Source organism: Arachis ipaensis, chromosome B6 (assembly GCF_059453495.1).
Source record: "Arachis ipaensis isolate K30076 ecotype BB chromosome B6, ASM5945349v1, whole genome shotgun sequence".
NCBI classification, from domain to species: domain Eukaryota; kingdom Viridiplantae; phylum Streptophyta; class Magnoliopsida; order Fabales; family Fabaceae; genus Arachis; species Arachis ipaensis.
The window spans coordinates 64,398,698-64,470,786 of record NC_142441.1 but is presented as its reverse complement, the minus strand read 5'-3'; the positions used below and the strand labels follow the sequence as shown (position 1 = coordinate 64,470,786).

General features: G+C 36.3%; 3 protein-coding genes, 2 long non-coding RNA genes and 1 other non-coding gene across 9 annotated transcripts in view; 3 read left to right on the top strand and 3 right to left on the bottom strand.

The window, feature by feature from the left end:
• The first annotated feature begins 6,528 nt into the window (after window positions 1-6,528).
• On the top strand, window positions 6,529-6,636 carry LOC148556229 (small nucleolar RNA R71). Its single transcript, XR_015887614.1, has one exon. It is a non-coding gene; the product is annotated as a small nucleolar RNA R71 (small nucleolar RNA).
• Window positions 6,637-18,755: 12,119 nt separating this feature from the next.
• Window positions 18,756-21,554, bottom strand: LOC148556228 (uncharacterized). The gene is made up of 4 exons (XM_088490687.1): window positions 21,336-21,554; window positions 19,449-20,489; window positions 18,918-19,220; window positions 18,756-18,809 (listed from the first exon to the last, which is right to left on the bottom strand). Exons 1-4 carry the CDS (start codon window positions 21,552-21,554, stop codon window positions 18,756-18,758), a joined length of 1,617 nt encoding a protein of 538 aa, XP_088346813.1.
• Window positions 21,555-28,713: 7,159 nt separating this feature from the next.
• LOC107648770 (uncharacterized) lies at window positions 28,714-39,255 on the bottom strand. 4 transcript variants are annotated; one of them, XR_002348806.2, is made up of 3 exons: window positions 38,194-39,226; window positions 29,384-29,441; window positions 28,714-28,997 (listed from the first exon to the last, which is right to left on the bottom strand). It is a non-coding gene; the product is annotated as an uncharacterized LOC107648770 (long non-coding RNA). The 4 variants fall into 4 exon arrangements; XR_002348805.2 differs by lacking the exon at window positions 29,384-29,441 and having other exon boundaries at window positions 38,194-39,255; XR_015886149.1 differs by lacking the exon at window positions 28,714-28,997 and having other exon boundaries at window positions 29,229-29,441; window positions 38,194-39,255.
• On the bottom strand, window positions 32,315-33,704 carry LOC148556227 (uncharacterized). The gene is made up of 2 exons (XR_015886150.1): window positions 32,812-33,704; window positions 32,315-32,690 (listed from the first exon to the last, which is right to left on the bottom strand). It is a non-coding gene; the product is annotated as an uncharacterized LOC148556227 (long non-coding RNA).
• A 26,667-nt stretch (window positions 39,256-65,922) lies between the features above and the next one.
• Window positions 65,923-67,586, top strand: LOC107648772 (large ribosomal subunit protein eL24). Its single transcript, XM_016352593.3, has 5 exons — window positions 65,923-66,040; window positions 66,552-66,627; window positions 66,718-66,819; window positions 66,948-67,096; window positions 67,188-67,586. Exons 1-5 carry the CDS (start codon window positions 66,030-66,032, stop codon window positions 67,342-67,344), a joined length of 495 nt encoding a protein of 164 aa, XP_016208079.1. The 5' UTR covers window positions 65,923-66,029; the 3' UTR covers window positions 67,345-67,586.
• Window positions 67,587-68,438: 852 nt separating this feature from the next.
• Window positions 68,439-72,089, top strand: part of LOC110272173 (uncharacterized) — a 4,031-nt gene continuing 380 nt past the window's right edge. Inside the window, exons 1-4 of the mRNA XM_088492105.1 lie at window positions 68,439-70,286; window positions 70,597-71,188; window positions 71,412-71,851; window positions 71,980-72,042. Coding sequence (XP_088348231.1) covers window positions 68,439-70,286; window positions 70,597-71,188; window positions 71,412-71,851; window positions 71,980-72,042 — 2,943 coding nt within the window. The remainder of the gene's footprint in view (window positions 70,287-70,596; window positions 71,189-71,411; window positions 71,852-71,979; window positions 72,043-72,089) is intronic.

Genomic DNA, 72,089 nt, shown 5'->3' with positions numbered 1-72,089 from the left:
ACTTCGCATAACTAACCAGCAAGTGCACTGGGTCGTCCAAGTAATAAACCTTACGTGAGTAAGGGTCGATCCCACGGAGATTGTTGGTATGAAGCAAGCTACGGTCACCTTGTAAATCTCAGTCAGGCGGATATAAAATAGTTATGGAGTTTTCGAAATTAATACTAAAATAAGGATAGAAATACTTATGTAAATCATTGGTGAGAATTTCAGATAAGCGTATGGAGATGCATTCATTCCTCTGAACCCCTGCTTTCCTGCTGTCTTCATCCTATGGCTGGCTTTGTGTAAGGATGTCACCGGTGCCAATGGCTACTTTCAATCCTCTCGGGAAAATGGTCCAAATGCTCTGTCACAGCACGGCTAATCGTCTGGAGGCATCACCCTTGTCGTTGGTTGCATCCTATTCCTCTCTGTGAAAATGGTCCGATGCGCTGTCACTGCATGGCTATTCATCTTGGAGGTTCTCGATCATACTGGAATAGAATTTACTATCCTTTTGCATTTGTCACTACGTCCAGCACTCGCGAGTTTGGAGTTCGTCACAGTCATTCAATCCCAGAGTCCTACTCGGAATACCACGGACAAGGTTTAGACTTTCCGGACACTCATGAATACCGCCATCAATCTAGCTTATACCACGAAGATTCTGATTAAGAGATCTAAGAGATACTCATTCAATCTAATGTAGAACGGAAGTGGTTGTCAGGCACGCGTTCATAGGGAATGATGATGATTGTCACGTTCATCACATTCAGGTTGAAGTGCGAATGAATATCTTAGAAACTGAATAAGTTGAATTGAATAGAAAACAGTAGTACTTTGCATTAATCCTTGAGGAACAGCAGAGCTCCACACCTTAATCTATGGAGTGCAGAAACTCTACCATTGAAAATACATAAGTGATAATGGAGTTCATTGGTCTCGGCCCCAGAGGGGAACCGGAGTAACCAAGACTACGAATACAATGATAAAAAGTTCTATTTATAATAAACTAGTCACTAGGGTTTACAGAAGTAAGTAATTGATGCATAAATCCACTTCCGAGGCCCACTTGGTGTGTGCTTGGGCTGAGCTTGAAGTCTACACGTGGAGAGGTCATTCTTGGAGTTGAACGCCAGCTTTTGTGCCAGTTTGGGCGTTGAACTCCACTTTGCAACTTGTTTCTGGCGCTGGACGCCAGAATTGGGCAGAGAGCTGGCGTTGAACGCCAGTTTTTGTCATCTAAACTTGGGCAAAGTATGGACTATTATATATTGCTGAAAAGCCCTGGATGTCTACTTTCCAATGCAATTAGAAGCGCGCCAATTCGAGTTCTGTAGCTCCAGAAAATCCATTTTGAGTGCAGGGAGGTCAGAATCCAACAGCATCAGCAGTCCTTCTTCAACCTCTGAATCTGATTTTTGCTCAAGTCCCTCAATTTCAGCCAGAAAATACCTGAAATCATAGAAAAACTCACAAACTCATAGTAAAGTCCAGAAATGTGAATTTAACATAAAAACTAATGAAAACATCCCTAAAAGTAACTAGATTCTACTAAAAACATACTAAAAACAACCCCAAAAAGCGTATAAATTATCCGCTCATCACAACACCAAACTTAAATTGTTGCTTGTCCCCAAGCAACTGAAAATAAAATAAGATAAAAAGAAGAGAATATACTATAAATTCCAAACTATCAATGAAACATAGCTCCAATCAAATGAGCGGGACTTATAGCTTTTTGCCTCTTGAATAGTTCTGGCATCTCACTTTATTCATTGAGGTTCAGAATGATTGGCATCTATAGGAACTCAGAGTTTAGATAGTGTTATTGATTCTCCTAGTTCAGTATGATGATTCTTGAACACAGCTATTTTATGAGTTTTGGCCGTGGCCCTAAGCACTTTGTTTTCCAGTATTACCACCGGATACATAAATGCCACAGACACATAATTGGGTGAACCTTTTCAGATTGTGACTCAGCTTTGCTAAAGTCCCCAATTAGAGGTGTCCAGGGTTCTTAAGCACACTCTTTTTTTTTTGCTTTGGAACTTGACTTTAACCGCGCAGTCTCAAGTTTTCACTTGACACCTACACGCCACAAGCACATGGTTAGGGACAGCTTGGTTTAGCCGCTTAGACCAGGATTTTATTCCTGTAGGCCCTCCTATCCACTGATGCTCAAAGCCTTGGGATCCTCTTTATTTACCCTTGCCTTTTGGTTTTAAGGGTTATTGGCTTTTTTTCTGCTTGCTTTTTCTTTCTATTTTTTTTCGCCTATTTTTTTTTTCTGCAAGCTTTGTTCTTTGCTGCTTTTTCTTGCTTCAAGAATCATTTTTATGATTTTTCAGATTATCAAATAACATGTTTCCTAGTCATCATTCTTTCAAGAGCCAACATATTTAACATTCTTAAACAACAACTTCAAAAGACATATGCACTGTTCAAGCATACATTCAGAAAATAAGAAGCATTGTCACCACATCAATATAATTAAACTAAGTTCAAGGATAAATTCAAAACTCATGTACTTCTTGTTCTTTTGAATTAAAACATTTTTCATTTAAGAGAGGTGATAGATTCATAGGACATTCATAACTTTAAGATAAAGTTACTAACTACTAATGATCATGTAATGAAGACACAAACATAGATAAGCACTTAACATAGAGAAAACGAAAAACAGAAGAAATAAGAACAAGGAATGAATCCACCTTAGTGTTGGTGGCGTTTCCTTCTTGAGGAACCTATGATGTCCTTGAGCTCTTCTATGTCTCTTCCTTGTCTTTGTTGCTCCTCCCTCATTGCTTTTTGATCTTCTCTAATTTCATGAAGGATGATGGAGTGCTCTTGATGTTCCACCCTTAATTGTCCCATGTTGGAACTTAATTCTTCTAGGGAGGTGTTGATTTGCTCCCAATAGTTTTGTGGAGGAAAATGCATATGAGGCATCTCCAGGATCTCATGGTGATGAGCTTCCTGCGCCTCTTGAGCTCCATGAATGGGCTCTCTTGCTTGCTCCATTTTTTTCTTAGTGATGGGCTTCTCTTCCTCAATGTGAATGTCTCCTTCTATGGAAGTTCCAGCTGAGTAACATAGATGGCAGATAAGATGAAGAAAAGCTAGCCTTGCCCCAGGAGAGGGCTTTTCAGCTATTTTGTAGAGTTCAAGGGAGATGACTTCATGAACCTCTACTTCTTCTCCAATCATGATGCTATGGATCATGATGGCCCGATCCACAGTAACTTCAGATCGGTTGCTAGTGGGGATGATGGAGCGTTGGATGAACTCCAACCATCCTCTAGCCACAGGCTTGAGGTCCAATCTTCTTAGTTGAACCGGCTTGCCTTTGGAGTCAATCTTCCATTGAGCTCCTTCCACACATATGTCCATGAGGACTTGGTCCAACCTTTGATTAAAGTTGACCCTTCTAGTGTAGGGGCGTTCATCTCCTTGCATCATAGGCAAGTTAAACGCCAACCTCACATTTTCCGGACTAAAATCCAAGTATTTCCCCCGAACCATTGTAACATAGTTCTTTGGATCCGGGTTCTTACTTTGATCATGGTTCTTGGTGATCCATGCATTAGCATAGAACTCTTGAACCATTAGGATGCCGACTTGTTGGATGGAATTTGTTAGAACTTCCCAACCTCTTCTTTGAATTTCATGTCGGATCTCCGGATACTCATTTATTTTGAGTTTAAAAGGGACCTCGGGGATCACCTTCTTCTTGGCCACAACATCATAGAAGTGGTCTTGATGAGCTTTGGAGATGAATCTTTCCATCTCCCATGACTCGGAGGTGGAAGTTTTTGTCTTCCCTTTCCCTTTTCTAGAGGATTCTCCGGTCTTAGGTGCCATCAATGGTAATGGAAAAACAAAAGCTTATGCTTTTACCACACCAAACTTAGAATATTGCTCTCCCTCGAGCAAGAAAATAAAGAATTAGATGAAGAAGAAGAAGAAAAGATGGAGAAGAGGGGGAAGGTGTGTTTCGGCCAAGAAGAGAAGAGAGGGTTGTGTTGTGTGAAAATGAGCAAGAATGGAAGGCTTTATATAGGGAAGGGAGGGGGGTTAAGGTTCGGCCATATGGGTAGGTTTTGGTGGGAAATTGATTTGAATTTTGAAGGTAGGTGGAGTTTATTGGGTAGGTTTATGGGGAAGAGTGGGTGGATGTGAGTGGTGAAGGGTTAATAGGGAAGAGAGATGGAGGTGATTGGTGAAGGGTTTTAGGGAAGCATGTTTATTGGGAATAGAGGATGATTGAGAAGAGAGAAGAGAGTGAGTGGAGGTAGGTGGGGATCCTGTGGGGTTCACAGATCCTGAGATGATCCTGTGGGGTCCACAGATCCTGAGGTGTTCAAGGATTTACAACCTTACACCAAATTAGGCATGTAAAATACCCTTGCACACAACTCTGGGCGTTCAGTGCCAGGTTGGTGCCCATTTTGGACGTTCAACACCCATTTGTTGCCCATTTCTAGCATTGAACGCCAGAACCATGCTTGTTCTGGGCATTCAGCGCTAGCTCCTCTCCAGGGTGCAATTCTGGCGTTCAGCGCCCAGATGATGCCCATTTTGGGCGTTCAGCGCCCAGATACTGCCCATTTTGGGCGTTCTGCGCCAGAACCATGCTTTGTTCTGGCGTTGAACGCCAGGCAGGTGCTTCCTCCAAGGTGTGATTTTTCTTTTGCTGTTTTTGATTCTGTTTCTAAATTTTTCATTTATTTTGTGATTCCACATGATCATGAACCTAAGAAAATATGAAAAAAATAAAATTAGATAAATAAACATTGGGTTGCCTCCCAACAAGCGCTTCTTTAATGTCAATAGCTTGACAGTGGGCTCTCATGGAGCCTCACAGATGTGCAGAGCTTTGTTGAGACCTCCCAATACCAAACTTAGAGTTTGGATATGGGGGTTTGACACTAAACTTAGAGTTTGGTTGTGGCCTCCCAACACCAAACTTAGAGTTTGACTGTGGGGGCTTTGGTTGACTCTGCTTTGAGAGAAGCTTTTTCTACTTCCTCTCCATGGATGCAGAGAGAGATCCTTGAGTTGTAAACACAAGGTTGTCCTTATTTAATTGAAGGATCAATTCTCCTCTGTCCACATCAATCACAGCTCTTGCTGTGGCTAGGAAAGGTCTTCCTAGGATGATGGATTCATCATCTTCCTTTCCAATATCCAGGACTATGAAATCAGCAGGGATGTCAAGGCCTTCAACCTTTACTAACATGTCCTCTACTTGTCCATAAGCCTGTTTTCTTGAATTGTCTGTCATCTCTAATGAGATTTTAGCAGCTTGCACCCCATAGATTCCCAGTTTCTCTATTACAGAGAGGGGCATGAGGTTTATTCTTGAACCAAGGTCACACCGAGCCTTAAAGATCATGGTGCCTATGGTACAAGGTATTATGAACTTTCCAGGATCCTGTCTCTTCTGAGGTAATGTCAGTTGATCCAGATCACTTAGTTCATTGGTGAACAAGGGAGGTTCATCTTCCCAAGTTTCAATACCAAATAATTTGGCATTTAGCTTCATGATTGCACCAAGGAACTTGGCAGCTTGCTCTTCAGTAACATCCTCATTCTCTTCAGAAGAGGAATACTCATCAGAGCTCATGAATGGCATAAGGAGGTTCAATGGAATCTCTATGGTCTCTAGATGAGTCTCAGATTCCTTAGGTTCCTCAGAGGGAAGCTCCTTATTGATCACTGGACGTCCCAGGAGGTCTTCCTCCTTGGGATTCACGTCCTTCTCCTCTCTTGTGGGTTCGGCCATGGCAATTAATTCAATGGCCTTGCACTCTCCTTTGGATTCTCTTCTGTATTGCTTGGGAGAGTACTAGGAGGGATTTCAGTGATCCTTTTACTCAGCTGGCCCACTTGTGCTTCCAAATTTCTAATGGAAGACCTTGTTTCATTCATGAAACTCACAGTGGCCTTAGATAGATCAGAGACTAAATTTGCTAAGCTAGATGGATTCTGCTCAGAATTCTCTGTCTGTTGCTGAGTGGATGATGGAAAAGGCTTGCTATTGCTAAACCTGTTTCTTCCACCATTATTAAAGCCTTGTTGAGGCTTTTGATCCTTCCATGAGAGATTTGGGTGATTTTTCCATGATGGATTATAGGTGTTTCCATATGGTTCACCCATGTATTTTAACTCTACTATTGCAGGGTTCTCAGGATCATAAGCTTCTTCCTCAGAAGATGCCTCTTGAGTACTGTTGGATGCAGCTTGCATTCCATTCAGACTCTGAGAAATCATATTGACTTGCTGAGTCAATATTTTATTCTGAGCCAATATGGCATTCAGAGTATCAATTTCAAGAACTCCCTTCTTCATAGGCGTCCCATTACTCACAGGATTCCTCTCAGAAGTGTACATAAACTAGTTATTAGCAACCATGTCAATGAGTTCTTGAGCTTCTGCAGGCGTTTTCTTTAGGTGAATGGATCCACCCGCAGAAGTATCCAATGACATCTTTGATAGCTCAGATAAACCATCATAGAATATATCCAGGATGGTCCATTCTGAAAGCATGTCAGAAGGACACTTTTTGGTCAGCTGCTTGTATCTTTCCCAAGCTTCATAGAGGGATTCACCTTCTTTCTGTCTGAAGGTTTGAACATCAGCTCTAAGCTTGCTCAGCTTTTGAGGAGGAAAGAACTTGACTAAGAAAGCCGTGACCAGCTTATCCCAAGAGTTCAGGCTGTCTTTGGATTGAGAGTCTAACCATATTCTAGCTCTGTCTCTTATAGCAAAAGGGAAAAGCATGATCCTGTAGACTTCAGGATCTACTCCATTAGTCTTAACAGTATCACAGATCTGCAAGAATTCAGTTAAGAACTGAAAAGGGTCTTCAGATGGAAGTCCATGAAATTTGCAGTTCTGCTGCATCAGAGAAACTAGCTGAGGTTTTAGCTCAAAATTGTTTGCTCCAATGGTAGGAATGGAGATGCTTCTTCCATGTAAATTGGAATTAGGTTTAGTAAAGTCACCAAGCATTCTCCTTGCATTATTGTTGTTGGGTTCGGCTGCCATCTCCTTTACTTATTCAAAATTTTTAATAAGGTTGTCTCTGGATTGTTGTAATTTAGCTTCTCTTAGTTTTCTCTTCAGAGTCCTTTCAGGTTCTGGATCAGCTTCAACAAGAATGCCTTTTTCTTTGTCCCTTCTCATAAGAAAGAGAAGAGAAAAAGAAAAGAAGAGGAATCCTCTATGTCACAGTAAAGAGGTTCCTTATTGTTAGTAGAAGAAGAAAAGGAATAAGGGTGAAGAAGAATGAAGAATCCAAACACCAAGGTGATGATAGGAGCAGAGATGTGAGATGAAGAGAAGTGTTAATAGATGAATAAATAAATAGAAGGAGATGAGGGAGAAGGATTTTCGAAAATAATTTTTGAAAAAGAGTTAGTGATTTTCGAAAATAGTTTTTGAAAAAGGTTAGTAGTTTTTGAAAATTCAAATAAAAAATAAAATAATTAGCCTAATTAAAAAGAAATTTTGAAAAAGACGGAAGATTTTTTCGAAAATTAGAGAGAGAGAGTTAGTTAGGTAGTTTTGAAAAAGGTAAGAAACAAACAAAAAGTTAGTTAGTTAGTTGAAACAAATTTTGAAAAGATAAGAAGTTAGGAGGTTAGAAAAGATATTTTGCAATCACTTTTTTGAAAAAGATAAGATAAGAAGATATTTTTGAAAAGATATGATAGAAATTAGTTTTTGAAAAAGATTTGATTTTTAAAGTCTCAATTAATGACTTGATTCACAAGAAATCACAAGATATGATTCTAGAACTTAAAGTTTGAATCTTTCTTAACAAGTAAGTAACAAACTTGAAATTTTTTAATCAAAACATTAATTGATGATGTTATTTTCGAAAATATGATGTAAAATTAAGAAAAAGATTTTTGAAAAATATTTTTGAAATTTTTGAAAATAACTAAAACAAATTGAAAAAAGATTTGATTTTTGAAAAAGATTTTGAAAAAGATAAGATTTTTTTAAATTGAAAATTTGATTTGACTCATAAAAACAACTAGATTTTAAAAATTTTTGAAAAAGTCAAATCTAATTTTCGAAATTTTAAGAGAGAAAAAGGGAAAGATATTTTTTTTTATTTTTGAATTTTTATGATGAGAGAGAAAAACAAGAAAAATGATGCAATGCATGAAAGTTATGGATCAGAACAATGAATGCATACAAGAATGCTATGAATGTTAGGATGAACACCAAGAACACTATGAAGATCATGATGAACATCAAGAACATATTTTTGAAAAATTTTTAATGCAAAGAAAACATGCAAGACACCAAACTTAGAATTCTTTAATGCTTAGACACTAAGAATTCAAGAATGCATATGAAAAACAAGAAAAGACACAAACCATGCAAATGCAAAGATCAAACAAGAAGACTTACCAAGAACAACTTGAAGATCATGAAGAACACTATGAATGCATGAAAATTTTCGAAAAAAATGCAAGATGAGTATGCAATTGACACCAAACTTATAACATGACTCAAGACTCAAACAAGAAACACAAAAATATTTTTGATTTTTATGATTTTATGATTTTTTTGTATTTTCTTTTAATTTTTTTCGAAAATCATTTTGAAAAAGAAGAATAAGGATTCCAAAATTTTTTAATATGAATTCCAGGAATCTTATGCTCTTTAGTCTAAAGCTCCAATCAAAGGGTCAGGCATGGCTTAATAGCCAGCCAAGCTTTAGTATGTAACTCAGACATGACACGCCTAACATGCCCTACAGGCATGGCTTTACAGCCAGCCAGGCTTCAACATGCTTTATGAAATACTAGAATTCATTCTTAAAAATTCTGAAGAAAAAATTTTTTTTGAAAACATTTTTAAAAAAAATTTTTTTTCGAAAACAAAGGAGAAATTTTTGAAAGATTTTTTTGAAAAATTTTTTTGAAAACTTTTTGAAAAGAAAACGAAAAGAAAGTTACCCAATCTGAGCAATAAGATGAACCGTCAATTGTCCAAACTCGAACAATCCCCGGCAACGGCGCCAAAAACTTGGTGTTGTTGCTGGATCAAACTTGGCACTAATGTTACCGGACCAAAAGCTTGCCGAAAACTCGAACAATCCCCGGCAACGGCGCCAAAAACTTGGTGTTGTTGCCGGATCAAACTTGGCACTGATGTTACTGGACCAAAAGCTTGCCGAAAACTCGAACAATCCCCGGCAACGGCGCCAAAAACTTGGTATGCAAAATTGTTACTCAGGTTGTGAATTATTGTTCGAAATTGATTCCCTGGCGGTGGCACCAAAAATGGATGCACAGAACCATGGTCTAAACATATCTTCACAACTTCGCATAACTAACCAGCAAGTGAACTGGGTCGTCCAAGTAATAAACCTTACGTGAGTAAGGGTCGATCACACGGAGATTGTTGGTATGAAGCAAGCTATGGTCACCTTGTAAATCTCAGTCAGGCAGATATAAAATAGTTATGGAGTTTTCGAAATTAATACTAAAATAAGGATAGAAATACTTATGTAAATCATTGGTGAGAATTTCAGATAAGCGTATGGAGATGCATTCATTCCTCTGAACCCCTGCTTTCCTGCTGTCTTCATCCAATCAGTCTTACTCCTTTCTATGGATGACTTTGTGTAAGGATGTCACCGGTGCCAATGGCTACTTTCAATCCTCTCGGGAAAATGGTCCAAATGCTCTGTCACAGCACGGCTAATCGTCTGGAGGCATCACCCTTGTCGTTGGTTGCATCCTATTCCTCTCTGTGAAAATGGTCCGATGCGCTGTCACTGCATGGCTAATCATCTTGGAGGTTCTCGATCATACTGGAATAGAATTTACTATCCTTTTGCGTCTGTCACTATGCCTAGCACTCGCGAGTTTGGAGTTTGTCACAGTCATTCAGTCCCAGAGTCCTACTCGGAATACCACGGACAAGGTTTAGACTTTCCGGACTCTCATGAATACCGCCATCAATCTAGCTTATACCACGAAGATTCTGATTAAGAGATCTAAGAGATACTCATTCAATCTAATGTAGAACGGAAGTGGTTGTCAGGCACGTATTCATAGGGAATGATGATGATTGTCACGTTCATCACATTCAGGTTGAAGTGCGAATGAATATCTTAGAAACTGAATAAGTTTAATTGAATAGAAAATAGTAGTACTTTGCACTAATCCTTGAGGAACAGCAGAGCTCCACACCTTAATCTATGGAGCGCAGAAACTCTACCATTGAAAATACATAAGTGATAATGGAGTTCATTGTTCTCGGCCCCAGAGGGGAGCCAGAGTAACCAAGACTACGAATACAATGATAAAAAGTTCTATTTATAATAAACTAGTCACTAGGGTTTACAGAAGTAAGTAATTGATGCATAAATCCACTTTCGGGGCCAACTTGGTGTGTGCTTGGGCTGAGCTTGAAGTCTACATATGGAGAGGTCATTCTTGGAGTTGAACGCCAGCTTTTGTGCCAGTTTGGGCGTTGAACTCCACTTTGCAACTTGTTTCTGGCGCTGGACGCCAGAATTGGGCAGAGAGCTGGAGTTGAACGCCAGTTTGCGTCGTCTAAACTTGGGCAAAGTATGGACTATTATATATTTCTGGAAAGCCCTAGATGTCTACTTTCCAATGCAATTAAAATCGCGCCATTTTGAGTTCTGTAGCTCCAGAAAATCCATTTTGAGTGCAGGGAGGTCAGAATCCAACAGCATCAGCAGTCCTTCTTCAACCTCTGAATCTGATTTTTGCTCAAGTCCCTCAATTTCAGCCAGAAAATACCTGAAATCACAGAAAAACACACAAACTCATAGTAAAGTCCAAAAATGTGAATTTAACATAAAAACTAATGAAAACATCCCTAAAAGTAACTAGATTCTACTAAAAACATACTAAAAATAACGCCAAAAAGCGTATAAATTATCCGCTCATCACGCGCGCAGATGGTGGTGCAACGGACGCGATGCATACGCGTACATGGCGCGTCCACGTTGATGGCTTATTTCAAGAGTGGCACGTACGCGTCATGTGCGCGTACGCGTGAGTTGGTTTGTGCGAAAGGCACAATGATAGCACAGCATTCGCACAACTCTCGGGTTTTTGGCTTGGGGGTGGAATTTCTCAATCCACGCGTACGCTACATGGCGCGTCCACGTGGGTAGGTGAAAATGCTTAATGCACGCATACGCGCGCAGTGCGCGTACGCGCGGATGGTGCTCTGTTTTTCAAAATTTTTTCTATGTTTTTGCACCAATCCAAGCATTCCAAACCTCCAAACAGCTACCAAAACACCATAAAATCTTATTTAACATACTAAACTACCAATTATACTCAACAAATCAACCAAAAACATGAGATTAAACTTTTTTAACCAATATATGCAAAAGAGGAAAAAAAAAGAAAGATTTTACCATGGTGGGGTGTCTCCCACCTAGCACTTTTATTTATTATCCTTAAGTTGGACTTATGGGGAGCTCCTCATCAAGGTGGCTTGTGCTTGAAGCTATCTTTGAACATCCACCAATGCTTGAGTCTCTAATAAGCTCCATTCTTTAATTTTAATATCTTCAAGCTTTGATGGAGTTCTTCACAAACCACGGGCTCCCAAATTTGATTCTCCTTGTGCGATCCGGGATCCCACACTTTGTTTTGGCACCCATCTTCTAATTGATCCTCATGAGTTCAATTGGGTGGCATGACCTTAGAATTCTCAATAAAGTGACCAAACATTCTCCTAGACCCAAACAATCTAGCTCTAGACCAAACCTTGCAATTAAACTTTGAACATGCAACTATAATGAGCCTAGAATAATGTTTCCAACCACTGGTCATATCCCTTTTACTCTTAAAGCCATAAATATGTCTAAGTTGATCATCCATCTCAAGAAAACCATATTCAAGGGGAATAATAAAGCTTGAGTACAAGGAATTTACCCACTTGAATGAAATAATGGATGGTGGTGGCTTGGGGAGAGGTATCTCCAATGTCCTTACAAGCTCTACTCCCTTATGTTCTTCCTTGACCACTTCCACCTCTTCATAAGCTTCTTCACTTCCAATCCTTTGTTCATCAATTTCATCTAACTCTTCCCCATCACTCAAATCATAAATGGGAGGTTGAGAGAAATCTACCTCCACATCGCTTTCTATCTCATTGGGAGAAGGTTCTTCGAATTCAAAGGATTCACCACCAAGAAGATTGGATGCATGGTCTTCATCTCCAAGGGAACTCAATTTTTGCTCCATTTCTTCCAAGTCTTCATATGGAATATGCCTCGGAGGTTGTGCACATTCCTCCTCAACATCAAATTCACTCTTCTTGGAGAGGTTCTTTTCAACTCTAGGTTTTCATGGAGGTTCCGCATCTCCTAAGTCTTCAACCACTTCTTCCTCTTCTTCAATGATCATAGGCTCCTCCAATTGCTCTAATACAAAATAACATCCCTCAATTTCCACCGGAGTTTCCAATCTCTCCTTATGCTTTTCAATTGATTCTCCACATGTGACCGTGGGAGTGCTTTGAGTGCTCAAGTATTGGGAGGCTAAGGTACTTACCACCTTGGTCAAAGTAGCCACAAATTCTAGTGTCTCCCTTTGCATTTCTCCTTGCCCTTGAAGTATAAGACTAAGGATTTCATCCATTGAGGATTGGGGTGGATAGGAGGGTTCATTGTCTTGGAAAAAGGGTTCATAATAGGAAGGTGGTTCTTCTTGGTAAGATAATGGTGGTGTATATTGAGGTGGCTCTTGGGAGTATTGATATTGGAATGGTGGTTCCATGTATGGCTCATATGGTTCAAAAGGTGGTTGGTAGGGTGGAAATGAGTCAAGGTCATATGGAGGTGTTTGGTGAAAAGAGGCTTGTGAGTATGGTTGAGGTTCATGTTGAGGATATGACTCATAGGTATATGGTGGTGGTTCTTGAAAGTCACAAGGAGATTCACCATAGCCATTAGGTTGGTATGCATCATAGAATGGCTCTTCTTCATAGTGCATTGGTGGAGGTTGTTGCCATGAAGATTGATCATATGCATATGGCTCCTCCCACCTTTGGTCATCCCATCCTTGATACACATTCTCCTTATAGTCCTCATTTCCTACAACATAGTGAGAACCAAACTCATAGCCAAAGTGAGAATTCATGATAGCAAGAGAAAATGAAAATAAAATCAAATAAGAAACAAAGGAAAACAAATCCTAAAACTAGCAAGGACTAACAAAGAAGAAAAAGATAAACATATTCACAATATTCACATATATACAATAACCAATAACACAACACCATTGCAATTCCTCGGCAACGGCGCCATTTTGATGAGAAGGACTTTTGTGTGGTTTAGAATTCACAAATGAATTCTCGTTGCAAGTATAGTTTCTAAACCAACAATAATCCTTTCATACAAAAATTTGTTTGTCACAAGTACAAACCCCTAAAATCTATAAACCGAAGTATTTAAACCTCGGGTCGTTCTCCCTAGGAATTGCAATAAAGTGTCTTGTTATTGGTTATGAGGTATGTTTTGGGGTTTTTTGGGATAAGAGACATGAATTGTAAATGGCAATGAAAATAAACTAATAACTAAAAAAGTATTGGCAAAGGTTGGTGGTCAAGGATCTCTATCCTAATCACTAACCACAACATGAGAATTGGCAAGGACCAACCCCACTAAGTTAACCCCTAACTAATAGTAGAGGAAAGTCAAGTGAGATATGTCAATCCAAGTCCATAAGTCCTAGTTCTCCACTAAATCAATTAGTGAGATCTAGAGTTAATGGCTCCCAATCATCAATCACATGGACATTAGCAACTCAAGAGTTCCTAAGTTACCTTCCCAATCTAAGAGCACTAAAATCTACTCTAAAATCCAACCAAGCATTTTATCAAACACTTGGAAGGCATAAAAGGAAAGCATAGTAAAATTGCAAGGAATGTAAATCTACACTACTCAATTGCAAGAAATTAAACAACAACAAATCAAATGAACAATAAAGGAACATGAAAACATAAATTGCATTAAAGAGAAATAAAAGAACAAAAGTGCATCAACATAAAAGTAAAGGATTACAAGAATTAAATGCAAAACTAGAGAGAGGAAAGGTAGAAGAAGAAGAATTGCAAAAGGAAAAGTAAATCAAAGCATGAAATTAACCTAGATCTAAGAATTCCTAATCTAGATCTAACCTACTCCTAATCCTAGAGAGAAGTGAGAGCTTCTCTCTCTAGAAACTACTCTAAACTAATCCTAATGTATGTAAAATGATGCTAAGTGTGAATGATCAATTCCCCTTCAATCCTTGGTCTTTTAAAGCTTTTCCCGCCAAAAACTCAGCTCCAAGTGGGGCCAGAAACCCTCCAAAATTGCCAGGCACGAGTTCTTCTTTAAAAATCATGTGCGACTTTCGGCGCGTACGCGCACAGTGTGCGTACGCGTCCCTGGAGCATTTCGCAATCCACGAGTAGGTGAAACAATCATGAAACCATGCTATTTCATTGAATAAATGTGGGTAAAAGGTGATAAAATCCCCTAAATCAAGCACAAGATAAACCCTACAAATGGGTTTATCACTGAGCCCTTGTAACTGGTTCAAACAAGCTCTCCCGGCAACTTCACCAATATCCAGCTTAAGATCAACAAACTTATCTAATAGCTCCTCCTCCTTGATCCTCATCTGAGCTATTGTCAAGGACTTCCGACTCAAAGCGTCTGGTACCACATTCGCCTTTCTAGGATGATAACTCAGCTCAAAATTATAATCCTTCAGTAACTCCATCCACCTCTTCTGACGCATATTTAGCTCTTTCTGATCAAAGATGTAGTTGAGACTCTTATAATCAGAAAAGAGGCTAAACCTCACTCTATACAAGTGGTGTCTCCAAATCTTCAATGCAAACACAATCGTTGCTAATTCCAAGTCATGAGTGGGGTAATTCACCTCATTCGATCCTAGCTGACGCGATGCATAAGCCACCACATTCTGATGTTGCATCAACACGCAACCCAAACCTTTCAGTGATGCATCACAATATACTTCAAATGGTTCGTGCGGTTCCAGCAAAATCAAAACTGGCGGTGAAGTTAACTTCCGCTTCAACGTTTGAAAACTCTCTTCACACTTCGACGTCCACATGAATAGCACTTCTTTCCTTGTTAACTTCGTGATCGGTAATGCAATCGGGGAAAATCCTTCAATGAATCTTCGGTAATATCCTGCTAAGCCTAAGAAGCTTCTTACTTCTGTCACCGTCGTCGGTCTTTCCCACTCCATCACCGCTTCTACCTTAGAAGGATCTACAGTTATTCCTCCTTTGCTCACCACGTGGCCTAAGAACTTCACTTCCTCCTTCCAAAACTCACACTTCGACAACTTAGCGTACAACTTCCGCTCCTTTAGGATTTGTAGCACAATCCTCAAGTGCTCTTCATGCTCTTTCACTATCTTATAATAAACTAAGACATCATCTATGAAAATCACTACGAATTTGTCCAAAAAGAAACGAAACACTCTGTTCATGTAATCCATGAAGACAGCAGTTGCATTCGTTAACCCGAAGGACATTACCGTAAACTTGTAATGTCCATAGCGTGTCCTTGATGCCAGGGCATCTTGGCTAGTTTTACTAGCCATTTTTTGTATGCTTTAGGTTGCTTTCATGCATTTTTTTAGACAATAAGCAAGTATTTGGATGAGAATTGTATGCATGCCTTGATACAATCAAACATTGTTAATAATGTGCATTTTCATGAGATTTATGCAAGAATTGTTTGATGTTATGAATGATGCAAAATCTTGTGATTTAGCAAGGCTTTGATGCATGTGTTTGGTTGATGATAGGAGAAGCAAAGAGCCTGGAGCTAGGAGGAAGAAGTTGACGGTGTTGCCAACTCCAAATTCAAGTTAGCAACGCCATTGAGACTTAACTCCAGGAAGAGTATGAACACCCTTGCAAGAATTTGGCTTCTTGGAAGGTAGAGTGCACGTTGCCAACTTGGGAGAAGGCTAGCGTGTTCCTTGACAACGCTAGCAACAACGCCAGGATCTTGGAGCAAAGCAAGGAAGAGCTCGAAGAGCGTTGCCAAGAAGATGATGAACTGGCGTGTTCATCAACAATGCCAACAACAACGCCAAGGCCAAGGCAAGCAGGGAGTCACTAGTACATTGGCACTAGAGTGTTTGAAGGCAACTTCACCAACAACTCCAGCAAAGTTGGCAGCCTGACCTTTCCTCCTTCAAGGATGCATAACTTGAGCTAGGAAGATTCAATTGAGATGTCCCTAGTTGCATTGTAAAGATAACATTCAGAGCTTTCCAACGATATATAATAGTCTATAGTGAAGCATGAAATTGAAGCTCAAATCAGAGTCATCTTTAGGCCCCAAAAACAAGAACATGAAGATTGAAACTCAAGGAAGCATGAATGAGCCAAGGAAGCTCGAGAGTGTTGCCAAGGCAAGGGATGAATTAGCGTGTTCCTTGGAAACTCCAGCAACAACGCCAAGGCCAAGAATTTGGGCTAGGGGAGTTCACTAGCACGTTGGCACTAGCGTGTTTGGTAAAAACGCCCCAACCAAGGCAGCTTGACCTTACCTTCTTCAAGGATACATAACTTGAGCTACAAAAATCCAAATGAAGTGATTTCAGCTGCATTGGAAAGTAGACATCAAGAGCTTTCCAACCATATATGACACTACATGAAGGACACTAAATTTGAGGGAGAAACATGGCCCGAAAGTGCATAGATGAACATGGTATCAACCTGTAGTAAGGCCAGATGACCTCTTCATCTTCCATAGAGTATATCTTGAGCTCTAGAGCTTTAAATGATGAAATATCAATGGCATTGGAAAGTAGACATTCAGATCTTTCCAACGATATATCATAGTATGGGTTTGGCATTCATTTGAAGCTTCAAAAGCCGGCTTCATTTAGAGCTTCAGAATCTGAGCACGTTGGCAACGCTGGAAACAAAGGCATGTTCACCAAAAACGCCTGCGATTTTGGCAGGCTGACCTTACCCTCTTCAATGGAGCATAACTTGAGCTAGAGAGATCCAATTGAGGTGCATCTAGTTGCGTTGGAAATCTGACATTCAGAGCTTTCCAACCATGTATAATAGTTTATATTAAAGCAGAAGATTAAAGCTCAAACCATAGGCAACTTTAAGCATCAAATCTTGAATCCAAGAAGAAGAAGGTCACGTTGCTGGCAATAACTTGGGCTGGCAACGCCTATCACCAAGCCCCAGCCCAGGAAATTCACTAGCACGTTGCCAACGTGCATTAACATAGGCGTGTTGGCCAAAAACGTGCTCCATTGGGCCAAAATTGCCAAGACATGCGCACAAGCTCTCTGTTTTCAACTTGGTGCTGCAATTTCATTTAGAAGCTAGCTAATCCAACCTCAAGCAAGCAAAGCCCATAAATCTCAACCAATCAAGGCCACAAGAATCATCTAGAATAGTTAATTTTCATTTTGTTTGTAATTTTCTTTTAATTTCATTTCAATTTGTAATTTAGGAAAGCCTATATAAAGGCCATAGTTTCATAGAATTAAGGGGGATGAAAATTGTTAGGAGATCACACACACACTTCATTGGCACACTCCATTGGGAGTGGGTCTTTGGACCCCTCCCTTTCGTACACTCTTCTTCCCTTCCTCTTTTCTTCTTCCTTAGTAATAGTTTAGTTTACTTTGTAATTTTCATTTATGAATTCTTGAATTTTCAATTTCTGTTTTGAATTCTCACTCTTTATTAGTTTTCATTTGAGAGCAATGATCACTTAATTTCCTTTGCATTTGGGAAAGGAGCTCTGTTTCAATTTTGATTGAATTGATGTTTATTTCTCCTTCTCTTCTTCACTCTATCTTCATACTTGGATATCTATTAGAATCCTTGCAAGAGAGTTTTGTTCTTCAAAGATCCTTGGATCTATTAGAATTCTATTGTGAACCTTGAGAGAGGGATCATAGGATTCATGTTTGTTTTTCTAAGGAAGAGCTTTTGTGCTTCAAAGATTCAATCACCACCGAGAGGGGGATTAAGTCTACTTGAATTTCATGTGAGCCTCGAGAGAGGAATCATGGAATTCAGTTTGAGGCTCTTCTCTCATAATCCTCCTCATCAACACACTCTTAGTTGGTACGTGACATATAACCTCTTTGAGTTGAGGTCTTGAGGGTTGTGTGGCTTTTGGATTAGAAATTGAACTTCACCTCTTCTCATGAGCAATTAGATCAAGAGATTGGCAATTGATTATGTGAAGAGAAATTAAATCACCAAGAGATTGGGGTTTAATAACTCATAATCCGCCATGGATCTACTTTACATGATTGAGAAGGAGTGAGACCCATTAATTCATGAGGAATCAACATCTCTAATCCCTTATGCTTTCCATTTTACTTTCCGTCATTTACTTTCTTACAATTTTTACTTCCTTGTACTTTACTTTCCAGCATTTTATTTCCCCTGCACTTTACTTTGATGTTCTTTACTTTCTTACAATTTTACTTTCCAGTACTTTACATTCATGTCATTTATTTTCCCTGAAATTTATTGCTTTCCTTTATCTTCATGTCATTTACACTTCCTGTTGTTTGCTCATCACTCCAAAATGATTGTCTAACTAGAATAATCAATTTACTATTGATTACTTAATCCGTTAATCCTCGTGGGATCGACCTCACTCTAGGTGAGTTTTACTACTTGATACGATCCGGTATACTTGCCGGTAAATATGTGAAATTTATTAATTTTTACGTATCAGTCCTGAATGCAGCCTTACGGATATCATCCTCTTTCACCCTTATCTGATGGTAACCGGATCTCAAATCTATCTTGGAAAACACTCCAGCTCCTTGCAGTTGATCCATCAAGTCATCTATTCTTGGCAGCGGGTACTTGTTCTTCACTGTCACTTTGTTTAACTGTCGGTAGTCCATGCACAAGCGCATTCCTCCATCCTTCTTCTTCACCAATAAAATTGGCGCTCCCCATGGTGATACACTCAGTCGAATGAACCTCTTGTTCAGAAGCTCTTCCAACTGAGTCTTTAACTCTGTCAGCTCTATCGGAGCCATTATATATAGTGCAATCGACACTGGTCTGGCTCCCGGCACCAATTTGATCGCAAATTCAATTTCCCTTTGAGGTGGAAACTCAGGGATATCTTCTGGGAATACTTCCGAAAATTCTCTAACCACCGGTATCTGATCTAAGTTCTGGGCATCACCCAACGCATTAGCAGCCAACAGAATATAACCCTGACACTCCTTCCCACTACAATGCACCATTACAGAGTTCAGGTAATACCCCGTAGCTACCACTGATCCATTCTCTCCTTCCGGTATAAATCGAATAGTCCGTTCAAAGCAATCCAACAAAACCCGATTCTTTGACAACCAATCAAACCCCAAAATCATCTCTAGCCCCACCATTAGTAAACAGACCAAATCATGCACAAAGTCTCTACCCTCAAGCTTGAAACCTACTTGTCTACAACCTGACCTAGTCATAATTGTCTGATGCGGAGTATGTACATGCAGATCAAAAGGTAACTCTGATACTTTCAAACCTAATTCCTCAACTTTAGCAAACGAAATAAATGAATGCGAAGCTCCGGTATCATATAATGCAACTAAGGATTTATCACCAATTAGACATATACCTCTCATCAACGGATCCGCCTTAGAAGCATTCTTGGCATTCACAGTAAAGACTCGACCTTGATGCTGATTCTGGCCCGCATTCTGGTTCCACCCATGAGTGCAATCCCTCACAATATGACCAGGCAACCCACAATTGAAACAACCACCTAAACCAATTTTGCATGAGTCATAAGGATAGAAATGCCCACAACGTACACAAGTCAAATCCGGAGAATTCTTACTCTGATTTCCTCTCCCCTTAGCATACTGAAAATGAGTCTGAGTTTTCTTCCTGAAACCTCCTTGACCTTGAGGCGCATATCCTCCTCTTTTGAAGCTTTGACCTCTAGGATGGAAGTACTTGCCACGCCTCCAACTAGAGCTCCCTCCATGAGTGTCCTTGCATGCCGCCACAGTCTTGGCATACTCTTCCACTACTCTAGCCTTGTTCACTAAGTCAGAGAAGACTCGGATCTCTATAGGTGCCACAGCAGTCATAATGCTATCCCTTAAACCCCTCTGGTACTTAATGCACTTCCAGCTCTCATAAGTCTCCGGGGTACCTTGACATATCCTAGAAAACCTACAGAGTTCCTCAAACTTGCTAGTGTAATCTGCCACAGACATGGAACCTTGCTTTAGCTGCATCAGTTCTATCTCCTTTGCTTTTCTTGAAGACTCGGGGAAATAATTCTTATAGAAGACCGTTTGAAACACCTCCCATGGAATGTCGGCATTCTGAAGTTGTAGCAAGCGACACTCTGTTTGCCACCAGGGCTGGGCCTCTCCCGCTAGCTGGTAAGCGGCAAACTCGACATACTGATTGAGAGAAACATGCTGCGCCTGTAAAGTGTAACAACCCTAGTTTTTGAAAATCAAATAATTAGTCATTTGTGATTTATTTTATTTGTTGATAATTTTATTTTAAGAAAATTATTTTACTAAAGGTAATTAAATAGAGTTTCATCATAGTTGGAGTTTAAATTAATTAGAATTTTCATATAATCTTTATTAGATATTTGGTACAACTGAAATTATAATTTTGATAATTGAAAAATAAGAAGAAATGTATAATTTAATTTAAATAAATTCTATTTTGAATGAATTATGTTATTAATTTGAACTCCTAGAAATTATTTTATTAGAAATGATTAGATTGATATTTATAAATACTTTAATTCTACGTCAATTAAATTTATGTACAATATTTATTATAATTGGTTATTTTATAAATTGAAATTAAAGTTTCGGAGATATAAAAACAAAGAAAAGTTATATCCTTTAATTTGAATAATTAATATTGAGCTAAACCATATTTTATAAAAATGTGATTAATATATTTATTTTATATTTTAAATTAGAAATAATTGATTGAACTTAGCAATATGATGATAAATAATGTTCCTAAATATTTTTAATAGAGTATATTTGATTTTAAAATTACTCTACCCTTCAATTTTATCAAAATAACTATTCATATCTATCCATATTCTTTTATAAAATCCCTAATTCCTAAACCTAAATTTCCAAATTGAATCAGAAACCCTAATTCCCAAATCCGAGAAACCCTAACCCAGCTACCCTCTTCCCCAAGACTCAGCAGCAGCTATGCAGCCCTATCCAAAACACACACACACACGGTTCCCTGAGCCAAAGGAAAAAAAACGGGAATAGAAAGAAAAGGGGGACCGAGGAAGGAGAGGGGGGAGAAGAGGGAGGCGGCGCGGTGGGTGCCACTGCCACTGTCGCCGCCGTTGCTAGCAGAGGCGAGGGGTGATCTGAGCAAGGAGAGAGCTCTCGAAACAGGGAGAGATCGACCCACGCCTCGCCGCCGCGCCAACGTCCCAGTGCCGCCGTCGCCTCATCGTCGAACTGGAGGGAAGAGCTGCTGCCGCCACGCCTCGCCATCGAGCTGCATCACGACGCCATCCTGTTCATGGAGCCACAAGCTCGCATCACTGCCGATCCGTCTAGTCGCTGATGAGATATTTTGGAGGAAAAATAAATTTCTCCCAAAACACACAAATCTAACCGGCAAGTGCACCGGGTCGCATCAAGTAATAAAAACTCACGGGAGTGAGGTCGATCCCACAGGGATTGATGGATCAAGCAATTTTAGTGGGTGATTAGTTTAGTCAAGCTAACATTGAGTGGTTGGGTGAAATTTTGAGAGCAGAATGTAAAATGCAGAGAATTTAAAGTTGCAGAAAATAAATGTGCAGAAACTTAAAGTGCAAGAAAAGTAAATTGCAGAAACTTAAATTGCAAGAAATGTAAATTGCATTAAATGTAAAGGGACTGGGGTGTTGGAAATTAAAGAGAGCAATAGATCAAGCAACTGGAAATGTAAATTGCAGGAAGAATAAAGGAAATTGGATGCTAGGAATTAAAACAGAATTTAAATTGTGAAGTGCAGTGAATTAAGGAACGCTCAGATTCTCAGCTTAATTGCAAAATAAAATTGAAGATCTCAGGGAATCAAAGAGACTAGAAAACGAGTCTAGATCTCAAGCCCTTCCTTGATTCAACAGCAGACAGATTGAAGAAGAAATGAAGATGGAAGCAGTAAATGAAAACTTTGATTCAAATCCCAATTTCTGAAATTATGCAGACAAGCAAAACAAAGAGAAATCTCAAAGGGAGATTGAAACAGAATTTCTTCAATTCTCAACCCAAGATTCAAAACGAAATTGAAAACTAAGAGAGAGCTCTCAAATCCTAATGCTCCCTAGTGGAGCCAGCCTCCTCACAAATATGAAAATGATGCCTTATATAGGCTTTACAAAATGGAAATGAAATTAAAAATAAATTACAATTAAATGAAATTCCTATTTTATCTATTTCTTGTGCCTTTGAGTGATGATCATGGGCCTTTGCTCTTGGTGGAATTGGGTTGAAAGATGCCTTGGTTGATTGCTCTTGAAGTTTGGAGAAGAACCGAAGTGAACCAATTGAACCGGTTTTGAGGTTAGCAAAAGTTGGACCAAAAGTTTGAGCCAAAGTTAGGGGTCTAACTTTGGCTCCAACTTTTCATATCAGTTGGCACATTTTTCAGGTTTGGACGTTGGTGCCAACGTTAGGGGTCTAACTTTGACCCTAACGTTGGCCTCCCTTATGCACATTTATGGGGCCAACTTTGTCCTCTTGTCATGTTGCCAATTTTATGCCCAATATAGACTATCATATATGGTTGGAAAGCTCTGAATGTCAGCTTTCTAACCCACTTGGAATCACTTCAATTGGACATCTACAACTCAAGTTATGATCATTTGAAGAGGGCATGGTCGCTGGCTTTGGTGTGCAGCGTTTGAGGTAACGTTAGCCCTCAAACGTTGGCGAAAACGCCAGTTCTGGAGGCTCAAATGTATTGTCCACCCCATCCTATTATACATTGTTGGAAAGCCCTGGATGTCTACTTTCCAATGCCGTTGGGAGCACATTATTTGGAGCTCTACAGCTCGAGTTATACTCCTTTGAAGGTGCAGAGGTCAGTTGGCCTCACTGCAGGTTGCCACCATGTTCGTTTATGCACATTGCGGGGCAGTTTTCTCCCTCAATTTTAGTGTCCACCATGCAGTGCCATATATGTTTGGAACGCTCTTGATTCCTACTTTCCAATGCTTCTTGAATCACCTCATTTGGAGCTCTGTAGCTCAAGTTATTCTTGTTGGAAGTATACCCCTTGTATGCCTTGTGGTGTGTGGCGCCAACGTTAGCCTCCAAGTTAGGGGGCTAACGTTGGCGCAAACGTTGGCTCCTTCCCCCTTTGTAATTCATGTGCCAACGTTAGTGTCAAAGTTAGACCCCTAACGTTGGCACCAACGTTGGATGGCCAGGGAGGAAGTTTCTCTTGCCAACGTTAGCCTCCAAGTTAGGGGGCTAACGTTGGCTCAAACGTGGGGAGCCCAGGGAGAATTCTTCATGCCTAACGTTAGCCTTCAAGTTAGGGGTCTAACTTTGAGGCTAACTTTAGGTCCAACCTTTTGCTTCATGGTTCAATTTCACTTATTCCATTGTCCTCTCTTCACTCCTAGCCATTCCTCTTTGCTTCAACCTTTCTCCAAGCTTTCTTCACCTATCATTAATCAACCAAACTAATCAAAGCTATGCTCAAAATCATGAGATCTTCATTCTTTCTTAATATGCAACAAATATAGCACAAAACCTCATGAAATGGCATGAATTCATATATGGTTGGTTCAATCAAGGGAAACATGAAAATCTACCCAATTGGCTTGCTTATGGCTCAAGAAAGTGCATAATTCAATTGAAAACGAAAGAAAAAGGCTAGTTAAAATAGGCTAAGATGACTTGTCATCAGTCGCAAACACCGTTGCGGGGGAAGACCAGAGCCGAGGCAAGGAGCAGCACCGAGAGGAAGAGAAGGGAGCTGCGCCACATCGTCGTCCAGCCACTGTCCGACCCGCCATCACCAGCGTTTCGCTACCGTCGCTGCAGAGGCCAAATGCCATCAAACTTTCTGCCACCAACTTGGGGTCCGTCGTTGTCAAGACCGTTAGGAGAGAGAGACATGGCCGAACCTGTGCGTCCGAGAGAGAAGGGTGGATGCTGTTCGCACTGTCGTACCATCACCACGGCCAGGATCCGTCGCCACCACCGTGAGCCGTCGCTGTTGTCTTAGTGGTCGCCATCACCATGAGTAAAGTCTGCTGCTGGTATTAGTTGAGACTGCCGAAGTTGCTGTTTTGATTCAGATGCAATTCGTGCTAGTTCCTGCTCACCGTTGTCCTTTGTTCTGCCTCTGCTTTTGATTTTTGCAGTACCAGAACCTCTGCCACCATGGGTATTGTTGTTGGGGTCACTGGGAACCAATGTTGGAGCTGCCCTTAATGATTCTGATTCTGCTACGTAAGTTCTGAGATGCTGTCTTGTTGCTGGAGGAAGAGAACTCATATAAAAAATGTCATCGGGGCTGCTGTTTGGTTTGATTACCTTGTTAATGCGACATTGAGGTAGGGGATTTATTTCAAAATTAATAGTTTTAACTTATGAATGCCAATGAGTTTAGTGAGTAATTGCAAATAATTCATAATTATGATTAATTGATAGAAATAAGCTTGATTGATTTGAGATTGTGAAATTTGGATTAAGTTTGGTATTGAGATGATTTTCTAGTATTTCAATTAATTTATTGATTTTAGAGTGTGGCTATGAATATCATTGGGTGTTTTTGTTGTGAGTGATTGATTAATTGATAAGATTAATTCTGGTTGAGGCTATGATTGATATTAGTTTTCTGATTTTGATGTAATTGTTGAAAATTCTGATTTTATGTGATTATGCTAAATTGGTTGAGTTGTGGCTATATTCTAATTATTGAGAATAAGTGCTTGCTGTTGATTTTATTTATCTGATATATATGAATGACTGTGAATTTGACTTGTGACTGGCTGAAATTCATTTTGGTGGTTATTGAAGGATTAGAACTTAAAGGATTAAACTGTCTTGAGAACCTGATTTTCTAAAATAATATAGTAACTTTAAGAGTATATAAATAATTGTGTAAAGGCTGGACTAATTTTCTGTGTCATGATTTATTGATTCTGGCTGTGGCTGTGAACTGTGACTACTTTTGTGGTTGTTATGGTAATGATCAGTGGTTTGCTTATTTTACTTAATCCTAATTAGTTAGGCTAGCTATGAGTACGTTATGTTTGTGCTTTGATTATAGTAATATGTGAATTGAGGATTGCTTGGTGAACGTTTGCTGGAGATTCTGATTTTGCTTGTAGGCAATACATTGGATGTTGAATTAGTTGTTGATAAGCTAGTTTGAACTTGTGAATTGTAAAGAGATCATAAATCAATTGTTAATTTAATTCCTTAAAATCTAAATTGTAAACTAATGCAGTTATTTTAAAAGTATAAAGATAATTTATAATAATTGGAAACTATATGAAGCTAAATTCTTGGGTGAACATAATAGTTGATTATAGGAGAACCAAGATTTTGTGAATAATACGTATTTTTGTGTGTTTTGGTGTCAATGTTGCTAAAATTCTGGTTAAGTTGGGTGATAAGGTGTTTGGATATTTGGGAATGAGGAACTGTTAGTCTTTTGGTTAACATAATTTATGAATTAATGAGTTTGAAGTTGGATTGATGATGGATTATGTGGAAATTGCGAATTGTGGATTTTCTGATTGATTGAGAACCTTTTATTTGATACTTGTTGAGAAAAGGCAGATGAATAGTTGAGAAAGAGGGAACCCGTAAGGGTGGCTAAGTCCGAGTTTTAGGGGAGGTGCTGCCGAAATTTTATAAAATCTGAGGCTTTGTTTGAAATATTATTTTAAAATGTTTGGATTTGGGAAATTATATTATTTGATTCTGATTTACTAAGAAAAGAAGTGAATTATGCTTTTCGGTTTTATTCATTGGGAAAAAATATTATGTTTAAGATGGATTTATTACGAAAAGGATTCCGTTTTGAGTTGATTTATTAAGAATAGAAAGAAACATGTTTTGAGTTTGATTTAATATGAAAAGAGTTATGTTTTAGTTTTGAAATAAAGGATGATCTTTTTAGAAGTTTGGTGAAATAATAATATTTGAATTTGAATGGTAAAGAGAGATGGTTTTTGAGTCTTTGGGAAGTTAGTAAACTTGAAAAAGAGTTTTATTTGGTTATTTTTAGTAAGAGGGTGATGTTTTGAAAAGTATTTAGCGAATTTAAAATAAATGATTTTCTTGAGTCTTTTGAAAGAAAATTAAACTAGAAAATAGTTTTAAAATTGGTTCGAGTTAAGAGGTTGCAAAAGTGGAAGTCGTAAAGTTTGTACAACATGATTGAATAAAGAGAGAGAGAGAGAGATATTGTATAAGAATATGTAACTGGAGATGAATAACGAGAATAATAACTTATGATGATAATTACAATGATTTTTTTGAGGAAAGGTATTCAGTTTATGAAATTATTGGCAAGGACGTGGGTTTTGTCCCGCTTGTGTATTTATGATTATAAAAGAGAATAAAAAGCAGAGGACCTGTTGAAAGGTCATTTGTTGCTTGAGGCAACCCAAGAGATGTGTTTATTCATTTGTTGCGTTAAGGCAACACCGGATATACTTGTATGAAGATCTACTGCGTAAAGGCAGTCAGATAGATGGTAGTACGACCACTGAGAACGCTTTCCTGCGGTACAGATCCATATTTTAATTCTGTAAGGCAGAGGGGTTATTTCCTGCTACAGAAGTACCGTAACCACCTGTTCCATTTCTGTAGTGGCAGAGGGGTTATTTCCTGTATACAGAAGGTGTGTCGGCATACATCCCTGCAGTGGCAGATGTGTTATTTCCTGTGTGCAGTGGACCCTGTGGTGGCAGAGGGGTTTTTTCCTGTACACAGGGGTATAGCCAACTGGAAAGCCTTACCTGGTCAAAGGACCCCGGTTAACGTCGGGAGCGGGTCTGTAACCGACAAATGAGCTCATTACCTGCACTAGGGGTAGACATGCATCATTCTTGTTTGCGCATTTGCATTTGATTGGGTTTGCTCATTGTACTTCCCTGTGATTGTGCTGTTTGCCTTGTTGTGACTTGTTTGTATGTTGAACTGAATCTCTTGCTTGCACTATTAGTTTGTGAATGTATTAAATTGATTAAGAATTGATGTTTTGATTGAGAATTAATTATGTGACTGATAGATGGTTAATGTGACTAGTTTCATATTTAAAATTTGTTTGAGTTTAAATATTTTGAAGGAGGTAATTAATTAGCTAAAGTAAAACCAAAAGTATTTTCAAAAAGGTTTGATAGAAATATAGTTTCCTTGAGTATGTTAATTATTTGTATTTTATTTCATTACTTTTACGGCATTCCCATTCCCTACTGAGAACGTGTGGTTTGTTCTCACCCCAAAATCCTCCACCTTTTCAGTGATACAGGTTCGAAGACTCAGTTTGAAGCTGCGGGCGATTGTTAGACTTTATTTATGAGTTAAGTTTTTGAGTTAGGTTATTTTCATAGAATTCCCTCGCCCTTGTTACTTTAGTTTTTATTTTATACAGAGGGATAGGATTTGTATCTAAGTTTTATTTGAAATCTTTTGTATGACAGATAGTATTATTAGTAATTATGTGATTATTATTACTTGGTGATGTTTGCTACATGATTTTAATTAATAAAAACAATTTTTTTCTAGAATTTTCCATAAAACTGAATCGCGATATCGAACTAAAGGCTCAATAGTAAATAGTTAATAAAGGAAAGCAGGTTGGTAACGCCTTACCTTCGGTACGATCATGACGTTCTGGAAGTTGGGTCGTTACATAAAGCACGCTCCATGGCTTGGAACCAGTGATCTGCTTCAGTAGGATTTGTGGATCCTCAGAAAATTGGCGGATGAACCTTGAGGAACGTCGCCAAGGTCATCGGAACTCCTTCTGTGTTATCGCCGTTACCCTTAGCATTATCATTGGCATTTTCTTCTCCGTTTCCATTGCCATTCCCCGCCGGTTGGCCTAACCTCTGCACAGCTTGCAGAGTCGCAGTAGCATTAGCTTCCATGGTATTAGCAAGATTCGCCATTGCCGCCATGAATTCGGCATGATTATCAACTGGTTGCTCATTCCTACTTTCCCGGGTACGTGCCCGACCTCGCCCGCGAGTGGCCATGTAGGGTTCCTGTCTACACCAAACAATCGATATCAAGGTGATCAGTCTCAATATCAAAAGTCTAGTGCTTCAATTATCCCAAACAGGAACTCACAAACAAGCATGCTATGAACATATCAAGTAGATAACCTAATAGCGTCAAAGAAAAGACACACAGAGTATGCAATGAAGCACAATCGGTCCATCCCTCATGCTCACGAGGACGAACCGCTCTGATACCACTAAATGTAACACCCTAATTACCCTAAGCCTTACCTTGCACCGTAAAGCAAAGGTTAATCAGAGATTACGACATTTCTAAAGCTCATACGTATAATATATAGAAGAAATAATATAATCTAGAAGCCCAATGAAAGATATAGCTCAAAAACAGGATTTCAAAAGCGCAAAACGTACTAACGAAGCTACTATCTTAAGGCACAAGAAACAGATGAGATATAACAATATATAATTATATAATATCATAGGAAACTAGCCTCGACTCGCAGAGTTTAAGCCGGCTAGCCAAATACCAGTATACAAAACCATACAGAATTACAACTGTTTAAAAACAGCTTATGCAAGTTTTTCTCTCATAATACAAGCCTCTAGGATAAACAAAATACAAAAGAGAGATGTATAAACAAGATAAAACAAAAAGAATCCAAAAGAATCCAGAATCCTCCACTTCTGTCACCATCCAAAATAACTCACCGAGGTGGGTTGTGACCTGCATCTGAAAAACACAATAGAAATATGGTATAAGAACTGGAGGTTCTCAGTATGGTAACTGTAATGACGCAACTCCCAGTACGTCATGATCGTACCGAAAGTAAAGAATTACAAACCTGCTTTCCTTTAATAACTATTTACTATTAAGCCTTTAGTTCGATATCGCGATTCAATTTTAGTAAAAATACCAGAAATTTTTGCTTTTGTTTATCAAAATCATATATCAAACATTTCAAGTAATAATAATCACATAGTTATTAATAATAGTAATATTATACAAAAGAATTTAAATAAAATTCAGGTACAACTCTTATCCCTCTGCATAAAATAAAACCTTAAGCAGTAAGGGCGAGGGAATTCTATGAAAGAATCTCAAGTCATAAACTTAACTCATAAATAAATTCTAAAATCGCCCGCAGCTTCAAACTGAATCTTCAAACCTGTGTCACTGAAAGGGTGGAAGATTTTGGGGTGAGAACAAACCACACGTTCTCAGTAGGGAATGGGAATGCCGTAAAAGTAATGATTAACGTGCAAATAATTAACTTTGCTTAATAAACCATCTTAGTCAAACCTTTTGAAGTACTTTTTAATATTACTTTAGATAAATAATTACTTTCTTTAAATTTCTAAACCCAAAATAGATCTCAATCACAATTTGTCATATTAAATATCTTTTAGCCACATAATTGAATCTCAATCACAATTGATTCTCAGTCACAACAAACAGTTATTAATCAGTTCTATATATTCACAGACTACTAGCACAAGTAAGAAACTCAATTCAACAGACAAACAAATCACAATAAAACAAACAACACAATCGCAGAGAAATAATACAAGCAAACACAACCAAAAGCAAATGCACAACCAATATGATGCATGTCTGTCCTAAGCAGGCCATGAGCTCACGTGTCGGTTTACACCCTACAGCCCGACAATACTTAGGAACAAGTCCCAGATATGGCTTCCCTTTGTGTCCTTAGTGCATATGTGTCGGTGGTAAGAATACCACTCCTTCGTGACTACCAGCAGTCGGTGCAAAGCCCGACCCCATAATATACGCACAAGGGGAAACAGTGATCCTCAGTTCGTGGACGTCCCTGAGATCAATTCACAAACAAAACAGAGATCTTCAGTTCGTGGGTTATACCCGAGATCAATACACAATAACATAGTGATCTTCAGTTCGTGGGTTATACCCGAGATCAACATACAACAATTCATGGGTTATTCCCATAATCAATGATTATCAGTCCGTGGGTTTTTCCCGCATATAAAATAAATAACAATCTATAGGTTTCCCCGAGATCAATGATCATTCAGTTCGTGGGTACTTCCCGATTTTAACCAATTATCAATTCGTGGGCTTTTCCCCCGTAGTTAAACAACTAACAGTTCGTGGGATTTTTCCATCTTTTATCACTTTTCATTATCCTTTCTAAAATGCAACAATCCACATATCAATTCGTTATTCTCTTTTTCCCTTTGAGTTCTTAACATTTTTCTTTAAACCTTTCTTAACTTTCTCAGGCATTTATCCATAAAAATCTTAACCATCAAGCCAGTCATAATCTCTACTTTAGCAATCTTGACTCAAGCCAACTTTAAAACTACTTTTCAGTTTGGTTTTCTATCGAAAGACTCAAGAAAAATCATTTATTCTAAATTCATTAAACACTTTTCAAAACATAACCTCTCTTTGGAAATAATCGAATAGAACTCTTTCTCAAGTTCACTAACTTCACAAAGACTCAAAAATCATCTCTCTCTTTACTATTCAAATTCAAATATTATAAATTCATCAAACTTCTAAAAAGTAAACCATTATTTCAAGCTTAAAACATAATTCTTTTCATATTGAATCAATCTCAAAACATAGTTTCTTTCTTAAATAGTTTAATTTTGAAACATAAACCTTTCTCTCGTAAATTGAATTCAAAATAGAATTATTCTTTTCTTAACTAAATAAAACTTAAATAATCATTTTTCCAAATCCAAATCTTCTAAAATAACTTTTCAAATAAAACTTTAGATTTTATAAAATTTCGACAGCACCTCCCCTAAAACTCGGACTTAGCCACCCTTACGAGTTCCCTCTTTCTCAACAATTCAACAATCCTTTCTCAACAATTATCAAATACAAGATTCTCAAGCAACCAGAAAATCCACAATTCGCAATTCTCACATAATCCAACAATCCAGTTTTCATCTCATCATTTCGTAACTAAATTCATAAGTCATAGAATCCTTTCAAATTAAACTCAATCAATTCTCCATCCATTTATCAGCAACTCCCATAACAGATTCTCAATAATTATCTCATCATAATTCAGTTTAAGAACTAACATCCTTTCACCAATTAAAATCAGAATTTCACCCAGTCATCATTTATTTTAAAAGTAAACCAGTCTAACTTTAAAAACTCATAACTAATTTTTTTCCAAAACTATTCTTCAATCAGTCACCAACCAAATCCACTAACGTTACAATATATCAAATAACCAGCACATCATTTAATTCAATATAAATCCGTCAAAGATCAGAATTTCAGTCAATTTGCAACCATCAAGCAAACCAGCCTATGGCAACCAGCTCAACATAATCAAATAACAGGATTCTCAGTAATTCCAAACAATCAGAAAATCGGTAACAGTTACAACCTCAAATCAAAATCAATATCATCAATTAATCACTTACAACCATGAAACCGGCCACAATCACAGCCAAGTCAGAATCAATAAATCATGACACAGAAAATTAGTCTAACCATTACAAAATTATTTATATACTCTTAAAATTTACTATATTATTTCAGAAAATCAGGTTCTCAAGACAGTTTAATCCTTTAAGTTCTAATCCTTCAATAACCACCAAAATGAATTTCAGCCAGTCAGAAGTCAAATTCATAGCCATTCATATATATTAGATAACTAAAATCAACAGTAAGCACTTATTCTCAATAATTAGAATATAGCCACATCTTAACCAATTTAGCATAATCACCTAAAATCAGAATTTTCAACAATTACATCAAAATCAGAATCTCAACCAATTCATCGCAGAATCAATAATCCAGTCACATTTCACAACCGCATCTAATTTCAATTATAATTCAAAGTAACCACAACCCCATTTCAACCAATTCAGCAATATCACATAAAATTAAAATTGTCAACAAATACATTATAATCAGAAAACCAATATCAGTCATAGCATTGACCAATCACAATTCAAACCCAATTCATCAATCATCAACATGTCAGTTTTTCTCAATAAGTAACTCAACATATTTTCAATTCAGTAAGTAACACAAGCTTAATCACCATCCACTACCATATTTAATTCAAATCATAACTCAGAAAAATTGCAATAGCTAATGATTCTCAAACACATTTCAAGTCATTCATGTAAATTAAGAAGTCCTTAACTAATATTAACCATTTGCACTTATCTAATTAACTTTTTAGGCATTCTAAATTAAAAATGTTAAATCCCCTACCTCGACTAGCCAGAATTCGATAATCAAACACAACACAGCCTTCTTTTATTTTTAATTTGCTGTGGCAACAACAACCTTGAACCGAACTAACAGCAGTGACATTTCTGATCACTTCTCAGCAGCAGCAGTGGCATGAACTAATCAATTCAGAACTAGAATAGCACTCTTGACAAGCACCAACAACCTCGGTGGCAGCTGCGGTGGTGCAGAGTAACTCACAGTGATAATTTTGTTTAATACAAACAGTCTCAATGACAGGCTTCACAGTAGAGACAAATTGGGCGACAAGGAAGACTCAAAAACAGGGTAAGCTTACCAAAATAGTAGTAGTTCCAACGGTGGTTTCCGATGGCGATGGCGGCGTGCAACTTCACGGTGGACCACACTCGCGGCAGCAATGATAGTCACAGTGCATCCTCTATCTCGCGGTTCTGCCTCCCTTCCTCCACGCCTCTGGTAGCGACGGCCAAGGCTTCAGGGACGACTTCATTCATCACCTCTTCTCTCTCGCATCTTCGGCCTCTCTCACTCTCCTCTGTTCGCAATTCACGGCGGCGATAGAAGCTTTATCGACAGCGACGCAGTAACGGTGAGGGAACACCGATCTCTGACGGCGACGGCAATACTTCCTGCGATGAGCGCTAGCAGCGACGGCGGCGAAACGGGTTGGGCGCAACGATGATGCTCTTCGCAGCTCCACGAACGGGTTACAGCAGACACAGAAGCGTGGGTAAGGCTGGGCGACGCTGGGGATGGTGGCGACGGCGTAGCAGGGCCTGACGAACGAAGGCGGCGACGGTGCCAAGCCCCCTCCGGCGACGCTTCCCTCTTCTCTCGGATCCCACTCTCTTTGTGTGCTTCTTCTTCAGTTCTGTGTGAATGAGTTTTACGTTTAGGAAAGGAAAGGGGGAAACTGGGGGTGTGGCTGAGGGGTGAGGAAGTTAGGGTTAGGGTTTCTGGGATTTGAGAATTAGGGTTTCTGATTCAATTTGGGAATTAGGGTTAGAAATTAGGGATTTTATAAAATAATAAGGATAGGTATAAATAGATATTTTGATAAAATTGAAGGGTAGAGTAATTTTAAAATCAAATATACTTTATTAAAAATTTTTAGGAACATTATTTACCATCATATTGCTAAGTTCAATTAATTATTTCTAATTTACATTATAAAATGAACAAGTTAATTATATTTTGTAAAGTACAATTTAAATTCAAATATCAATTTTCTAGATTAAATTATATAAATCTCTATTATTTTTCTATCTCCGAAACTTTAATTTCAATTTATAAAATAACCAATTATAATAAAAATTGTGTATAAATATTAACTAGCTTAAAAATAAAGTATTTATAAAAATTAATCTAATAATTTCTAGTAAATTAATTCCTAAGAGTTCAAATTAATAACATAATTCATTCAAAATAGAATTTTATTTAAATTAAATTATACAATTCTTCTTATTTTTCAATTATCAAAATTATAATTTCAATTATACCAAATATCTAAAAAAGATTATATAAAAATTCTAATTAATTTAAACTTCAATTATCATGAAACTCTATTTACTTACCTTTAGCAAAATAATTTTCCTAAAATAAAATTATCAGCAAATAAAATAAATCACAAATAACTAATTATTTGATTTTCAAAAACTATGGTTGTTACATTCTACCCACCTTAGAAAAATTTTCGCCCTCGAAAATTGCTAGAATAAAATAAGTTCAAACTTAAATCAAAGAAAACAGAATATATGAACAGAAACATAGGCATTATCAAAGATGAATATTCAAAGAGTCAGATTCATAGACAAGCAAAGGTATATAAGAATGACAGAGTATGGTTGGGAACAATCAAACTAGAGAAAAAGATGGCAATGAAAGCAACGAAGAAAAAAGATGACACGAGTTCATGTGGCACGAATAAAGATTATACGTCGAATTGAAGCTAACTTCATAACCTCTAACGCTCCCAAACCCCGTGAATCGCATTACCTATTACTTCTATTTCGTCTATGATAACCTGTTAGTGTTGCCATGTACATAAATCATTAGTATTAAGTTGGCCAGACCTAATACCATGAAATATGAAATGGTAAACTAACAGCGTTAATCATCAGCCAATCATGCATATAAAACACAAACTCTTGTTACCAGAACAACTCACAAAGCATGACAGACACTCAGAGTATGCAATGAAGCATAGTCAGTCCATTCCCAAGGCTCTAACAGGAACGAACTGCTCTGATACTATATTGTAACGACCCAACTCCCAGTACGTCATGATCGTACAGAAAGTAAGGAGTTACCAACCTGCTTTCCTTTATTAACTATTTACTATTAAGCCTTTAGTTCGATATCGCGATTCAATTTTAGTAAAAATACCAGAAATTTTTGCTTTTGTTTATCAAAATCATATATCAAACATTTCAAGTAATAATAATCACATAGTTATTAATAATAGTAATATTATACAAAAGAATTTAAATAAAATTCAGGTACAACTCTTATCACTCTGCATAAAATAAAACCTTAAGCAGTAAGGGCGAGGGAATTCTATGAAAGAATCTCAAGTCATAAACTTAACTCGTAAATAAATTCTAGAATAGCCCGCAGCTTCAAACTGAATCTTCAAACCTGTGTCACTAAAAGGGTGGAAGATTTTGGGGTGAGAACAAACCACACGTTCTCAGTAGGGAATGGGAATGCCGTAAAAGTAATGATTAACATGCAAATAATTAACTTTGCTTAATAAACCATCTTAGTCAAACCTTTTGAAGTACTTTTTAATATTACATTAGATAAATAATTACTTTCTTTAAATTTCTAAACCCAAAATAGATCTCAATCACAATTTGTCATATTAAATATCTTTTAGCCACATAATTGAATCTCAGTCACAATTGATTCTCAGTCACAACAAACAGTTATTAATCAGTTCTATATATTCACAGACTACTAGCACAAGTAAAAAACTCAATTCAACAGACAAACAAATCACAATAAAACAAACAACACAATCGCAGAGAAGTAATACAAGCAAACACAACCAAAAGCAAATGCACAACCAATATGATGCATGTCTGTCCTAAGCAGGCCATGAGCTCACGTGTCGGTTTACACCCTACAGCCCGACATTACCTAGGAACAAGTCCCAGATATGGCTTCCCTTTGTGTCCTTAGTGCATATGTGTCGGTGGTAAGAATACCACTCCTTCGTGACTACCGGCAGTCGGCACAAAGCCCGACCCCATAATATACGCACAAGGGGAAACAGTGATCTCAGTTCGTGGGCGTCCCCGAGATCAATTCACAAACAAAATAGAGATCTTCAGTTCGTGGGTTATACCCGAGATCAATACACAATAACATAGTGATCTTCAGTTCGTGGGTTATACCCGAGATCAACATACAACAATTCATGGGTTATTCCCGTAATCAATGATTATCAGTCCGTGGGTTTTTCCCGCATATAAAACAAATAACAATCTATAGGTTTCCCCGAGATCAATGATCATTCAGTTCGTGGGTACTTCCCGATTTTAACCAATTATTAATTCGTGGGCTTTTCCCCCGTAGTTAAACAACTAACAGTTCGTGGGGTTTTTCCGCCTTTTATCAATTTTCATTATCCTTTCTAAAACGCAACAATCCACATATCAATTCGTCATTCTCTTTTTCCCTTTGAGTTCTTAACATTTTTCCTTAAATCTTTCTTAACTTTCTCAGGCATTTATCCATAAAAATCTTAACCATCAAGCCAGTCATAATCTCTACTTTAGCAATCTTGACTCAAGCCAACTTTAAAACTATTTTTCAGTTTGGTTTTCTATCGAAAGACTCAAGAAAAATCATTTATTCTAAATTCATTAAACACTTTTCAAAACATAACCTCTCTTTGGAAATAATCGAATAGAACTCTTTCTCAAGTTCACTAACTTCACAAAGACTCAAAAATCATCTCTCTCTTTACTATTCAAATTCAAATATTATAAATTCATCAAACTTCTAAAAAGTAAACCTTTATTTCAAGCTTAAAACATAATTCTTTTCATATTGAATCAATCTCAAAACATAGTTTCTTTCTTAAATAGTTTAATTTTGAAACATAAACCTTTCTCTCGTAAATTGAATTCAAAATAGAATTATTCTTTTCTTAACTAAATAAAACTTAAATAATCATTTTTCCAAATCCAAATCTTCTAAAATAACTTTTCAAATAAAACTTCAGATTTTATAAAATTTTGACAGCACCTCCCCTAAAACTCAGACTTAGCCACCCTTACGGGTTCCCTCTTTCTCAACAATTCAACAATCCTTTCTCAACAATTATCAAATACAAGATTCTCAAGCAACCAGAAAATCCACAATTCGCAATTCTCACATAATCCAACAATCCAGTTTTCATCTCATCATTTCGTAACTAAATTCATAAGTTATAGAATCCTTTCAAATTAAACTCAATCAATTCTCCATCCATTTATCAGCAACTCCCATAACAGATTCTCAATAATTATCTCATCATAATTCAGTTTAAGAACTAACATCCTTTCACCAATTAAAATCAGAATTTCACCCAGTCATCATTTATTTTAAAAGTAAACCAGTCTAACTTTAAAAACTCATAACTAATTTTTTTCCAAAACCATTCTTCAATCAGTCACCAACCAAATCCACTAACGTTACAATATATCAAATAACCAGCACATCATTTAATTCAATATAAATCCGTCAAAGATCAGAATTTCAGTCAATTTGCAACCATCAAGCAAACCAGCCTATGGCAACCAGCTCAACATAATCAAATAACAGGATTCTCAGTAATTCCAAACAATCAGAAAATCGGTAACAGTTACAACCTCAAATCAAAATCAATATCATCAATTAATCACTTACAACCATGAAACCGGCCACAATCACAGCCAAGTCAGAATCAATAAATCATGACACAGAAAATTAGTCTAACCATTACAAAATTATTTATATACTCTTAAAATTTACTATATTATTTCAGAAAATCAGGTTCTCAAGACAGTTTAATCCTTTAAGTTCTAATCCTTCAATAACCACCAAAATGAATTTTAGCCAGTCAGAAGTCAAATTCACAGCCATTCATATATATTAGATAACTAAAATCAACAGTAAGCACTTATTCTCAATAATTAGAATATAGCCACATCTTAACCAATTTAGCATAATCACCTAAAATCAGAATTTTCAACAATTACATCAAAATCAGAATCTCAACCAATTCATCGCAGAATCAATAATTCAGTCACATTTCACAACCGCATCTAATTTCAATTATAATTCAAAGTAACCACAACCCCATTTCAACCAATTTAGCAATATCACATAAAATCAGAATTGTCAACAAATCCATTAAAATCAGAAAACCAATATCAGTCATAGCATTGACCAATCACAATTCAAACCCAATTCATCAATCATCAACATGTCAGTTTTTCTCAATAAGTAACTCAACATATTTTCAATTCAGTAAGTAACACAAGCTTAATCACCATCCACTACCATATTTAATTCAAATCATAACTCAGAAAAATTGCAATAGCTAACCATTCTCAAACACATTTCAAGTCATTCATGTAAATTAAGAAGTCCTTAACTAATATTAACCATTTGCACTTATCTAATTAACTTTTTAGGCATTCTAAATTAAAAACGTTAAATCCCCTACCTCGACTAGCCGGAATTCGATAATCAAACACAACACAGCCTTCTTTTATTTTTAATTCGCAGTGGCAACAACAACCTTGAACCAAACTAACAGCAGTGCCATTTCTGATCACTTCTCAGCAGCAACAGTGGCATGAACTAATCAATTTAGAACCAGAATAGCACTCTTTACAAGCACCAATGACCTCGGTGGCAGCTGCGGCGGTGCAGAGTAACTCACAGTGATAATTTTGTTTAATACAAATAGTCTCAATGACAGGCTTCACAGTAGAGACAAATTGGGCGACAAGGAAGACTCAAAAACAGGGTAAGTTTACCAAAATAGTGGTAGTTCCAACGGTGGTTTCCGATGGCGATGGCGGCGTGCAACTTCACGGTGGACCACACTCGCAGCAGCAATGATAGTCACAGTGCATCCTCTATCTCACGGTTCTGCCTCCCTTCCTCCACGCCTCTGGTAGCGACGGCCAAGGCTTCAGGGACGACTTCATTCATCACCTCTTCTCTCTCGCATCTTCGGCCTCTCTCACTCTCCTCTGTTCGCAATTCACGGCGGCGATAGAAGCTTTATCGACAGCGACGCAGTAACGGTGAGGGAACACCGATCTCTGACGGCGACGGCAATACTTCCTGCGATGAGCGCTAGCAGCGACGGCGGCGAAACGGGTTGGGCGCAACGATGATGCTCTTCGCAGCTCCACGAACGGGTTACAGCAGACACAGAAGCGTGGGTAAGGCTGGGCGACGCTGGGGATGGTGGCGACGGCGTAGCAGGGCCTGACGAACGAAGGCGGCGACGGTGCCAAGCCCCCTCCGGCGACGCTTCCCTCTTCTCTCGGATCCCACTCTCTTTGTGTGCTTCTTCTTCAGTTCTGTGTGAATGAGTTTTACGTTTAGGAAAGGAAAGGGGGAAACTGGGGGTGTGGCTGAGGGGTGAGGAAGTTAGGGTTAGGGTTTCTGGGATTTGAGAATTAGGGTTTCTGATTCAATTTGGGAATTAGGGTTAGAAATTAGGGATTTTATAAAATAATAAGGATAGGTATAAATAGATATTTTGATAAAATTGAAGGGTAGAGTAATTTTAAAATCAAATATACTTTATTAAAAATTTTTAGGAACATTATTTATCATCATAATTCTAAGTTCAATCAATTATTTCTAATTTACATTATAAAATGAACAAGTTAATTATATTTTGTAAAGTACAATTTAAATTCAAATATCAATTTTCTAGATTAAATCATATAAATCTCTATTATTTTTCTATCTCCGAAACTTTAATTTCAATTTATAAAATAACCAATTATAATAAAAATTGTGTATAAATATTAACTAGCTTAAACATAAAGTATTTATAAAAATTAATCTAATAATTTCTAGTAAATTAATTCCTAAGAGTTCAAATTAATAACATAATTCATTCAAAATAGAATTTTATTTAAATTAAATTATACAATTCTTCTTATTTTTCAATTATCAAAATTATATTTTCAATTATACCAAATATCTAATAAAGATTATATAAAAATTCTAATTAATTTAAACTTCAATTATCATGAAACTCTATTTAGTTACCTTTAGCAAAATAATTTTCCTAAAATAAAATTATCAACAAATAAAATAAATCACAAATAACTAATTATTTGATTTTCAAAAACTAGGGTTGTTACAGTAACAGTGCCCAGTGATGTAGGATATAAGACCCCGGGACGCCAAAGGCAATCCTAAGCTCTATATCCATCACAAGATTCAAACTTAAAGCATTCTAAAACAATTAAGCATAATATAAACCTTATCATCAATAAACCGAGTAATCTATCTCAAGGGATTTCTACTCTAACCAAACACCGCTGTCCCACAGCCTTCGCCAACCTATCCTCCATATGATCCCATCGCTACCGCCTTTCGAACCTCCTCAATCCCAGCAGAAAACACAATTAATAACAATAAAAGTAATTCACAAGTAAAAGCATATAAGGCAATTAATTCAGATAGCAATTAGGCATGTTATTCAATTAGGCATACAATTACAAATCGGCAAAGCAAACAAGCAGATAGAAAATACATATGATGAATGCATGCCCTACTGGTTGTGATATCACATTGTCGGTTCAATTGCCAACCCGACACATCTCCATAGAGATGTCGCCCTTCAGATTTCTCATATGGGAACCCCCGGATCACTGTCCAGGTACCAGCGCCTGCACGCCTATAGATCCGAAAGGATGCGAGCGGGATACTCTTGCCTCAGACCTTACATCTCAACGTAAACGGGATTAACCACCATCTTTACGCCGCCCCTGCTACCTTGACAGGCGGGATTAACCACCGTCCCTGCCGGGCGCATAGCATCTCATAATCTCAATAAAAACATTATCTCAGTGGTTTTCAAAAAGCATTTTCAGTATACAGAGATCTATCATCTCAATCCGAGTCCTCGACTCATCTCCACCACTATCCATTCAAAACTCAGTTTCCAATATCAAAAGTTCATCATTCCTCATCTCATATATCAATCATCCTTCACCCAACATCAAATCATTCTCAACACGCCAGAAACCTAGGCCTCCGTTTTCTAATTTATCATTGAACCATGTTCTAGAACCTTTAAGTTTTATCCCATGTTTTAATACTCAAAACTAAGCCCAAAAATCTTAAAATGGTGTTTTAGAAGCTTACAACCTTGTAAGGAAGGTAGAATAGTAGAAAAATAAGCAAAATTTGATAAACAGGACGTGTGCGGCCGTACAGGGGTGTGTGCGTGCGCACGCCCAGGAATTTTAAAATGTGTGCGTACGCACAGGGGTTTGTGCGTACGCACAGGTTACAAAATTTTCAGAATATGTTCACTCGCACAACCTGTGTCAGCGCCCCCAACAGACTGACCTTCCCAACGTGTGCATCCGCACAGACCTGTGCGTCTGCATAGGTTGAAGTTTTTCCTTGGATATGTGCGCACACAAGCTGTGCTAGCACTGCAAACAGAACGCACTCCCCTGCCTGTGCATGTGCACAGGTGTGTGCGACTGCACAGGTCAAAATGCTCGCAGGGTGTGCGTCCGCACAAGTATGTGCGCCCGCACATACCAGAAATCATGGAATTCTGCAACTTTGTAGAATTTCATATTTTTAACACTAACTTTGAATGATCATAACTTCCTCTATAAAATTCTAAATTTCACAAACTTTATATCGATTTAATGGGTTTTCAAAGATCTTTAATTCGAAATAAATTTCAATTAGTTTCAAAAACTGAGGCAAAAGTTATGATCGAGCAAAGTTCACCAAAATCCAGTTTTTACCCAAAATCACAATTTTCTCAATTCCTTTATACAACACAACCAAACCAACTCAAACCATTAAAAAACCCCATTTTTCATCAAAATTGACCTCTTGTGTCATAGTACATCAATCATACCACCTTTTTCCCGCACATTTCATTATCCATACTTCAATATCACATATGCATCATGCTCACCAATCTTCATTATATTACCATCAATTCTCATCATCATATCAATTCACAATTCAAATTAATATTCAACAAAGCTCATTTATCCATATCCATTATATCTAACTTCATCATTTAACCATAACAACAACACCAAATTATTATACTTCATCAACACAAACAATCATCAACAACATAAAATTTTGAACCTATCATATGGGTCACTAGCCTAAGTGTCCATGAATATTATATACTACATAGAGGAAACCGAAACCATACCTTGGCCGATTCCCTTTATGCACCAAAACTTCAATTTAGCCCAAACAAGCTCCCAACCACAAACCAAGCTTTCACTTCCACTCCAATAAGCACAATTAAGTTCCAAAAGCTCCCAAAGCCAAAGTAATCAAACTATATGCATACAAATCACCTCAAATCAACCTAGGGTTCCAATTAAACATAAATTCATAAGGATTTAGTGGCTCTTACCTCTTCCAACCATTTTAGATGTCAAAACCCAAGGCTAAGCAAGGCTTAGGGCAAACCTAAACATCAAAAATCACAAAAACTCATTTAACCCCAAAGCCCTAGGAACCGAAACTTTCAAGAGTGGAACTGAGAAGATTTCGAATTTTTCTTACCAGTTTCTTATATGGGTTTTGTAGAGCTCTTCACGAGGAATGCGTAGCCGCAAACGGTGCGGCGATCGGAGCTCTCTAGCTCAAGATATGGGGGTTGGAAGATTGAGATGAATAGTGCTCAATCTCTTCTCCTCTCCTTCTTTCAATTCTGATGTGTGTGTGTTTAATGAAGGTGAAAAGGGTTCACTTAGTGTTTATATATGTTGGGCTTGGGCCCAACTTGGGCCCCGTCCAACTCATTAGCATTTTTAGCCCGTTTGGCCCAACTTCGGGCCAAACCTTTAAAATTAACGTCCGATTTTTCATTTCTAACATTTTTCTAAGGTTTTTGCTGGTTTTCACTTTTTCTCATGCGGTATTGGGCAGACTTGAACCGGTTCAACCGGTTCAATTGCCGGTTCGCAATTTTTTGCGATTTTTCACAGAAAGCACATTTTCTGACTCAGAAAGACCCACTGAGTCCGAAAATCACCTTTAAATCCTCAATTTCGCACTCTAACTTTTTGAAGTCTAATTTGGACAATTTCACTTAATTAACCGGTTGATTAGTCGCGGTTTTTACATCTTTCATGACCCACTCTTTCCTATTTGAATTTGATGCTCTAAATGATCTCCATGCCATTTACTTATGTTTTGATTTTACTCTTGCATCAAGTGTTAGTTGATATGCCCTTCGCTTATATTTCTTTCTCACTTACATGTCGTAGCTACCATGTAGTTGAGAACCCCATTCTTATTCGGCATTAGCCCCCACCTATATTCTATTTGTTTTGACATCTTTGTTTGTGGGGTTAATCTCCCTTCTTTTTTCTCTCCTTTCAGGCTGGCAACCAAGAAGGGAAAGGAAAAGCTTCTAAATAAGGCGAACAACAAGTCCCTCTGCACAATCCTTTGAAGAAGCTCATCAGTTGTGAAAACCCACCTTGGAGGAGTCCGACTCACCGGAGCCCACTTCCGATTTTGCCAAGAAATATATCAAGAGGTGGACATGGAGGTGCCCCTGTCACACCATCCTTAGGCCATTGAATGTGGCGATTCCATATCCACTTTGCTCATCTTTGAATGCACCGAGGACGGTGCGATCTTTAAGCGTGGGGAGGTCGAGGACTGACTTCCATGGGTAACTACTTCCTTTTCCAACACCAATTCCTAATCTTCTTTGTTAGTTAGATGTTGCATTTCATGATAGATTGCATGATAGTTAGAGTTTATACATATTCTACCCATTTTTTATGTTAGGACTACTTGGTTAGAGTGATGATTTCTTTTCCAAGAAACTATTTCAGGGCATTTCACTAATTTGAATTAAAAAAATTTTGTTGAACTTGCTTGAAGAATTTAATTTTGGAACATGGTTTTAGAGCTAGAACACACAAGCCTAGTGAGATTTTGAGCTTATTCAATTGGTTGCATCTTATCAACCAATATTTTGCTTTGGTGTGTGTTGTTCTCTCTAAGATTGTGATCTTTGTCTTGCTTGATTCTATATTTCCATGGTTTGATGTATGAATGCATTTATGTGATTGAGGCCTTTGTTTCACTAAAGCTCACATACCCAAATGGCCTTACCCTTTCATCATCCGTTGTAAACCATTGTTGAGCCTATTTAGCCCCATTTGTTCTTTATTTTAGCACATAAAAAAAAAGAAAAAGAAGAAAAACAAAAAGAAAAGAAAAATAAAAAGTAGAAAAAAAAGAGAAAAAAAATAATAAAAAAGAGATAAAATGCTCCAAAGTAAGTAATGGTAGCAATGCATATGAGTTGAACTCAAAATTGGGATGCATGAATATGTGGCAAAGATAGTCAATGGGTACTTAAGTTTTTCATTTTGATTACATGGATTGTCTGAGGTTAGGTGGGAAGTTTAGGTTAATCAAGGATTCAGATTTTAGTGCACTTGACTAAATACATTCCTACCTTGACCCTAACCCCATTACAACCTATGAAAAGACCTCTTGATATGTGTATTCATGCATTGAATATATGTTGATTGGTAGAATAAAAACTAGCCTTAGAAAACAAGATTAGTAGCGAATTGAGAGAATCAACCCTCAAACACTAAAGAGATTCACTACAAGAAAATGAAATATTTGTAACAAAAACTTTGTAACAAATTTAAAATTGTTACAAAAATTTTTTTTTTGTAACAAAAATTAGTAATTGTTATATAATAATGTTTTGTAACAACAACATAATTTGTTACAAAATATTTAGTTATTTTGTAACGACTTAATTTTTTGTTACAAATTATATTAGCTTTTGTAATGAATCTGTATTTTGTTGCAAAATTTTATAATATTTTGTAACAAAAGATGAAGTTGTTGCAAAAGTTCAAAATATTTTGTAAAAAAATATCCATTTATTTGTTTCAAAAACTCTAATTATTTTGTAACAAAAAATTAATTTGTCAATAAATTCAATATTGTTTGTAACAAGTTATTTGTTTGTCACAAAATACAAGAATTTTCGTCGCAAAGCATCTGTTCAGCTAATTTTTATATTAATCAAGATTCTTATGTAATGTTATTATAATTTAATATTTTGCATGATAGAGATTAAAATTCAGTAATGGAAGAATTTTATAGTTTAATTTAAGTAATTTCTATTATGAATAAATTATGGTTTATTTTATTAATTTGAATTCTTTATTTTTAGAAATTAATCTAAAGTAATTAAATTAGTTTTATGAATATTTAGAGTTAAATTAATTAATATTTTTGTAAATTTTATTATAGTTAATTATTTTATATTTTTATTTTATAATTTAAATTAAAAAGTTAATTAAACTTAGTAATATGTTGATAAATAATGTTCTTAAATATTTTTAATAAAGTATATTTAGTTTTAAAATTACTCTACCTTCCAATTTTATCAAAATATCTATTCATATTTATCCTTATTCTTTTATAAAATCTTTAATTTCTAACCCTAAATTTCAAAATTCCCAAATTAAACAAAAAAAAAACCCAAATTTCCCCTGCCCCTAACCCAGCCCTTCAGCCACACAAACCCTCCCCCTTCGACGTAACATACACACTTCACAACAAACACACCCACACAGAGATCAACGAGGGAGGAGAAGAGAAGAGCGTCGTTGGCTTGTTGCCGCCGCGCCCAGCCCGTTTTGCCGCCGCCGAACTGTCAAGCCCAGACGAGAGAGTCGCCGCTGTGCTGTCGAGAAGAGAGAGCTCGCGCAGAAAGGGAGAACTCGCGAAGGAGGGGTTGTTACCCAGAGTCATCGCCGTTTGTGCATTGCCATCGCCATTCTGCCTTCCATGAAGCTCGAACCGTCACTATTCGTGGAGATTGCCACCGTCGCCATTGAAGCCGCTGCTGCTGCCGTCACACGCGACGCCACCGAAGTTCCCCCCACCGCCGTCGACGCGGATCTGAGCAGAGGAAAAGAGAAAGAACGACGGGAAAGGAAGGGAGTCATCCGCGTCACCACCGTCGAGCCATACTGACTGCCAGCAAAGCTTCTATTGCCGTCGTTTTCAAAAAGAAAGGGAGTCATCTGCAGCCGACACTGCTGCCTCACCACCATTTCTTCCTATCCCCTTTCCCCTATTCTGCTTCTATTTTCCCAGGTCATTTATTGCATTTTTCTTTCAATTCTATTAAGTTCATTTAATTCTGTTAATTTTGCTTAGTTAGACTTAGTTAGATATGCATGTTGTAGTGGATTCTAGGTTGTTAGGTAGGCTGAACATAGTTTGTAAAGGAATTAGGTCCAGAAAAGTTTTGCTATTTTGAATGTGTTTGGAATAAGTTTTTGTGAATTGTTTGTTGAATGATCATGAATGTTGTTTGACTTTTTGTGAATCTGTGATTTGATGATAATGATTTTCTTCTTTTCTGAATCGAATTGTGAACTGCTGCTGTTATGTGAATTTAGTTTGTGTAATGATGATGATGAATTTAGATTGTGCACTCAAGTTGTTCGTTGCTTATTTCATATGGATGAATATGTGAATTTTGTTTAACTGTTATTGTATTCATATGGATATTGATTTGATTGAGTGAATTTGGGAAATATGCTAAATTGCTGCTTAAATGCTGCCGGAATTTGTTTAAATCTATTTCACTATTATTGTTTTGTGGTTGTTATAGAAATTGTCTAGCATGGATGAAGATTGAATATCTCAAGCAAATGCAAGGCAGCGCCGGGGCAGAGCTGGACGTGTAAAACCTGGAACTTGCTTTTGCTTGTACACTCGTCACAGGTTTGAAAGACTCATGCGTCCTTATCATGTACGTATTGAAAATGCTCAAAATGGTACCTTAGCACTATGTTTTGTATTTCCGTTCCATCCTTCTCCACTAATACCTGCTCCTGTTATATTATTCTTATCAAAGTTCCAGAGATGCGTCAAATGCCATTAGTTGAACTGTGTTTGCAGATTAAGTTACTGTCTCTTGGTAATATTCTATTGCAACATTGAAGCAGCTTGTGCTGCGCATCCTACTGCTAATGTGTGCATCAATTTTGCATCATTGAGAAGGTAAGTAGTGTTGTGGTTTTGAAATTTCAACATATAAAGTAGTATTATGTCATTATGTCATTATGTCATTCTGATTTAAGTAGTTAGGGTTTATCATTCGTTGATTTAGGATTTAAGCTTTATATTCATTGTTGTCGGTGCTTTATATTCATTGTGCCTTCTAGTGTTGCTGGTGGTCCGGTGCTGCTCCGCTAGTCCATGTGGATAGTGCTCTCCTAGTCTGTCTCGGTTCTTCTCCATCCATCGTGGTGCATCGTTGCTCTGCTTGGCGATAATCTATTCGGTGGTTGCCTCCTCCTTTGTGCTTGTGTCATTGAAGGTAAAGCTTGATGCTTGTGCTTTTGCTTGATGCTTGCTCACTGATTTTTTCATGTTGGGAGTTTTTTTCTGGTTTTGACCCCTTTGGACTTGTGTTTTTCTGTGCTGACAAGGAAGGTGGTTTTTGAAATTTAAGAAAAAAATAGGGTTGATTTCTGTGGTTTTCATAGGTTGTTGTTTGGCATAGCATTGATGGCAGCATGGGAACGCATAATGAGGGATCATTGGTTTCATTGAAGGTATGAAATCATTGTGAGAAATTTTGTGGTGATAGTTAGCCAGAGTGGATATCTGTTCCTGCAAATGAGCAGGTAGATTTTCTCATTGCTATATATTAGTCAGCATTGAACTGAAATTATTTAGTTATTATTTTTGTAACCTAAATGAATGTATGAAAAGTGACTCATTCATTCCTTTTTAACCTGGCCAAAATTTCTCAGGCACACCTTAATATGTGCAAGAGAAGTGTATCGTTCATTTATTTATATGTATTTGCCTCTATAGATATATATCTCATTTGGTTACACAAACTTTTTTCATGAATCTTGTATGAAAGTTTTTTGGCTTGTATGCTATTAATTTTTTGCTGTGTTGTCACTATTTTATATTACCAGGAATCCTGCTAGTAATTCAATGATGCTCCTGTTTTCTAGTTTGTTGCTTTGGCCTTTTGAGGTTCCTCATTGTATGACAAGGTTCTTTTGTGATGAAAAATAGGTCTCGATGGTTTATTTTAAAGGAAGCACCACTAGAAACATTGGTAGCTTTTGTGGCTATGATGGAGCCCTTTTGTCATAGTTTAAGGAACACTGATATTCGCAATTTCTTAATTGTTTATTGAAATATGTAGAACATGCACTTGAATTGTCAATTCTTGATAATTTGCATCCTTGATTGGCTAGTTTTGAATTTTGAGAATAGATTTTTAAAGAATTAGTTAATTTTAACATATAAGTTCTAACTTAATTTTTACTCTGATGAAGATAGTGTTATGTATTGATTTTTTAATTTTTATTTTTATTGTTCATATTTGTAGGGATACAAAATTGATGCCAGCATGCAGACTTTATATTAACCGAAATATGCTAGAAGAGTCAAGAATTATAAATTTAATATGATACAATTTTATGTTACGAAAAAGTTGTGTTTAGTTGAATTTGTAGAACTTATTTTATTATAAAAGAATCTAAATGACATGTAAGATATTTTAATTATCTATATGATTATATATTATATAAATGTTGAGTTATAATGTTTAGAAAATTAATTGATAATTTGGTATATCAATTATTTAATTAAATATTTTAAAATCAACTTTCAATTTTTGTAACTAAAAGAATAAAAAATGTTACAAAAGTAAGTAGTATTTTGTAACAAAATATTATGACACAAAAATCTAAATTGTTACAAAAAGTATTTTAAAGGTAAAAAAGTGTTGCTACTTTCGTAACAAATTTTGGTTTTTGTATTAAAAAACATTGTTACAAAATATTACTTTGAATCGTAACAGTTTCATTTTTTGTTACAAAACCTTTTTGTAACGGGACATACTGCAACGACCCCTTTTTTTGTTACAAAATCCTTTTGTTTCAAAATTCTGATTTTTTGTAACAATTTTTTTGTAACAATTTTTTTGTTATAAATATTGATTTTTCTTGTAGTGATTAGAGTGCAAACACTTCCGGTGAGGGTTCGATGCTCAATTTCTTGTTCCCGATTTTCATGAGCTCTCTTCTTGCAAGTCTATTTGAACATCATTCTTGAGATTTGAATTAGTGGAATTCATGAATCATCATATTATCTTAGCCCTACTTGTTCATATATGTTGATGGAGATTGATTTACTTTTAACCAAGTGGGTAGAAGCATTTGGCATCTAGTTGCATTCATATTTATAGGTTGAATTTAATAAACCCTACCATTCCTTTTCACCCCTTTTTGGCTTCTCTTGAGCTTAGCATGGGGACATGCTAATGTTTAAGTGTGGGGAGATTGATAAACCACTATTTTTTGGTTTATTTTGTATTGAATTGAGTGGATTTTGTCAACTATTCTTGCACTTATTCATATAAATTGCATGGTTTTGTGAATCCTTCCTAATTTATGCTTAAGAGTGAAAACATGCTTCCTTGGCCTTGAAATTGCTAATTTTTAATCCTCTCTTATTACCATTTGATGCCGTGATGTGTTTGTTAAGTGATTTCAAGATTTATAGGGCAGCAATGGCTTAGAGGATGGAAAGGGAGCATGCAAAAGTGGAAGGAGCACAAAAAATTAAAGATTTGAGAAGTTGGCCCCGACGCGTACGCATGACTAGGAGCATCGTACGCGTGGCCATATCCAAAGTTTGACGACGCGTATGTGTGACTGATGCGTACGCATGGCCATATGCAAAGTTCGACGACGCGTACGCATGGATGACGCATACGCGTGACAAGCGTCAGGTGCCTCACTTAAGGGAACACACTGGGGGCGATTTTAGAGCTCATTTCTGGTCCAGTTTCGAGCCTAGTATGCATATTAGAGGCTGGGAAGTGAAGGAGAATGGGAGGAGATACACATTAGCTTAATTTTAGTTTTAGAGATGGATGTAGAATTCTATAGAGAGAGGCTCTCTCCTCTCTCTAGGTTTTAGGGTTCTTATTTCAATTTTTTCTTAGATCTAGATTTTATTCTTGCTTCAGTTTAGTTTTCCTTCACTTTTATATGTTCTAGTATCTTAGTATATCTACTTCTCTTGTTAATTTCTTTATTTTGCCAATTTTATTTCATGAACTCTCTTGTCAATTTCAATTCTCTTTTAATGCAATTTTATGTTTCCATGTTTTTTTATGTTTACCTTAGTTGCTATTGTTGATTTCTTATTTGTGTTAGTTATGGCCTTTACTAATTCTTGCATTTTATGATGTTTGCCTTTATTGCATTCTAGGTGTTTGATGAAATGTTCCTTTTAGCTATAGAGTAGAATTTTGTACTCTTGACTTGGGTTGAGTAATTGGAGACTCTTGAGTTATCAACTCCTTTGTTGATTAGTGATTGAGGATTGCTAGTTGGCTTGAATTCTACTAAAGCTAATATTTGATTAGGACTTGTGGATTAGAGTCAATTTCGCTCATTTGACTTTCCTTCATTTGTTAGAGATTGACTAAGTGAAAGCAAGAGACAATTACCATCACAATTGAGGATGATAATGAGGATAGGACTTCCAATTCTCATTCCTTGCCAATACTTTTCTTAGTTGTTAGCTTATTTCTTTCGTTATTTACATTTCTTGTCTCTTATTACAAAACTTCCAAAATACTTCATAGCTAATAGTTGAGCAATTCCTAGGGAGAACGACCCAGGATTAATACTCCCGATTATTTTTTATTTGCATTGTGATAACTTTCTAAACTTTGATTAAGGGTTAATTGTTAGTTTGGACTATGCTTGCAATGAAATTCCTTTGAGAAATTCTAGACCAACATTAATCCTCTATCACACATGTAGCATATACATATAGAGATATACAATTAGTCAAAACAAGATATGCATACTCAAACAAATCATACAAATGCACATGATGCATGTCTGCCCTATAGCTGATGATATCATATGTCGGTTATCTAGCCAAACCCGACATGTTTAGTAGCAAACCCTGGACAATCCTAGTAGCGAATAATATCAAAAGCATATGCATATATAAATAATTAATAATTCACCGCATGGCTGGGTCAAAGAAATCTTAAATCTTAACCTAAGGCTGGTGGGGGTGAGTCACTGCGCCACCCAAGGAGATTAAGGTCAATTATAATCACCAACCTGGAGCAAGTAGGGCGACCATTGCATCTACCCAGGGAGCTCAAAATTGTCTCAACCTGGAGCATGTGGGGTGAACCACACCCTTGCATCTACCTAGGGAGCTCAAACCATCTCAACCTGGAGTAAGTGGGGCGAACCACTGATACACCACTATTTTATGATATATTTTGGACTAAATTGAGTGGGTTTTGTCAACTATTCTCACACTTATTCATGTAAATTGCATGTTTTTAAGTTTCCTTCCTAATTTCGTGCTATAATTGAAAACATGCTTCCTTAGCCTTAAAATTGCAAATTTTAATCCTCTCTTATTACCATTTGATGCCGTGATATGTGTGTTAAGTATTTTCAGGTTTTATAGGGCAGGAATGGCTTAGAGGATGGAAAAGAAGGATGCAAAAGTGGAAGGAACACAAGGAATTAAGGATTTCATAATTTGGTAGTGACGTGCACGCGTGGATGACGTGTACGCGTGGCCAGGTGCAAGGTTCAGCGATGCGTACACGTGGCTGACACGTACGCGTGATGAGCGTCACGTGCTGCACTTAACAGAACTCGCTGGGGGCAATTTCTAGGCTGATTTTGACCCAGTTTCAAGCCCGAAAACGCAGACTATAGGCTGGGATGGAGCTGAGACTGAACACACTTCACTTTTCACTTTAGTTTTTCATTAGTTTTGAATTCTAGTGAGAGAAAATCCTACTTTTCTCTAGGTTTTGGCATTTTTATTTTTATTCCAATTGGATCTTGAGAGAGCGGCTGCTACCTTCATTCCTCATCATTTAATTTCTAGTTTCTTCTTTAATTCCCTTAATACTCTTTTCCATTTGGTTATTGAATTCATGTTTGGATCTTGTTACTCTTGAATTTTATTAATGCATTGAATTATTTTTATGTTTATTTTTATTGCTTGTTTGATCATTGTTAATTATTATTAGTGCTAATTTCGATTTAATTAATTTCTCATAATTATCATATTTTTTATTTACACCCACCATATATTTGTGAAAATGGCATTCATGTTAATGGAATAAATTTCCCAACTTGAATGGGGGTTGAGTAATTGGAACCCCTTGAGTTGTTATACCCAAGTATTAATCTGTAGTTAAAAATTGCTGGCTAGCTCAATCTCACTAACTCTAGTCCTTCCCCATGAAGTGACTATGACTTGTGAGCTAGAGTTAGTGACGCCCACTTGACTTTCCTTCAATTGCTAGAGGATAACTAAGTGGGAGCAATGAACCTTTATCATTACACTTGGGAAAGACAACAAGGATAGAAATTCCAAATCTCTCCCCTAACCAAGGCCTTTTATTTTGATTAATTATCAACTCTTGCTAGTTATCCATTGCTTTAATTTCTTGCTATTTATTTTTCCGTTCTCAATTTCAATAATATTCAGGAAAATCCTAACCAATAATTTGCATCTTGTGTCAACTCTTAGGGAAACGACCCGGGATTCTACTCCCGGTTATTTATTATTAATTGTGACATATTCGAAATTGATAGTGAAAATTTCATCGGTTAAGGTTGTACTTGCAACGTTGTTTTAGAAAATACTTTTCAGAAATTCTAACCGGTATTTATCTGCGCATCAACCACACCCTTGCATCTACCTAAGGAGCCTCAACTAACAAACCCGGAGCAAGTGGGGCGAACCACAACCCTTGTGTCTACCCAAGAGGTACGTTCTCATATGTCTAGGAGGAATAAAGGAGGGGATCCTAACCTTCCACTATCTCGCTGGAGGCAATTTTACAATACCAGGAGGAACAAAAAAGGGAATCCTTACTTTTCGTCATCTCTATGGGGTCGCACTTTCGAGAAAGAGGACTCGAGGTAAAATAAGTCACTTTTATAATCATATTATGCCCAATTTATATTTACGATTTAATTATAGTACTTTAACTTTTCTCTACTATACTCCAATATGTTCCCTTCAATCTACTTAGTACACTTCACAAAACCACCCAAGCTAATCTGCCCACAGTACTTTATAATCCTAAGTCAACAGTTATAGACATTAAATAGAAACTACCTCTTTTATCCCATCCAGTATACACTCACTCGTCCTAAACATCAGCTATCATACCTTAAAAATAATTAATGAGGTTTGAAAAGTTAGAGGAATGGTTCAAAACTTTAAAAACCTATCTTTCAAAAAAATAGAGATTTCGCGTACACTCTGTCCGCGTATGCGAAAGTACAAATTTGGACTATTCGCGTATGCAACACTGGTCCGCGCACGCGAGTCTCTCAAACAGCAAGCTTTTCCCGCATTGCATGTGCCATATGGCCGCGTACACGGCTTTAAAAATGGGGCATCCCGCGTACACGTCACCCCTCCGCGTACCCGGAACCTCTGGACAGAGCCCAATGGCTATGTCACGAGCGCGTCCGCGTACACGAGCTATGTAGAATAGGTAAAAAGCTGTTAAGTTCAAAAATTTAATCTTTCATACCTAACTTTGAATGCGCATAACGTTTTCATTAAAAACCATTTCTATTCTATTCTTCAAATATTACGAACTTCACGGACCCAATTTTCATTCCAAAAGAAGTTTCATCAAAATTAGAGATCCGAAAGCCGAGTTATAGCTCGCCGAAGTTGGTCAAAAATTAGATTTTTCCAAAATCACCAAACCTCAAATTTCCAAAACTTTTAATTTCCAAATCCTTACCAATTTGCAACCAAATCAACCCTAACCACATACACCTAAGTTTCACCAATCCATAACCTTTTCAACACATAATCTAACCATAAATTCAATATATTCCAACACTAATTTTTTTTATCAAACTCAATTAATTCACCATCAAACATCAAATCCCAATAATTCAAATCAAACTCATAACATGACTTATCAACCCAACCATCCAATTCAACACCCATTTAGATCAAGTTCAACAATTATCATCATTATTCACTAAATATAACAATTCATATATTCATCTTATCCTATAGTCAACTAGCCTAAATTTTCACGATACGTTATATCTTAACTATGAGAAACCAAACCATACCTTAGCCGATTCCTTCCTAAGCTCAAAACCACCAAAATTTAAGATTCAAAATTTCTAATCAACTCTAATAAATTTCAGCCAACAAAACTTTATTCCAAGTGCTCCAATTTACCATCTCAACACCAATTCAACACAATTTCAATCAAATCCATAAAATTCATCAAATTAATAATAAGGTTTTCAAAATTGGACAAACTACAAGAGTTTTGAATTTTCTTACCTTACCCATTGATTATTGGACTAAAATCCAACAATTATCAAATGTTAGAATGTACCTAAACCACCAAAATCATCAAAATCACTCAACATTAAACCAAAAACGTGAAAAATAGAGGGCTGGAGAATTGGGCATGAGATTCAAGGATACTCACCATTTTGTTTGAATAAAATTGAAAAGGACTCCGAGACGAACACGTGGCCGTAAACGGCTCATCAATCGAAGTTCCGAATCAAAAGTTACAAGTGATTGAAAATCGAAGTGAATAATAATTTTCACTTCTCATCTCACCATCCATCTCACTGTTTTTCTCTTCTCCAACGTGAAAGTGAAATGTAAAAGGGAAGGAGGCTGAAAGCTTGGCTTAAATGAGTTGGGCCCTGGGCCTAATATGGGTCTGATTCAACCGATTTAGTCCGTTGGCTCAATTTTAGGACAAAATCTTTAAAATTAGTGTTAAAATTCATATTTTTAATTTCTTTAAATAATAATGAATTTGTTAGCTAATTATTTATTAATTTCGCGGAGTTTACACTAGCTAATTTTTTACACCTGTGCGTATGCACCATTGTGTGTGTATGTACGCATCCGGATGTTCTCCTCCTTTGTTTCTTACGAATTTTGCCACTTTGCATGCTTTTCCTCCACTTTCTCAAAGTCATCTTTGCCTACTGGTCCTGAAATCACTCAACAAACATATTAAGGCATCAAATGGAATAAAACTGAAATTAAATTTACAATTTAGAGCACAAAAAGTATGTTTCTAATAATTTGGTATAATTGAGAGAGAATTCACAAAAGTATGTTATTTAAATAAATAAATAAATGCAAGTTTATGTGATAAAATCCATTCATTTCAAACAAAAAAATTATCATTAAATACAAATTCATCATTTACTAACTCACGCAAACATATAACAATATATAAATTCACGTACAACAAGTGCGATAGGCTCAATATTATATAAAAAAAATACAGAATTTAAAGCCCTATAAATTAACTGATGAGTAACATCCAACAATTAGCATTAGTCATGACATGTTATAAATTGGCTTGTTACGATATTTATTTTGTCAATGCTGGTTTTGATCCAACCATATGGTCAGAAATGGATGCACATGAAATGAAAAAGTGGCATCAGCTCCAATTCCACAAAGATTTTTAAAAAATACTAATACTTATATATAGATGTATACATTTGTCCCTTGTTATATTATGTTTTCCCTAAAATAAATTATAAATGTTTTCTTGTGTTTTACATTAAAAAATATTTTGTTAAACTTAACATATAATAATAATAATAATAATAATAATAATAATAATAATAATATAGATAAATTTGATTTAGTATTAAAAATAAATAAATAAATTAACTCAAAAAATAGTGATAATTAACATCATTATATTAGTTAATTAGTTGATAATTAAATTAAAATTTAGTTTTTTAATTAAATACAAATTAAATTATTAGTGATTTTTTTTAAAAATTATTTAAGATAAAAAATGTATTATTTATATATTAATATATTGTATTAACATTCATTATTAAAATGGTCTTGATTATAGTAACTACTTTAGTTAAAGAATTTATTTATACCATAAAGAATATAATAAATAGACTTTACAATTGAATATGATATAATGAAAACTAAAATAATTATTTAACAACATACATAGAAAAATAATATTTAGTCATGGTAAAAATAAAGATAAAATAATTATAAATATTTTATTATTTTTTTTAATATTATAATTTATGTGTGAAAATATCTTTTTATTATTTTAAATATTATAATAAGTGATTGTGTGTATATTTGTTGTTTTTATCAATACCTATAGATTGTTCGAATTTAAAATTTTAAATATATCTAACTAATTTGGGTTGGTCAAGTGATCAATTTAGTCTGTTTAAACAAGTATTAAGAGTTCAAATTTTGTCTTGTATGTGTAGCAACTCATTAGCTAATTGTAGACCTTAATTTGTTGGGTATAGTGAAAAACCAATATAACTAAATTTTATTATATTTTTACTTGCTTTACTAAATTTTTTTAGGTCTATCGCTGAATATGGTTAAAAACAAATGCCAATATCCGTTAAGTTACATAGGAAATTAACTAAATTAAATATTTTTTGGTGTTTGCTTGGGTACGATGATAAATTTATACATAACGATACGTTAAAAATATGGACAAATAATAATACAACATGTGGAATTTATTTTCTACGTCAGCATCTATTTTTTTGTAAAAAAGATATATATCATATCACTACTTTTACTAAAACACCCTTGTAAACAAATTTTTTACTTTTACTTTTATTTTTTTAAGGTGTTTTACTAAAACACCCTTATAAAAAGACATAAATATTTTTTTCATATTAAACAAAAATTATCATTTTAAATTAATCAAATTATTTAATTCTATAATTTTAAAATATAAATAATTTAAAAACAAAGACAAAAATAAAAACACATTTAATTATTTATTCATACTACAAAGAATTATTTTAATATTATTAACATCCTTCGTAAGCCCTAATAAATCATTCATACAAACAAATAAACAAATTTAAAAAATACTAAAAAAAAAATCAAAATGTTGTTTGTGTTTCTGGATTTCTCACCCATCCTTCAAATCTCAGAGTAAACAGTATCCTCTATGTCACTGCCGGCAGTCTCTCTTGTGTCTTCTCCTTCACACTCAGCTCCATCCTCTTCCTTCTTTTCTCCCCGATAAAGAAGACGAAGAAGCCCTCTTTTCCTTCCTCCGCGGTGCCCTGCCAAGGTCACCGCAGCATTCGTCGCACTCCTCACCCAACCGAGGAGAACGTCGTCACGTTAGAGAGCGTCGACGTCTTTCCGTTCCAGAGAGTGTCGCTGTCTTCCTTCTTCTTCATCATTGTCGTTGACGGGCAGAAAAATGCCAATTAAGAATTTAGAATGGAAATAACGTTGCAAGTACAGTTCTTAACCGACGAAAATTCCGCTTATCAATTTAAAAAGAGTTGTCACAATTTAGAATCAATTAACTGGGAGTAGAATTCCCAAGTCATCTCCCAACGAGTTGATAAGAGATTGCAAATTATTGATCAGAAATTTTCTGAGAATTTTTAGAATTGGAGAACAGAAAATAAATGACTATCAATTAAAGCAATGAAAATTAACAAGAGGTTTTATATATTTGAAATAAAAAGCCTTGACTAGGAGAAGATTAATCGGAATTTCTGTCCTTGTTGAATTTTCCCAAGTGTAATAGTAAGAGGTTATTGATTCTACTTAGTTATCCTTTACCTAATAACGGAAAGTCAAGTAACTAAACCAACTCTGATTCACAAGTCCTAATCCCTTCCTAAGGAAGGATTAGAGTTAGTGACTAAAGAGTCAGCCAACAACTTCCAATTACAAATTAACACTTGAGTATTCCAACTCAAGGGTCTCCTATTAATCAACTCCAAAGTCAAGTTGGCAGTCTACTCTATTGACATGGATGCCATCTTCGCAAACATGTAAGGGGAGTAGAAAGGAGACATGGTAATTAAAATTAATTTAGTAAAAGCAATTTTTGAGCTAACAAATTAAGGGAAGATGATATTCAAATAAATAATGAAATTAAATGTAAAAATAACTCTTGCATTAATAATTTCCAAAATCAAAGATATCCATATGTAACTCTGAACAAATTGAATGGAAAATAAAAGAGTAAGGAAATAAGAAAGCAAACTATGATGATAGACACTTCCACTGGAGGTAGTAACTCTCTCAAGATCCAATCCAAAAGCATAAGCTAAAAATCTAAGAATGTGAAGAACCCTAGAGGAAGTAGTATATCTCTCTCTAAGATTCCAAACTAAAACTAAAACTAAGTGAATGTCAATGTGTGTTGAGTCTCTCTTTTCCCTCTGCTCTAGTCTGTGTTTTTGGGCCGAAAACTGGGTCCAAACTCAGCCGAAAATCGCCCTCAGCATCTTCTGCAGTTGCAGTATGTTACGCACGTCACGCGTATGCATCAATGGTATTCTGTGCGTGTCACGCGTACGCGCCAGTCACGCGTACGCGTCGATGTACGACTTCGCTTGTCATGCGTACGCGTCGCTGTGAAAAGCTCCAAGCCACACGCACGCGTGAGCCATGTGTGCGCGTCGATCCTTGCTAGTCAGCTCCTTAATTTCTTGTATTCTTTCCATTTTTGCAAGCTTCCTGTCCATTCTCTAAGCCATTCCTGCCCTATAAAGCCTGAAAACACTTAACACACAGATCACGGCATCGAATGGTATAAAGGGAAATTAAAAATTGACAATTTAAAGGCTTAGGAAGCAAGTTTTCAATCATAGAACAAAATTAGGAAGGCAAATGTAAAACATGCTAATTACATGAATAAGTGTGCAAAGAACTGATAAAAACCACTCAATTTAGCACAAGATAAACCATAAAATAGTGATTTATCAGTCGTCAGCCTCTCCCTTCCGGTAACTCCCTCTCTTTGATTTCTGTGATTTTAATTATGATAGCATTGTTGTGAAAAAAGAAGGAATACGAAATAACTATAGGGAATACAGAAGATGGATTGGTTAATTACAAATAGTTTTGCATCGTTTGAGCTAAGAAAGAGACAAATACAATGTATAGTATGAACTAAAGTGTGTGATTGCATTATTATTATTCTTGTTTCTGAACAATCTAATTGACAAGGATGTATTTGTATATAAAGGTTAAATTTTAAGACAATGATGCCGAATTGGTGGTTAAAAATATGGAAAATGTTTTGTCTATTCTTCATTTTGCATAGCAATAATAGAGTTTTTATGTTTAGAGTTTAGATATAAAGTAGTAGTTGTTGTTGTTGTTTTTAGTTTTTATGTTTTTTTCTTTTTTTTTTATTTGTGTTCAAAAAAAATATTCCTGGCATTGTTGCTGCCTTGCTGGTAAAGACTAAGAAACTTTTATTCCGTTGAATTAACTACCTTGCAACTATTGGTGGCAAAATACAGTGAAGTCTAACATAAAGATTGGAACTTTTGCATCTTTTAGAGAAATTGATGATTTAATTATTTCGAAGTGATAGTGAGTTTGTATACTTATACTGTTGACGTAATATTTTATACCATCTCAAGCTCCCATCAATTTTCTACTAGAACCAATTTTGACATTTCTTCTCAGGCCCTAATAGATGAAGTTATAATGCAACTTTCACTGGTTAACTGTCATATATTAAGTACACATTTTTAATCATTTTTTTATTTTTATTTTTTTTAAAACAAATCTGAATATAGGTATTGGATCTAGTAGTTGATGCCTTAACCCATGATGAGACCATTGTACGTGCTGCAGCTTGTGTTTACTTAAGAAGTGTCTCTCGCTCAATCAAGGCCTGTAAATGAGATAACATTTGGTACTTGAAGTCTTTTATGCTATATAAAGCTCAAGTCTCATAAAAATTTATTCAGACTTTGAGTGTAGGTCATTTTTTTACTGAAAAGACTGTCATTTCTCTATTTCAATTTTCAACTTCTCTCTAATCATTCTACTAATGTCCAGGTATCCTGTTGTATTTATAATGTTTGTTTTTGTATCTAGGTTAAATTGAATGTTCATCTATTGCTCATTAATCAATATGTGACAACGTATGCTGTTCTGATGATAATTCAGGTATTATTGGTCTGCAACTTGTTGTATCAGAGAACCAAGCATAATCTGTTTTGTAATCTAAGTTGGTCAATGGATTTTTATAGTTTGAATCAGTATAGCATGCTATGTTCTCAAATCCTGCAGGGAAAAAACTGCATATCATACAATATTATCCAAACTTAATCTTTCCCCTTAAGACTAGCTATTTAAGCAAAATCGGACTAAAACTATCAAGTGATATTGTTAAAATTTTAAAGATGGTAAAATATGCAACTATTAAAGAAGATTTTATTTTCCACATTAGTAATAATGACCAAAGTATAATATTTATTGACCTTCAAATACAGAAGCTGATCTGATAAATATGCACAAACATAAAATATACGGCACAACCTATCTTAATAATACCAAATTATCTTATTTCTTCATCATTATAGGTTACCCCATGGGGTTGCTAAACATGAAGCCATGCCACTATACAAATCTGTTGAATTATTATTATTATTATTATATGCTTGTATTTGGCTCTTGAACTTTCTAAAATAAATATGTATGCAGGTGTTCATGATTCGTTTTGGACACATGCATGTGATGTAGAGAAAATGAGTCAAATTCTGAGAGAAAAAATTGTGGAGCTTTATGACATGCCAATACTTGAAAATGTAAGTTATTGATGCTCCATGAGAAATTTGGGTTTATCATGTGGGAATAATGATTGAACGAAGGTTATCACTAATATCTTGCAATATCAGACATGAAAGTTCCTAGTAACCATGTAATTATATTTTTTTCTGATAAACTGAAAGAAATTCCTATTTAAACATTGAATTGTGGAATGAGGAAAAATGGAAGGAAAAAAAATGATAGTTGAGATTTACATTTATTCCCTTACCCTGTAAGGAGGAATGCTAAAGCCAGTTTTGATTTGTTGATAGTTGCTAGAAGACTTCCAGACATCATACCCAGGATTAGTTTTTCCTCCACTGCCAGAGGGAGGTGATTTTGACTTACAAAAAGGTTCTCAATTCTCCATACTTTTTCACTGAGCGATTCTCCATACTTCTTCAACTGAGCTTCTCTACACAGGCAACTACAAAAAGATTTAGTTGAAAGCATTTCTCCATCTTATCTAATGCGAAATCATTTAGAGGCCGGAGCTTAACTTATCCTGTAGCGGAAGAATTGATTTTGATATTCAACCTAAGAAGATGCTTCGGGGGGAAGAGAGGCAGGAAGGAAAAAAAGGTTCTGAATGTTATTTGTTTTGGGAAGTTTCTTGCTGCTAGAATTCTTAGACTTGGTGATCCAGTTAACACAAGACAATTTTAGGGGATTTTTAATTATCTCTCTCTCTCTCATGTATTATATAATGTATGAATAGAAATGAATAGATGCATACTAGATCGAAAGAAAGGTCATTAGGGTAGAAACGTGCAGTTACTTGTGATCTGTACATAGACTTATTCATTTTCATTGTGAAATAAATTGAGAAATGCTTGAGAAAGAACAATGAGGGGTTCATGGCTGTTACCTGAGCTTTAAATTGGAAGAGAATATCCAGTTAATTTTCATTTTCAGTACCTAATTATGGGCAGTTACATTTGGCTCTTTGATAATTTATCTACTTTACTTTGATCAATTGCCAAATTTTAAACAAATTAAACATGAATAAAGATGTTATTAATCGTTGATCATTGAGTAACAAAATATTAATTGTTAACATTTTTATAAATCTCAAAGCATGTATATTTTATTGATCTTGTTACAATGATGAGATTCGCTTGACTTTAAAGATCACATACACAAAAATTACAATCTCTTGATTTCTAGGGATAAATGAGAGTACACATCTGTATAAGTGGTATGAGAAATTATTCATTGGATAAGAAATCCTAAGTTAGAAAAATGAAAAAAATTTCCAAATGATCATTCCAAGAGGCACTACATTTGAGATGCATATTTTAGGAGTCACTGACAAGCTGAAAAGTGGGCATGGAGGTTCCAGCTACGAAGGATTTGAAGAGTGAAAGAGCAAGTTTTAGTCTATGAAAAGGAACTTCATGTCCTGCTCCCATTATTGTTACAAAGGTGAGTCCATCGTATTTTTGTGTCTACCCTCTCACCTTTTTTTTTTCACTTGATATGAGATTCCCTGTACCATGTGATATGCACTCAGGTGCCACATATGCCAAAGCATGTGATATGTAACCATCAAAGGCAAATCTTAATGTACATAAATGTGCAATATATTCCTAATAAAAAAATAATTAGTAGTCTACTCTCATGATTTTTAGTATATCAGAATATACATAAATGTGCAATCTTAATGTACATAATACTAAATAAGAAAGAGGGTGTCCCTGCCCCACTTAAAGGAAATAATCAAAAATAATAAAGTGTAAATCTTGCACTTGAGATAAACATTAAAAAAGAAAAAAATTAGCATACAATTAAGCAATAAATTGACTTTAACCAATTCAACTTGTCAGCTAAATCACAGACATTAATTAATTACTAAGTACTTTAATTTGAGAATTTCTTAGAATTTGACCTCTACTCAGTCACCCAATTCTACATACATATGTTTTTCAAGAAGTTATCCACACACTACTCCACATATTTCGGCCAAAATGGAAACTTGTAACTTCTTAACTTCTTACCAAATGTTGAGTACATTCCAGCTTTAAAATTTGGACCTGCACCTACTTTGTGGTTTTCTTGATGCTCTCCCCCCCCCCTCTTTTTGCTGGCCTCAGATTATGAATTTTAGACTTCTCTAACTATAATTTTTCTTTAAGTATCTTCTCTATTTTTATGTTTTAATGAATTTAAGATATATACATTCTGTTTCTCAATCAAAGACATCATATTAATGTTAATTTTAGGTGTTTTAGAAAAGTATTATGTGGCAAATTATAGTCATATAGAGATTATGCAATGAAATATCATCCAGTTAAAGAAAGTATAATTTTCTCTTCTTAAAAAAATGTGATTACATTGGAGGACATAAACACAAGCTTAACTAACCTCATTTCATAAATCAATACAAATATATTATAGCTACACATAGGATCTCTGTAGTCACTTATGAAGGTAATCTATATAACACCAAATCCTAGTAGTTGCCCAAATTAATTAAGGCAGTTAGGCAATAATAATAATCTATTTAAAGGGACTACTTTAGTGGTGTTGGGTATTGTCTTCAAGATCCTGCTCCAATGCCTTATGCATGATGAAACCTCAAATATGTCATCAACCATTTTGCAGTTATCAGAAGCTTGGATTTGAAGTCGCATTTAGTTGCTCTGACTTTTTCCTTTCATCAATATATATAGCACATACAGAAACAATTAAGAAACCAATCACACCAATTGATTTGATTTAATTTAATTTGTCTCACCAAACAAAAAAAATGAGGTGTTGATTCAACTCACAAATCAAAACAGAAATTCACAACTCACATTTAAATATCAAGGTGAAGCTTAGTTTAAAACAACTAACTAAACAGACATACAAAGTCAAATACACACAGGCTGCAATTGAACTTGTTCAATTTGATATTCAGCTACAAAAGAAGACCTAAGTGTAGTGTTTTTCTTTAGTCTTTACCAGCAAGGCAGCAACAATGGCAGGAATATTTTTTTGAACACAAATAAAAGAAAAAGCAAAAAACATAAAAACCAAAAACAACAACAACTACTACTTTATATCTAAACTCTAAACATAAAATGTCTATTATCGCTATGCAAATTGAAGAATAGAGAAAACATCTTCCATATTTTTAACCACCAATTCGGCATCAATGTCTTAAAATTCAACCTTTATATACAAATACATCCTTGTCAATTAGATTGTTCAAAAACAAGAATAATAATAATAATGCAATCACACACTTTAGTTCATACTATGCATTGTATTTGTCTTTTTCTTAGCTCAAACGATGCAAAACTATTTGTAATTAACCAATCCATCTTATGTATTTGCTATAGTTATTTTGTATTCCTTCTTTTTTCACAACAATGCTATCATAATTAAAATCACAAAAATCAGAGAGAGGGAGTTACTGGAAGGGAGAGGCTGACGATGACGATGAAAAAGAAGGAAGACAGCGGCGCTCTCTGACGTGACGACGTTCTCCTCGGATGGGTGAGGAGCGCGACGAATGCTGCGGTGACCTTGGCAGGGCGCCGTGGAGGAAGGAAAAGAGGGCTTCTTCATCTTCTTTATCGGAGAGAAGAGAAGGAAAAGGATGGAGCCGAGTGTGAAGGAGAAGACACGAGAGAGACTGCCGACAACGATAGAGAGGAGAGTGTTTAGTTTGAGATTTGAATGTTGGGTGAGAAACCTAGAAACACAAACAACATTTTGTTTTTTTTTTTAAGTATTTTTTCAATTTGTTTATTTGTTTGTATGAATGATTCAATTAGGGTTTATGAATGATGTCAATAACATTGAAATAATTCTTTGTAGTATGAATAAATAATTAAATGTGTTTTTGTTTTTGTCTTTGTTTTTAAATTATTTATTTTTTAAAACTATAGAATTAAACAATTTGATTAATTTAAAATGATAATTTTTGTTTAATATGAAAAAAATATTTATGTCTTTTTATAAGAGTGTTTTAGTAAAACACCTTAAAAAAATAAAAATAAAAATAAAAAATTTATTTACATGGGTGGTTTAGTAAAAGTAGTGATATGATATATATTTTTTTACAAAAAAATAGATACTGACGTAAAAAATAAATTTCACATATCGGTACGTATAAATTTATTATCGTACCGAAGTAAACACTAATATTAAAACAAAGCCTAGGTCCAAAGGAAAGAAAAAAATATAATTCAATGAGAGTAAGGCATTCCTAAATTAAATATTTACTCTTTGATTTTGTAGTTATAAATTAAGGATGTTTAGAATTCAAACTAATTGAAATAAAACTACTCATTTAATTCAATCTAAATTGAAAGTTGATCAAATTACATTAAATTGCATAGATGGGTTTAAATGTCAAATTTACTTCTTAATGTGATCCAATCCAAATCAAATCATAGAATGTGATATATTATTATTGTTGTTGTAGTATTTAAGATTTTACCTATAATATATTTAATTTATTATATATTTTTATGTTATTTATATATTATTATTATTTAGTGAGTATTTTGTGATTGTAAAAATGAGATTTATTAATTTATTTATTTTATTAACTTAAAATTATTTCTATTTTTTTGTAATAAAATTTTAAAATTTTATTCTTTAAAAATTGAGTAAACTAATCCAATCCAAACTACAATACTTTATATTGAATTGAATTGGATTTAAAAATAAAATCAAATTGGTCTACTTTAAATCGCAACCAATTATATACTTTGGGTCTGATTGATTTTCTTTAAAATTGGTCTAAATTGCACATTAAATATTCCTATTATGGATTACCTATGACTAAGTCCATTCTGCAATCTAACTCTAATTTTGTTCACTAATATTTTTGTGTTTTTTTCGTCATATAAGTTGAATAGCCTCTAATTTTAAATATTATAACATCACAAATTCATTTATACTACACACTCACATAACATTTTTAAGTGTTTTTAACTTTCTATTTACTACTTGGTCTCAACCACAAATTTTGAATCTGGATGTAGCTGTTTTTTTTTTTTTTTTTTTTTTGGGTCAAGCACCCTTGTACACATCTCTTTTCTTTTCTAATATATCAACTTTCTAGTCATGGCTAGAATTTGAACCCGGATATAGCTGTTCACGAGGCAAATGAGTTTCCATTACGTCAATGCTTCGACCACACTAGTATTTGACTATTTGGATTTACAATTTTTGGTAGTGTGTTATACTATTCTTTTTGTTTACTAACATTTTGTGGCCGAAAAATAAAACACCGCAACTTAACAGGTAGATACATGGGCCGGGCTAACTTAATGTGGTTTATATTTAGTGAAGTGGCTTAATGGTTTATGGAGAATAGATAGTGGTCTGTCCAAAAAATTCGTGGCCCGTTGAAGAAGCCAGCCATGGAGGAGGGGAAAGATTTCAGCGAGCGCGCGGGGGAAGAGGGGTTCAATGTCGGGTCGGGTTTTTGGGTTCAGAATGGGTTTCATTTTTGTTTGGGTTTGGGCCCGGTTGTTGTTCAGTTCCTGACCAAAACCAGAAAAAAAAAGAATATAGATAGCTTCTCCGATTAGGGTTTTAATTTTTTAAGCAGAGGACGGCCATTGAGCAGCCAAACCACCAGCAGCGACAGCGATGGTCCTCAAGTACGTTCCTTCTATGTTCTTCTTCTACTTCTTCTTCTTCTTCTTCTCCTTCTCCGATTAGCTCCTTTTCACTGATCTATAATCTATGTGTATAGTTCTATCTTCTGTGATGGATGAGCTTCTCCGAGCTCAAAAATTATTATTTTAACACAGTAAGAACGAGAGAACGACTTATATTTATTATGAATTTATTATGAATTTGCGCCATCTTTTTTCTCTTGGCTGATATGTATACTTCTTTGCAATAACGTAAAAAAGTCCCTGCGATGGTTAGATTTTTCAGAGATTGCTTTTTGGTTCTTGCTAGGACTTTCAATTTCTTTTCAAAGAAATGGTTTTAGTAGGTGCTGCGAAATTGCCTTGAGTTTTCAAACTTCGAAAGATATCTATTTGTTTAAACTGCTCAAAATAGCTGGTGCTTAACATTTTATTTTAGTAAAAGAGTAACCATTTTGAGTATTTTAGTTTCAATAAGCTTATTGATATTAAATACTTGTTATTGTCATATTAGGACGGAACTTTGCCGCTTTAGTGGCGCGAAGATCTACCCTGGGAAGGGCATCAGATTCGTTCGTGGTGATTCTCAGGTGATTTTGTGATTCTGATTTAATCTTGTTGCTATATGTTGCTGCTTTATTTAGCTGAATGTGCTGTTCTTTATGATGTTGATTGAACAGGTCTTTCTGTTTTCAAACTCGAAATGCAAAAGGTATTTCCACAATCGTTTGAAGCCATCAAAGCTCACATGGACTGCCATGTATAGGAAGCAACACAAAAAGGTGGTTTTCTAATTTAAATTTTCTGATGCAAACGATTAAATGAAATAAAACATCCAAGATGAACTTGTAATTCGGAATCATAATTAATGAACCTCCTTAGAAGATTCTGTGCTTTTTGTGATGTATAGGACATTGCTCAAGAAGCTGTGAAGAAGAAGCGTCGTGCTACCAAGAAGCCATACTCTAGGTCAATTGTTGGTGCTACCTTGGAAGTTATCCAGAAGAGAAGAACCGAGAAGCCTGAAGTTAGAGATGCAGCAAGGGAAGCTGCTCTTCGGTGTGTAATCGGTCACTCTTTATCCCTCTGTGCTCTAGTATGCCCATTGACATTAATCTTATATGATATCTATTTCAATGATGCTATGCAGTGAAATTAAAGAGAGGATCAAGAAGACAAAAGATGAGAAAAAGGCTATGAAGGCAGAGGTATCGGCTAAGCAACAAAAGGCACAGGGCAAAGGCCATGTTACAAAGGTTGCTGCACCGAAAGGTCCCAAACTTGGTGGAGGAGGTGGCAAACGCTGAGTTTCTAGTTTTGTACCTTTTTGGATACCGTTTAAATAGAGTTGTTTTGAAGCTTCTGTAGTGATACTGTATTTGCTTTCTTCATTAATCGTTTATTATCATACTATTTGATCAAACGTAATCTTGAAACTTGAGTAACTTGTAATTGAGTGGATTACCCAACCCATTCTATCGTTATGTTTTACTCGAAACTACCTCTATATTTGTTATTTTTCTTTAAATTTAAGTAAGGTTATTGCATATTTGCTCTGTATTTTAAGGTCTGTTCTATTATTATCGCTTACAGTTGCGGTCATAGCTATGGGTTTACGGATTATTAGGCTCTGTGAAATGACTGAAATCAGACCCAAGGTTATTATTGCTTTAGACTTTAGCTAAAGACCTAGGAAGCACCTATACGATACGCAATACGTTGTGAATTAAAATTTAAATAATATATTAAAGACTAAAAGACAAATAGGTCCCTGACCTTTTAAAACGGGGACATTTTCGTCCCTCAAGATTGAAAAATACATTTCGTTTCAAAACGGGAGACAATTATACCCTTCCGTCCGTTTTGGGCCAAAAACGGCAACGGACCCAGCTGACATGGAGGGGCACTGAATGACGTGGCCGTTACGCTCGCTGAGGTGGATTGGGACGAAATTTAAGTGGACAAATTAGTCCCTGAAGTGCCAAACGACGCCGTTGCCACCATCCCCCATATTTGAAGCTTCGCATTCCCCATAACACCCAACCCTTACTCCATATATTACAGAAAACCCTACCAGAATAGAAACGCCCTTCTTCCTCCAAAAAAAGAACGACTTCCTACAGTTGAAAGCGGTGGTGTGGTCAGTCGAGGTGGTTGGTGTTGAAGGTTAGGCAAGCTTTGCGTGGAGAGAAAGCTGCCATCATCTACAGAGGTAAGGGTGATAATGAAGAGTTTGTGTGTTGTTTAACTGAGAATGCATGGGGTTGGGTTATGGGGGGACTGCAGATTTTTTTTTTTTTTTGTTTTGGGGTAAAAGAATGAGGAAAATGTATGTGAAGTTAACTGATTTAGAAATTTTGATTAGGTAGAGTTTAATCTCTGGTTTATCTACCTGTGGACAATGCAGATGGATGATATGTATGTGGTACCTGTTTTTCACCACGGAGGCCGTTTTGCTAGAAATCCCAATGGAACTCTTGAGTATACTGGTGGGAAAGTTGAAAAATTTCCGAAGATGGACTTAGACTTTGTGAATTTTGGGGATTTGGTGACATTGTTCAAGGGTTTGGGGTATGCATCATATAGGACAGTATATTGGTTTGACCCAACTAGCAGTGATCTTGAGGGTGGACTGCACATTCTGAGAGGAGATGCAGGCATCAATGAACTCCGAGAGAATAAGATGAAGAATTCAACGACGGATGAATTCTACATTTACTTCGACCATCAAGTTGATGAGCCAGAGATAGTGGATGAAGCTACTGCGGCAGAAGCAGGGGTGGAAGAGTTTGATGACCCAATTGATGTGGACAGCATCATGAGAAAGCTCCAACCATCACCATCCACAGAAGCTGATGGGCAAGAAAGTGAGGAGGATGAAATGTATAAACCTCCTCCGAGTGACTCAGAGACTGTTTCGGATGAGGATTATTCCAATGTTGATGAAGACGGTGATAGGATGAGGAAAAAAAGAAGTGTGAAAGGAAAGGAGAAGGTTCTGCCAAAGACAAATAGCAGTGTGAAAGAAGGGACAGGGGCAGAGTCAAGTGGAGTTAAAAACAGAGGTAGAGTAAGGAGTGCAAGGGGTAGTGCTGCCAAAGGTGATGGGCCTACTATGAAGACCAGAGGAACAGCCAAGCCCAAAAAAACTGGGCCAAGAGAAAAGCCCAAAAAGACCAGGCCTGCTCCGAAGCCCAGAAGGAATGGGCCTAATGCAAATCAACAAAGAAGTAGGCCTGCTGTAGATGCTGAAGAACCTGTTCCTAATGTGCAACCCAGGGATCTGCCTCCAATTGGACTCTATGTGAGTGAGGAGGTTTCAGATGATGATGATCCGATTTATGAGTATGCATCAGAGGAACTCCACACACCAGTGTCTTCAGAGGATGAGGGAGAAAAGCATGAGTTTCCAGTTTTCAATGAAGAGTATGGGTTCGGGGAGGGTAGGTTCGAGATAGGAACAAAGTTTGCAACAATTGATGGGTTCAAAGAAGTGGTAAAAGACATGTTCATTTCTGAAGGGAGGAAACTGCTGTGGATCAAAAATGATAAAGAAAGGGTGAGGGTTGGCTGCAGAGGTGAAGAATGTCCATGGCTAGCACATCTATCCTACAACAAAACATTGTTATGTTATCAGGTAAAGACTTACAAGGCAGAGCATACATGTGCTAGAGACCTGGGCAGCAATGCAGCTGATCAACATTGGGTCAGCAAAAAAGTGGAGAAGAGAATGGCTAGTCAACCTCATATGACTACTAATGAGGCAATTGAGTTTCTTAGAGAAGACTTTAATCTAGTGTTGCATCCGAAGATGGTCTACAGGGCAGTGAAAGAGGCCAAAGAGAGGATTATGGGAAATGAAAAGGAACAGTATGGGAAGCTTAGGGACTATGCCATGGAGATCATTAAGAGTAATCCGGGATCGACTGCAAGAGTTGATGTGATCCCAATCCCTCAATCCCTACCTGTCTTTGACAAAATATATATCTCCTTTGAGGGTTGTAAGCAAGGCTTTAAGTCTGGGTGTAGGCCTTTCATCCATCTAGATGGAGCATTTTTGAAGACATATCATGGAGGCCAACTACTGTCAGCGGTGGCACAGGATGCCAATAACCAATTCTACGTAGTAGCATATGGAGTTGCAAGATCGGAGACGAAGGAATCCTGGAAATGGTTCCTCACACTGCTTCAGGAAGATCTGGGTGATGCACATCAATTTGGTTGGAACTTTATGTCCGACCAACAAAAGGTCAGACTTCTACATCACTGCATATTAGTGTATCATGTTAAATTACTATATATTAGTGTAGGATATTAATATAATGCATGTATGTGGTAGACATTAAATTTCTGCATATTGGTGTAGGATATTAAATCACTGCATGTATGTGTTTGAAATGGAATTTAGTGTATATATGTGTTTGCAATGGATATTAGTGCATAGGTGTGAATGATATTTTGAATACTGCAAATATGTGTTTGTAATTGAAGTTATTGTAAATTACTGAATGCAATTTAAACTGCTGCATATATGTGTATGCAATATTATGTGTTGGCAGGGTCTGCTACCAGCCTTAAAGGAGGTAATGCCGAGAGCACATCATCGGAACTGTGTGATGCACATGTGGAAAAACTTCATAAATAGGTTCAAAGATATGCACATTAGAGACATCGTATGGGACTGTGCTAGGTGCACCACTGAACCAGAGTTCAAAGAGACCATGGAGAAGCTGAAGGGGGTGAATAAGGCAGCATGGGAGTATCTGATGAGGTTTGAACCAGCCACTTGGGTTAAGGCTTTCTTCAGTCATGGCCCCAAGGTGGATAACCTAACTAACAACATGTGCGAGGTATTTAATTCAAAAGTCGTTAAGTACAGAATGAAGCCAGTTTTGACTATGTGTGAGGAAATTAGGTGCTACCTAATGCGGAGAATGACCAAGCATATTAGGCTGTTAGAGCACCATAGTGGAAAGCTTGCACCCGTTCAGGAGAAAAGGTTGCAGAGGCTGATAAAACCCAGCAGCAGGTGGACTGCCGAATGGGTGGGAGATAACGAACGAAAGAGATTTCAAGTTAGCAGAAAGCAAACCAAAGTAGATGTGGATTTGATCAAACACACTTGTTCATGCAATGTTTGGCAACTGACCGGTATATCTTTAATTTTGAGTGATTTTCTTTAAGGCTGATCTACTATAATGCTAGGTAATATGTTTTGAATGATTTCAGGGCTGATCTAATATAGTGCTAGGTAATATATATGTTTTGAATGCTTTTAGTGATGATGTAATATATTGCTATATAATATGTTCTGAATGATTTTAGGGCTGATCTAATATAATGATAGGTAATATGGTATGTGGTTTTGATTCAGGCATGCCATGCATTCACGGTATTGCTGCAATTAGAAAGAGGCATGACCAGGTAGATGATTATGTGCATCCCTGGTTATGTATGGAATTTATTCACAAAACATATGCACATTGCATAAAACCAGTTCCAAGTGAGGAATTTTGGGTAACCACTGACCAGCTGAGGCCTGCTCCACCACCCATCAAGCGACCTATTGGGAGGCCTAAAGTACACAATCGCAACAAGGATCCTGCTGAGGCTCATATTCAGGGTGACAAGCTTAAGAGAAGCTTTCAAGTGACATGCAGCAAGTGCAATGAGAAAGGCCACAACTACAAGACATGTAAGGGAGCACCAAGCAACCCAAACTGGAAACCAAAAAAGAAAAAAGCTAAGAAGACTGATGCAAACACAGAACCCTTGGAGCAGCTTCCCCTATCACAATCAGCCCCTCAACCAGAGGTATCCCTGCTATTGTTTAGGATCGATCTGTACATTTTAAATTTTGTCAGTGGTTACGATGTCCTATTAACTTTTTTTTAAGGACTAATTTGTCCATGTTCTTTCCTTGTTTGATCTATGTTGCATAGGATCAAAGCCAGACACAGACTGAAAGTTTGGCTGAGAATAGTGCTGTGCAAGAGAAGTCTACAGTAAGCATCCCCCACCATAAATAATACACTCATAATCACAATCACTT

What these genes read in the sequence shown, in the direction of transcription:
- LOC148556228 (XM_088490687.1), bottom strand. Translation starts at nt 21,554, where the DNA reads ATGGCGAGGCGTGGCGGCAGCAGCTCTTCCCTCCAGTTCGACGATGAG. An exon ending in CTCCCCCCTCTCCTTCCTCG is followed by an intron (nt 20,490 to 21,335) that starts GTCCCCCTTTTC and finishes TACACTTTACAG; the next exon opens with GCGCAGCATGTTTCTCTCAA. An exon ending in ACTACCGACAGTTAAACAAA is followed by an intron (nt 18,810 to 18,917) that starts GTGACAGTGAAG and finishes GGTTACCATCAG; the next exon opens with ATAAGGGTGAAAGAGGATGA.
- LOC107648772 (XM_016352593.3), top strand. An exon ending in TCGTTCGTGGTGATTCTCAG is followed by an intron (nt 66,628 to 66,717) that starts GTGATTTTGTGA and finishes TTGATTGAACAG; the next exon opens with GTCTTTCTGTTTTCAAACTC. An exon ending in GCAAGGGAAGCTGCTCTTCG is followed by an intron (nt 67,097 to 67,187) that starts GTGTGTAATCGG and finishes GATGCTATGCAG; the next exon opens with TGAAATTAAAGAGAGGATCA.